Source organism: Phyllobates terribilis, unplaced genomic scaffold (genome assembly GCF_046119375.1).
Source record: "Phyllobates terribilis strain yellow unplaced genomic scaffold, ASM4611937v1 Scaffold_52__1_contigs__length_9100884, whole genome shotgun sequence".
Classification (NCBI taxonomy): domain Eukaryota; kingdom Metazoa; phylum Chordata; class Amphibia; order Anura; family Dendrobatidae; genus Phyllobates; species Phyllobates terribilis.
Genome location: NW_027362812.1, coordinates 3,531,512 through 3,603,600, shown reverse-complemented (window position 1 = coordinate 3,603,600; position 72,089 = coordinate 3,531,512). Strand labels below are relative to the sequence as shown.

General features: G+C 49.6%; 1 long non-coding RNA gene across 1 annotated transcript; it reads left to right on the top strand.

Annotated features, from left to right (window-relative positions):
- Positions 1 to 19,911: 19,911 nt before the first annotated feature.
- Positions 19,912 to 57,864, top strand: LOC141191749 (uncharacterized). Its single transcript, XR_012265455.1, has 3 exons — positions 19,912 to 19,983; positions 23,184 to 23,252; positions 57,751 to 57,864. It is a non-coding gene; the product is annotated as an uncharacterized lncRNA (long non-coding RNA).
- Positions 57,865 to 72,089: the final 14,225 nt, after the last annotated feature.

The following is a 72,089-nucleotide window of genomic DNA, read 5'->3' as shown; positions in this document are numbered from 1 at the left end:
AGGAGGTTCCGCCACAATCATGTAATCTGGTTTCACGGGTGAACTGATAAAAAAAAGGAAGGAAGCAGTATATTGCAAGGGTACACCATCAATTTATGATCTGTTGGGGTCGATCTCTAATATAATAAAGGGGCACTGATGCTGGTAATGAGGAACAGCCCCTTTCACAGTCATTCCCTGCACATTGGCATCATGGCCTCCACTGTGCAGCGGAACGACAGCATAGATCCAGCAAAGTGAATGGGATTAGCTGCAGTTCTCCTGCACAGTGAATATCGGAGTAGCTGCCCCACACCAGCATATTCTTTAAAAAGGGCAGCGGTGTTACTTCCAGGCTGCAGCCCCCTTATTCTTGGAGTCCAAGAAGTTGGATATCCTATATCTTTTGTAAGATGGGATTCTAAAAAAAGTAAATGCATGCATTAAACCTCAAAGTAACCCAAACCTTTCAACTTCTGAGATGAGGGACTTGCTTGGAGTTAGCTGGGAGGGTCTGTAGGAAAAAAATAAAGAACATAAAGGCATAATAGTTAAAACAAAAAAACAAAACAATGTCCACATTGTTCTTGCACCATAACAAGCCATTCTGCAACTTCCCCCATCTGTTGGGTATAACCCATCACCACGAGGAGTGGTGCTCCCCCATCTGTTGGGTATAACCCATCACCACGAGGAGTGGCGCTCCCCCATCTGTTGGGTATAACCCATCACCATGAGGAGTGGCGCTCCCCCATCTGTTGGGTATAACCTATCACCTCAAGGAGTGGCGCTCCCCCATATGTTGGGTATAACCCATCACCATGAGTAGTGGCACTCCCCCATCTGTTGGGTGTAACCCATCACCACGAGGAGTGGAGCTCCCCTATCTGTTGGGTGTAACCCATCACCACGAGGAGTGGCACTGCCCCATCTGTTGGGTATAACCTATCACCAGGAGGAGTGGCGCTCCCCCATCTGTTGGGTGTAACCCATCACCACGAGGAGTGGCGCTGCCCCATCTGTTGGGTATAACCTATCACCAGGAGGAGTGGCGCTCTTCATACTTTGTGTACCTAGAGGAAATGTGGTATTATAAGACATCCAATCAATTGAATGGCGGACCATGTACTGCATGGATGAGCGAGGAACATCAGAGAAGAAGCCGCCGATGCTCAACAGCAGCCTACTCTGTCGTCTTTTACAGACTGTATGCCATAGACTTGTACCTTAGAGTTGGGACTTACCCCATTATGTCCATTTCCTGAATCATCGGTTTTGATTTGGTTCTGATATTCTGTTCAAAAATGGATCCCAGGAACTTCCGATTTTTCAGCATTTTCCACTCTGAAGGGAAACCATAGATGATTAACAGGGTCGGACTGGAACTGAAACTCAGGCCTGGCATGTGAGAGCACGCAGGCCCGCCCGACGCGCGTTGAATGTGAAATATTTTCGAGAATGATTTGGGTATATGTCACAATAAAAATTGCAGCAAACTGCACTTTATCATCGATAGACAAAAACTGACATAATGTAAAATATAAACTTCCCTCCAGGAAAATGTTAATTTCTTTCAACTGGAGGGATGGACATATTTGTAATATAGAGCTCCAAGTTCCCAAAAATGCTATGTTTGATAGTACCAGGAAAAGCAGGAAAAGTGAATCCTTGAAGATTTGAAGCAGTTTCATGTCTATTCTTTCAGTATTTTTGCAGCGTTTCTAAAGAACGGGAAAAAAAATCTCAAAAAACGCAATTTCAAGGGGATTTTCCTGCCGAGCGACAGGTTTTTTGTGCAGAAATGTTCTTCCCTTTCTTTTTTGTTTATATTTTGTGTTATACACTAGTGGCCAAAATTGAGGCAACACCTTCAGTTTTTCACCATCACCAATATTTAATGGAAGTTTTCACTGACCTACTTACTTGTACACACGCCCTCTTCTGCGATATGTATTCTATGTTGGTTTATAGTGACCTGGGTGTGATTTAAGACAGATATTGTGCGATTAAAATGCGGTTTTTATATTTTAATGCCAGTTTGTCATCAGAAGGTAAGCAATTACATGTTTTCGTTCTCAAAGTGTGTAAGCGGTTTCAAGAGACTGGTTCGATAAAGAATAAACCAGGTAGAGAAAGGAAGAAGGCTACAACTCCTCAGACTGATAGAAGAATTGTTAGAATCGCCCTAAATAACAGGAAATAAACGGCTGTTAACATCAACAAGGAGCTTGTCAACACCGGAGTGACAGTGTCTGATCGGACGGTTCGACGACGATTGGTAAACGCGGGGTTAAGAGCCAGAATACCAGGTAAAAAGCCATTTCTGAATGCCTCACAGCGTCAGAAACGTCTACAGGGGCCAAAGAACATTGTAAATGGACCATTGAACAATGGAGAAATGTTATATGGAGCGATGAGACACGCATATCCATCTTTGGCAGCGACGGTGTCCGCTACGTTCGACGACGACCTGGAGAGGACTGGTTGCCAGAGGGTACAGTACCCACCATGAAGCCTCCTCTGAGTGTTATGGTAGGGGGCTGCGTGTCCAGAGATGCAGGTGGTCGGCTGCAGGTAATTGAAGAAACAGTTAATGCTGAAAAGTACATCAAGGAAGTCCTTCAGCCTAAACTCATTCCTTCGGCACATGATGTATTTGGTGAAGGGACACCGTTTATTTTAAGATGGAGCCCCATGCCATACAGCTAAAAAATGGCTCTCTTGGTTCAAGGACAAAAATGTCCAGCTATTGAATTGGCCAGGAAACAGCCCAGATCTCAATCCTATTGAGAATCTCTGGGCTCGGCTCAAAAGAGCGGTGTCAAAACAGCGGGCTTCACACAAGCAGGAACTCATTGCAGCCATCATCAAATCATGGCTTCATATCATCACACCATCTGATTTACACAAACTGGTAGATAGCATGCCAAGTAGATGCCAGGCAGTCATCAAGGCCGAGGGCTGTCCAACTGAGTATTAACATTTAGTGTTAGATATGAAAATAGGACAAATCAATGGCTTTTCTCCCACAGTCATCTGAGTGACAATAGTCTCCAATTTGTTGACAAATGAACAAATTTCCTGCTAATATTTGGTTTCTATATGAGATTTTATTTCTACTTAAAAACTTTACTGTGAAATCAAAAACATTCATGAAATTTGTATTTGTATTGGCAAAATGCTAAAAATTCATAAATCTTGGGGGTGTTGCCTCAATTTTGGCCACTAGTGTATAGAGTTCCTCAGTATATTTATATGTTGTCCCCCATCACCTTTTTCATCTCTCCTTACAAGTATGCCTTGTATCTTAATTAAAACATGGTAGTAAGTAGCATATTAAACCCTTTTATAATGGATAGTGTAGAATCGCTGCATATTTCAGGGTTATGCGCTCCTGAGGACTCATTAGTGCTGCCCTCCTCAGGCGAAACCTGGTTGTGATATAATATGGGGCTAGCCGGTCTCACCTACCAGTTTGGGTCACAAACCCTTTTTCGTTTGCTTTGATGTTTTACTCATTGTTTATTACGTTTACACCCCAAATCTCTCCTAATCCTGGAGATCAAACCTATGAAAGCAATTTATGAATGATCGTAACACCTCTATGAAGGGTAATTATCATCTCCTTCATAAATATACATTTATATGTATAAATACATATGTGGTCAATGCATAGTACTGGCACATGACTTATCACTTTCCAGGACCTTACAAAGCACCAGGAACATTTATAACAAGCGGAGGTGAAGTGATTCTGGCAACTTAATAGGAAAGGATTCTTTACAGTTAGAGCAGTCAGACTGTGGAATGCCAACCACAAGATATAGTAATGGCAGATAGCATAACAGCATTTATAGAAGGGCTGGATACTTTTTTAACAAAACATGACATTGTGGGTTATAAATAATCTAGTAATAGAAAATGTATAACTTTGGAGATAGACCAAGGACATTAAAGTTCAAACTTTTTCAACCTATGTAACTATGCAAGTATGCAGAATGCACATTAGGAAAATGCTTGAAATGCAATTCCCTATAATATTATTTTACAAGTAATTTCCTCTTAATTTTCTGCTTTGTAAAGTGCTAGTTATAAGCCCAATCTATGGATCTAAAAAGTGCAAAACACTCCTGAAACACTTGTACGTATGTTCTATAATCTTTATTTCTTATGGTGCCTAAGGGAAGCCGTAATGATAAGACTCCTGCTTGGTAACAAGTGCAGTTATTTGCCTCCATAATGAAAGTGAATTACCAATGATGAAAGGGTTAATACTTGGACCCTGCATCAGTAATAGCCCTTGTAGTAACCATGACAACTATTGTGAGGGCATAAACAAGTGTCATAAAGAAGATTCCATAAAAGAATGCCGCGCTGCCATGATCAGCGCCATTACTGATGATGCGCCTGAGGACCTTGAGCTTGACCACCCCACGTAATGTGCCAATGTTGGTGTAATTTGGAGGTTCTAGCAGGGAAAGGGGTTGTCTTCTTAGACACCCCGGGGGGAAGGGAAGGTAACAGAGGGGGGGTCCCCAAAACAGGATCCCCTTCTGTTACTATGTACAAAGAGCTGCTCTTCTTTGGGAGTTCATGGATGGATCCTTGACTTTAATGGGTGATAAATTGGGAGGGGGAGGGGATACTCATCCTATTAGGGGTTATCCATAATGAGCAACCCCTGTAACGAAGTACCCAACATCTTGAGAGACGGAGCTGGATCTGTAAGGGAGAAGTGGTAGATCCACCTGGGAAATCAGATCAACTAAATTCGTTCCAGCAATAAATGTGGTGACAGATATCGCAGCCAGATCTCTCCCACATCCAGTTTATCACATTAATAGTCTATATTTGTTATGTCGTTCTCTGTAAATATGTAGAAATTCTAAAACTCCGTCATATATCGGCACTAACTCTCTAAGCCCAAGGGAAGGGCAGCCCTCCAGCCATGGTTCCCTAGAGGTTTCCTCCACAGGGGGTTTTCCTCTCCTGAGCGCTGGAGGGTGACTCTTCGTGAGTCGAGGGTTGTGCCATTTTCGGTGTCATGTAAATTTAAATAAAGTTGAGAACGTTTGACACCTAATTGCAATGATTTGTGTATTTATTTTGTATGTGTCTGATTCATTTTGTTTGGGAGTCGGGGTCCATCACACATCACTGAGTCATACGTCTGGACATCTGCCGCCAGAAGTTTTGCTCCAGGGGTTGCCCCTGCTCTGGGGAGTTTGATGGAGCAGAGAAGACAAGAATTACAGAACTCATCCTCAGAATAAGGACTTCTATTACAGTACTACAAGCAGCTTCCTCGCCTCATTCACACAGTGAGTATTTTGGGCACTAATTTACATCAGTATTTGTAAGCTGAAAACCAGAGGGGAACAAACACAGTGAAAAATAGTAACTGAAACACTTTCACCTTTTCTGTTTTGGATCCACTCCTGGCGTCTGCAAACAAATACTGATGCAAAATATCGCCATGGAAGTTCCCTAAATTCTTACTGACTGATTTGACTGTTTGAGTAGCAGTCAAGCAACAGAGGTTGCAAGCGTTAAAGGAGTTTTCTGGTATCAAAAACCCCTGTCCCCCTTGCCATTTTTCTCTATCCTGAACCTGTGCTTCCTGCCCTGATCTCAGACTGTCTGACCTAGTCCTTGTCTTCGCTCTCCTGAGTCTGGTACCCTGGTACCTCCGGAATGCTGCTGCAGTCCCGGGAACTGCACTGAAGTGGTACCTGGTGTCTACCGGCGGCCCAGTCTATCCTCACCACCAGAGGTTCTAGTGGAGACCCAGTAGACACCTAGTCACAACCCTCCCGTGGGGCAGTGGGTCCATATCCACCAGGGTTACACCCACATAGCAAATGTGGTACCAATATTCAAGAAGGGGATAACATCTGAGCCTGGAATTTATAGGTCGGTAAGTTTAACTTGTACTGTGGGCAACAACTTTGAGGGTTTTCTAAGAGATACTAACCTGGAGCACCTCAATAAGAATAACCTAAACATGATTATGAGGGATCTGTCCTGCAAACTAATCTGAAAAGATTCTATGGGGAGGTAAGTTCAGGTTGGACCAGGGAAACTTAGTGGATGTTGTCTATCTGGACTTTTCAAAGGCATTTGATACGGTGCCATACAACAGGTTGGTACATAAAAATGTTCAATATATTATATGGTAAACTTGCTCCACGAAAGAACAAGTCCTTGTGTGGTCGATGGAAAAATCAAGGAAAAGATCAGTGATGCGGTCGTTACCTCTTGACAGCTCCATTTCGTACTTGTTCTCTAGTCCCTCCATGGCCACGGTGATAAAAAATTCCCTGAAAAGCTCATTATTCTAATAAAAAAAATACAAAGTAAGGAGCTGACACAAAGGAGAGCAGACAGCTCGTATGTCGGAATAAGCAATTGCAGTTACCGTAATTTTCTCAAAGAAGGTGCCATTAATCACTATGTCGTACGCCGAGCAGCCGCCTCTACCTGTAGGACAAAGTGCACCAGGACTTAGATCCTTTGCGGTGCCGACTCAATCCATTGACCTTAGTAGGGCTGCTATGAATAAGTGGTATAAGTTCTTAAAGGGGAATCCAAGTAGTGGACAATCCCTCTAAGTCCCAAATCTAAACCAAAAAAGTTCAAAAGTCAACAACAAGATGTCAAACTATATTCCGCAGACTGGAAGTGGACCTACCAGAACCTGTGGAGATGGCACCTTTGACCATTGAGGATTAGTAAGTTGTAATACTTGCTATTTTAACCCCTTTAAGGATATCTCTGGACTATCCCTTTAAAAAGAGAAGCGCTGTATTAAAAAAAAACGTACTATTATCAACTTCAACGTGGAGCTCTCCAAGGCTCATGGGGACTCGATAGCCGGAGGGATCATCAGATTCCAGGATGCTGACTAACTCCTGCTCCGTCAGGTCCAGGGCCGCTGGGATCTGGTTCGACTTGCAGATGTTAATAAAGATTTTGGTATTTTTGGATGTGCGAGTTTTAATGCAGAAACCTAACACAGAAATAAAAACAAAAAGTGAACAAAAACACAATAAAATCGGCAAAAGCCAAGCAGCATTTACATGTAATCAACTGCATAAGAAATTATGTGACCCCCCACGTTGGTTGCATCATGTGACCGTTGCAGTCAATAAGACCCCACTGCCCCACTGTGGTATCTGTCACATAATATGCACAAAGTAATCTGGATAATAATCAGAGGACGCCCATCTCACCCGGCTGGGGTCTGATCTGTCTGCTTTCTGGTAAGTTCGGTATTCTGCTCTGCATCTCCTGTTTGGCCTGAAATGAGGCAACAAGTGAGAATCAGTGAGTAACATGAACAGGATGGTTCTGCAAACTGATTTTTCCTGCACCAAAATAGTACAACTGTGAGGGGTCTAAAGCCAACAATACACATTAGGTAAATGTTGGAGACTGCCGCGCCCCCGGCGGCTGACGGAGGAGACATTCACCCGGTGATTGCTGGCCTCTCCAATTCATCTTTCGTACCTTCATCAGCATCTGTTCATACAGCGCTTCCTCCATGTTTGTGTTCATTTCTGCAGACAGCAGCGACTTGTCAGACGCCATTTTTTCGGTCAAAGACAGAAGCTCATGAATCTTGTTTTATAAGAGAAAACCTGAAAAATGAAAATATGTATTAATTTTCTCCACAGACGACAAGGGGAGAGTGCGGGAGCCAGACAGCCCACGGCACGAGGGGGTGCGGGAGCCCGGCAGCCCACGACAAGAGGGGGTGCGGGAGCCTGGCAGCCCACGACAAGAGGGGGTGCGGGAGCCTGGCAGCCCACGACAAGAGGGGGTGCGGGAGCCTGGCAGCCCACGACAAGAGGGGGTGCGGGAGCCTGACAGCCCACGACACGAGGGGGTGCGGGAGCCTGACAGCCCACGACACGAGGGGGTGCGGGAGCCTGACAGCCCACGACACGAGGAGGTGCGGGAGCCTGACAGCCCACGACAAGACGGGGGGCGGGAGCCTGACAGCCCTCGACGCGAGGGGGTGCGGGAGCCTGGCAGCCCACGACACGAGGGGGTGCGGGAGCATGGCAGCCCACGACACGAGGGGGTGCGGGAGCCTGACAGCCCACGACACGAGGGGGTGCGGGAGCCCGATAGCCCACGGCACGAGGGGGTGCGGGAGCCTGACAGCCGACGACATGAGGGGGTGCGGGAGCCCGACAGCCCACGACACGAGGGGGTGCGGGAGCCTGGCAGCCCACGACAAGACGGGGGGCGGGAGCCTGACAGCCCTCGACGCGAGGGGGAGCGGGAGCCTGGCAGCCCACGACACGAGGGGGTGCAGGAGCATGGCAGCCCACGACACGAGGGGGTGCGGGAGCCTGGCAGCCCACGACACGAGGGGGTGCGGGAGCCTGGCAGCCCACGACACGAGGGGGTGCGGGAGCCTGACGGCCCTCGACACGAGGGGGTGCGGGAGCCTGACAGCCCACGACACGAGGGGGTGCGGGAGCCTGGCAGCCCACGACACGAGGGGGTGCGGGAGCCTGACAGCCCACGACACGAGGGGATGCGGGAGCCTGGCAGCCCACGACACGAGGGGGTGTGGGAGCCTGGCAGCCCACGACACGAGGGGGTGCGGGAGCCCGATAGCCCACGGCACGAGGGGGTGCGGGAGCCTGACAGCCGACGACATGAGGGGGTGCGGGAGCCCGACAGCCCACGACACGAGGGGGTGCGGGAGCCTGGCAGCCCACGATACGAGGGGGTGCGGGAGCCTGACAGCCCACGACAAGACGGGGGGCGGGAGCCTGACAGCCCTCGACGCGAGGGGGTGCGGGAGCCTGGCAGCCCACGACACGAGGGGGTGCGGGAGCATGGCAGCCCACGACACGAGGGGGTGTGGGAGCCTGACAGCCCACGACACGAGGGGGTGCGGGAGCCCGATAGCCCACGGCACGAGGGGGTGCGGGAGCCTGACAGCCGACGACATGAGGGGGTGCGGGAGCCCGACAGCCCACGACACGAGGGGGTGCGGGAGCCTGGCAGCCCACGACACGAGGGGGTGCGGGAGCCTGACAGCCCACGACAAGACGGGGGCGGGAGCCTGACAGCCCTCGACGCGAGGGGGTGCGGGAGCCTGGCAGCCCACGACACGAGGGGGTGCGGGAGCATGGCAGCCCACGACACGAGGGGGTGCGGGAGCCTGACAGCCCACGACACGAGGGGGTGCGGGAGCCCGATAGCCCACGGCACGAGGGGGTGCGGGAGCCTGACAGCCGACGACATGAGGGGGTGCGGGAGCCCGACAGCCCACGACACGAGGGGGTGCGGGAGCCTGGCAGCCCACGACAAGACGGGGGGCGGGAGCCTGACAGCCCTCGACGCGAGGGGGTGCGGGAGCCTGGCAGCCCACGACACGAGGGGGTGCGGGAGCCTGGCAGCCCACGACAAGACGGGGGGCGGGAGCCTGACAGCCCTCGACGCGAGGGGGTGCGGGAGCCTGGCAGCCCACGACACGAGGGGGTGCAGGAGCATGGCAGCCCACGACACGAGGAGATGCGGGAGCCTGGCAGCCTACGACACGAGGGGGTGTGGGAGCCTGGCAGCCCACGACACGAGGGGATGCGGGAGCCTGACAGCCCACGACATGAAGGGGTGCGGGAGCCTGACAGCCCACGACACGAGGGGGTGCGAGACCCTGACAATATTGGGAGTGGGATTCTGCACACCTACAGCTAGCTACTTATTGTCCTGTATGTAGTAATCACCTTGGCACATTCCCATCTTCTTACCTGTAGTACAGACGCCAAACACCACTACTCTGCCTGCAATCACCCAGCTACAGCGTCACCACGCCTCAGCAACAGCGGAGCGTCTAGATTGGAGTTGATTTCTTGAGGGGGAGGAGTGATTTCATGGAATCATGATGTCACCAGAAGGGGCGGGGCCTTCTCAGTCCAGTGGACACTATTCCACCTGCAGCTGCAGCAGTGCGCACATTGTGCCGGGACAGGAGGATGGTGATGAGGAGCTCGTGTTCTGCGTTGTGCTGTGAGGACTGAGGCGGGGAGAACACAATATTAATTATAATAATTTTTTTTAGGCTGTGTGCCCACTATGCGTTTTTTAAGCGTTTCCGCGGTGGCAATTCCGCTGCAGAAACGCTTAAAAACGCTTGGTAGAAGGTCTGCCATGTTCCCCAATGATAATCCGCATGTGCTGTGCACATGCTGTGTAAATTTCCGCTGCGGATTATCATTGCGGAAAAATCTGCTGCACTACCAATTATTTTGCGGAAGCACGGCGCTTTCGCCGCCATTGACTTGCATTAGAACACATGGAATCCGCATCACTGCATCTGTACATGCAGAATCCATGCGCTTCAATGTGCGGATGGTACCCGGGTTTGGAGAAGAGGAGACTGTCCTCCGGACCCGGGTACCATAGAACCTGTAAAAAAAGAATAAAATAAAAAATAAATATTATATTTACCTTCTGATGGCCCCCGGTGTCTTTATCCGATGCGTCCTGGCTTGCCAGCAGCTCGCGATGGTCTGAAAAGGACCTGCCGTGACGTCATTTAGTCATGTGACGGGTCACGCGACCGCTGACGTCGGCAGGCCATCAGAATGTAATTATATATTTATTTTTTATCATTCTTTTATGGTCACACTATATAAATCCATGCCGGTTGCATGTATTTATATAGTGTGACCAAGTTGTCAAGCACTTTCCAAGTGATGCTAAAATCGCTTGGAAAGCGCTTGTCAACCCGCATGCGGAAATGCAAGTGAAGAACGCTTCACGTCAGCAAGTCCCAGGCAGGAAAAAAGCATGTACAATCCGCATGCGTTTTTTCTGCCAGGTAGATGCGGAAACGGTCAAAAAAAATCCGGAGCATTTCTGCATCGTGGGCACATAGCCTTACATTAATTGTATGACTCAATATTGAGCACACGTAACCATCTATACACAGCAGGAGGCTGCACGTAGCCATCTATACACAGCAGGAGGCCGCACGTAGCCATCTATACACAGCAGGAGGCCGCACGTAGCCATCTATACACAGCAGGAGGCCGCACGTAGCCATCTATACACAGCGGGAGGCCGCACGTAGCCATCTATACACAGCGGGAGGCCGCACGTAGCCATCTATACACAGCTGGAGGCCGCACGTAGCCATCTATACACAGCAGGAGGCCGCACGTAGCCATCTATACACAGCGGGAGGCCGCACGTAGCCATCTATACACAGCGGGAGGCCGCACGTAGCCATCTATACACAGCGGGAGGCCGCACGTAGCCATCTATACACAGCGGGAGGCCGCACGTAGCCATCTATACACAGCGGGAGGCCGCACGGCGCCATCTATACACAGCGGGAGGCTGCACGGCGCCATCTATACACAGCGGGAGGCCACACGGCGCCACCTAAACACAGTGGGAGGCCCACAGCGCTACCCCCAGAGAGAGCAGGAGGCCGCACGGCGCAATCTATACACAGCGGGAGGCCGCACAGCGCCCTTCCCACAGAGACAGCAGGAGGCCGCACGGCGCCATCTATACTCAGCAGGAGGCCGCACGGCGCCCCCGACCCCAAAGACAGCAGGAGGCCGCACGGCGCCATCTATACTCAGCAGGAGGCCGTACGGCGTCACCTATACACAGCGGGAGGCCGCACGGCGCCACCTATACACAGCGGGAGGCAGCACGGCGCCACCTATACACAGCGGGAGGCCGCACGGCGCCACCTATACACAGCGGGAGGCAGCACGGCGCAACTTATACACAGCGGGAGGCCGCACGGCGCCACCTATACACAGCGGGAGGCGCCACCTATACACAGCGGGAGGCCGCACGGCGCCACCTATGCACAGCGGGCGGTGCCACCTATACACAGCGGGAGGCCCCACGGCGCCACCTATAAACAGCGGAAGGCCGCACGATGCCATCTATACACAGGGGGCCGCACAATGCCATCTATACACAGCGGGAGGCCGCACGGCGCCATCTATACACAGCGGGAGGCTGGACGGCGCCATATATACACAGCGGGAGGCTGCACGGCGCGCCCCCCCCCAGAGACAGCAGTAGGCCGCACGGCGCGATCTATACACAGCGGGAGGCCGCACGGTGCCCCCCCCCGAGACAGCAGGAGGCCGCACGGCGCCATCTATACACAGCGGGAGGCCGCACGGCGCCCCCCCAGAGACAGCAGGAGGCCGCACGGCGCCATATATACTCAGCAGGAAGCCGCACGCAGTCACGCATACACAAACATATACAGACATATACATACACGCATAAACACATTTGAAGCACAAAAATACATATAAACAGACATCACACAATGACATCTGCTTGCACACACACACACATACATACACACACACACACTCACCATCCCCCGACTCGGCTCCAGGTCTTTTCCGGTGCAGCACTGCAGGCCGGGTGCACACTGCGTGACGTCACAGCTAGGAGACACGGCCGCGCACAGGGCCGTGTCTCCTAGCAGAGACGCGGCCGGGCCAGCACAGGGAAGTTAACTGCTGCAGTGCTGGCCCGGCCGAAGAAGCAGCGGCTGTGTGCCGCTGCTGGGGGAGCGATCCTGCCCCCCCCCCCCCCACTGCCTGCCGGTATGTGCCGTGGCGCCGCACATATAATGAGGACAATCTGACCATAGACACCCCGGAGCCCCGGGCCCCCTGGAGGTTCGGGGCCCCGGGCGGTAGCCCAGATCGTCCTCATTATAATCCGCCTATGCTCACTACCCCCTACTCACTACCCCCTATTCCTGTGTATTGCTGTAATATATAACCTATACTCGTTATCCATCATTATAAATTAAGAAGATTTTCCACTTTATCCGATATATCCACACTCAATCAGTAGATTAGATGTCTGCTGAAGAGGCAATACACATGAACGTCTCCACATCATCCTCCCCGACTGTATCTATATGTGCCCCGTGACCCCCGATCAAGTGTCTCCATCACGTGCTCGCAGCATCACAGGTCACATAGTTTCCTCGTAGCGTTGGTGCGCGTTGTGTATCGCGCCGCGCCTCCTCAGCACCCATTGGTTGGTGGAGACATACCTCCATCCTGATTGGCTATAGTTGGCCGTTTAACTTTTAGCTCTTTCCGAATGATGCCACCCCCTGACGAAGACAAGAAGCCGAAACATACATCGGGTGGACGCCAATCAGGAGTGGGATCTGCATCTGCTATAGCGTGAGTACAATGCACATGTGGTCACCTTTTTTAAAAACGCTTAAAGTGGATACAAATATATATCTGTCAACAGCACATATGCCCAAGTCCAGGGCCGGCTCCAGGTTTTTCTGGGCCCCGGGCGAAAGAGTCTCAGTGGGCCCCTTTAACACATACCACGATTCATGATGCAGAGATACGGCGGAGAAATATATATATATAGTACAATGCAAAGATTTCACTTCATGAGTGATATCTATTGTAAATTCCACAATAGCTCAGAAACCGGTGAATCGCTCCACACAGAATAGTGGCCACCATATAAGGCTCCATACGGAATACTGGTCCCCATATAACGCTTCATACGGAATACTGGCCCCCATATAAGGCCCCATACGGAATACTTGCCCCCATATAAGGCCCCATACGGAATACTGGCCCCCATATAAGGCCCCATACGGAATACTGGCCCCCATATAAGGCCCCATACGGAATACTGGCCCCCATATAAGACCCCATACGGAATACTGGCCCCCATATAAGGCCCCATACGGAATACTGGCCCCCATATAAGACCCCATACGGAATACTGGCCCCCATATAAGACCCCATACGGAATACTGGCCCCCATATAAGACCCCATACGGAATACTGGCCCCCATATAAGACCCCATACGGAATACTGGCCCCCATATAAGGCCCCATACGGAATACTGGCCCCCATATAAGGCCCCATACGGAATACTGACCCCCATATAAGGCTCCATGCGGAATACTGACCCCCATATAAGGCTCCATGCGGAATACTGACCCCCATATAAGGCTCCATGCGGAATACTGACCCCCATATAAGGCTCCATGCGGAATACTGACCCCCATATAAGGCTCCATGCAGAATACTGGCCCCCATATAAGGCTCCATACGGAATACTGGCCCCCATATAAGGCTCCATACGGAATACTGGCCCCCATATAAGGCCCCATATGGAATACTGGCCCCTATATAAGGCTCCATATGGAATACTGGCCCCCATATAAGGCTCCATAAGGAATACTGGCCCCCATATAAGGCTCCATACGGAATACTGGCCCCCATATAAGGCTCCATACGGAATACTGGCCCCCATATAAGGCTCCATACGGAATACTGGCTTCCATATAAGGCTCCATACGGAATACTGGCCCCCATATAAGGCTCCATACAGAATACTGGCCCCCATATAACGCTCCATACAGGATAGTGGCCCCCATATAACGCTCCATACAGGATACCGGTCCCCATATAATGCTGCATGCAGGCTGTTACCCCCCACATAATGCCCCATACAGGCTGTCCCCCCCTTATAATGCTCCATGCAGGCTGTTACCCCCCACATAATGCCCCATACAGGCTGTCCCCCCCTTATAATGCTCCATGCAGGCTGTTACCCCCCACATAATGCCCCATACAGGCCCCTCCCTTTTAATGCTCCATGCAGGCTGTTACCCCCCACATAATGCCCCATACAGGCTGCCCCCCCCTTATAATGCTCCATGCAGGCTGTCCCCCCCCACATAATGCCCCATACAGGCCCCCCCTTTTAATGCTCCATGCAGGCTGTTACCCCCCACATAATGCCCCATACAGGCTGCCCCCCCCCTTATAATGCTCCATGCAGGCTGTCCCCCCCCACATAATGCCCCATACAGGCCCCCCCCTTTTACTGCTCCATGCAGGCTGTTACCCCCCACATAATGCCCCATACAGGCTGCCCCCCCTCTTTATAAAGCCCCATGCAGGCTGTCACCCCTCCTCTTTATAATGCTCCATGCAGGCTGTCACCCCTCCTCTTTATACTGCCCCATGCAGGCTGTCACCCCTCCTCTTTATAATGCCCCATGCAGGATGTCCCCCCCTCTCTTTATAATGCCCCGTGCAGGCTGTTCCCCACCTTATAATGCCCCATGCAGGCTGGTCCCCACCTTATAATGCCCCATGCAGGCTGTCACCCCTCCTCATTATAATGCCCCAAGCAGGAATCCCCCCCTCTTTATAATGCCCCATGCAGGCTGTTCCCCACCTTATAATGCCCCATGCAGGCTGTCACCCCTCCTCTTTATACTGCCCCATGCAGGCTGTCACCCCTCCTCTTTATAATGCCCCATGCAGGCTGTCACCCCTCCTCTTTATACTGCCCCATGCAGGCTGTCACCCCTCCTCTTTATAATGCCCCATGCAGGATGTCACCCCTCCTCTTTATAATGCTCCATGGAGGATGCCCCCCCTCCCCTCTTTATAATGCTCCATGCAGGCTGTTCCCCCCCACATAATGCCCCATACAGGCCCCCCCCTTTTAATGCTCCATGCAGGCTGTTACCCCCCACATAATGCCCCATACAGGCTGCCCCCCCTCTTTATAATGCCCCATGCAGGCTGTCACCCCTCCTCTTTATAATGCTCCATGCAGGCTGTCACCCCTCCTCTTTATACTGCCCCATGCAGGCTGTCACCCCTCCTCTTTATAATGCCCCATGCAGGATGTCCCCCCCTCTCTTTATAATGCCCCGTGCAGGCTGTTCCCCACCTTATAATGTCCCATGCAGGCTGGTCCCCACCTTATAATGCCCCATGCAGGCTGTCACCCCTCCTCATTATAATGCCCCAAGCAGGAATCCCCCCCTCTTTATAATGCCCCATGCAGGCTGTTCCCCGCCTTATAATGCCCCATGCAGGCTGTCACCCCTCCTCTTTATAATGCTCCATGCAGGATGCCCCCCCTCCCCTCTTTATAATGCCCCATGCCTCCATACATTAAAAAAAAAAAAAAAAAAATCAAATACTCACCTCCTTTCTCCTCACCTGCTACCTGCTGCCCGCTGCCTGCTGCCCGCCGCTCGGCTCCGAACTCCAGCGTTGTCGGCGTCTTCCCGCTCAGCGCTCCCTGTGACGGCTCAGGGGAGGGCGCGGTGTAAAGACGTCACCGCGCCCTCTGACCTGAGACGTCACAGGGAGCGCAGAGCAGGAAGACAGCTGATCTGCGGAGGCACGGGGAGAGGTAAGTATCGGGCTGCCGGGGCCCTGAGCAAGCGGCGGAGAAGGGCGGGCGCTGACACCGCTCTCCTCCGCCCATAGCCCAGCGGGGTGCGCGACCGCCAGTGGGCCCCTCTGCCTGCTCAGGGCCCCGGCATTTGCCCGGGTGCGCTGGGTGCTGACGCCGGCCCTGCCCAAGTCAGTGCACTACTCTCTACAGGATTCACACCGACATCCAAATAATAAGGGACCAGCCCTTGTATATATACATACACAGGTGCATCTCACTAAATTAGAATATCATCAAAAAGTTAATTTATTTCAGTTCTTCAATACAAAAAAGTGAAACTCGTATAGCCATAATCATCAGCATTAACAGAAATAAACAATAACTGTTTGATTATATTCTAATTTAGTGAGAAACACCTGTATTTGTTCACATATGAGATATATAATTTATGTAGATTTATTCTTTGGAGGCACTTGCACTTTATGTAAAGTTTATGATAATTAAACAATCATATGTACAGATATATCTAACTAATGATATGTATATATATTTTTATATACTGGATTAATTTGTGGCTTGATTCTCTGTATTATCCCTTTGCTGTTCTAATCATGATCCATTCCCACTGGTGTTAATTGTAATTCCTGTCTCGACGTCCCCTTTGCGTATAGTTAATTCCCCCCTTTTTCTGCATTTCCTCCTCTTCCACCTGGTTATCAATATAATAATTATGTGCATCACCCACATGCCTGGACTCTTCTGGTCGCTGTCTCCTTTCTGCTATACACTAGAGTGGTATACTATGTGCACAGATACATGGAGTGCCATATACTTCTCAGGAGGTGCGCAGCGTCCACCTCCTCACCGCACAGGCCCACAAGCTCCTCTCCGGCAGGAAGAAGATGCATTCAGGCGGCTCCTACCACTGCAGCAGACGGCAGTGCACAAGTATACAGGGAGCAGTGTGGATGTGTCTGCACCACTGGGATGTGGCCGACCTGCATATATACATATGCCCCTCTGCAGGGGGGACTGGCCCACCGGAGGATCGGGAAAACCCCCGGGTCCCGATGGCCACTCCACAAGCCCCGCCCCTCTACACCTCCTGGGCCCTGTACAGAGAACAGAGGCCCCCCCCCGGTTCGCAGCACTGCCGATATGATTAGTGATGGGCCCTCTGCCTCCTCTGCGCAGCGCGACACTGCCGGCGCGTGCGCAGGAGGTCAGTCTCAGGGTGATGACGTCATCGCCCTGGGACTGCTTCCTGTGCGCGCTGTGGAGTACGGACCCTGCGTCGCTCCAGGCAGCGGCTGCAGCTCATCTCCACGCGTGAGTATGAAACGGGGAGGGGAGGGAGGAAGGGATAGGGGGGAGGGGGGACTGGGAGGACCCCTGGCCGAGGCTGGCAGTAAATACTACTGGGCAATGGGCATGATTATCATCATGCCCATTGCCCAGCATGTCCTGCTGCCAGCCTCTGGTTACTGGTACTATGCCCAGCAGCATGTACTATCACCAGGGGCTGGCAGGACATAGTGGGTGGGCCTGATAGTACCAAGGAGGCTGGCAGGACATACTAGGCATGAATCATGCCCAGCATGTCCTGCCAGCCACTGTTGGTACCATCATGCATGCCCATTACCCAGCCACTGGTGGTGTGGTACTATCATGCTAGTACTAACACCAGTGGCTGGCTGGCAGGACATGCCATGTGAGCTTGAATGCTAATACCACAGAGGCTGGCAGTACATACTGGGCAATGGGCATGATAGTACCACCAGTAGACTGACTAGGCGGTCTCCAGGGCTCCGTCTCCCCTTCTCGCTGCTGTTAGGCTGGGTTAACATTGCGTTTATGCTGTGCGTTACAACGCATCCGTTGTAAATCAGCGCAGACGCAATGTACCGTAGACTTGCATAGCAAAAATAGGCATGTGTTTGAAAGTATGCATTATTTGCAACGCACAGGAAAACATGGTCGGCGGCTGGAGGCCAGCTGAGCACTTCTCTGACAACTGTGCTCTAGTGTTATTCTGTGCCTGCTCATCTCTGTCAGCAGGCATATTTGTCTGATGGCAAAGATGTAGCAGAGCTGGAGACAGAAGATCCGTGGATTACGTCAGAGCAAGGGTTTTGTTTTTAATTAAAGATGGAGTCCCTACATGTGTTTTGTGTTTTATTTTTATTAAAAAAAAAATTCTGTGTTGTGTTTTTTTCTGTTTACTAGAGATTCATTGTGGCCATGTCTAGTTTGGCGTGACTCCATGAATTTCAGGCTTAGTGCCAGCTGATAATACAAAGCTGGTATTAACTGCATTATTACCCAGCGTGCCACCCCCCACCAGGGCCGTTGGAAGAGCCGGATAAAGTGCCTGGAAATGGCGCTACGATGAATGCGCCAATTCCAGGGGTGGCTGCAGGCTGCCATTTTCAGCGTGGGGGGCCCAGAATGCTTGGGCCTTACCATGCTGAGAATCCCAGCCCCCAGCCCCCCCGATCAAAATATGGCGGGAGCCCACGCATTTTTTTTTTTAAATTATTTTTTTAAATAATTTAAAAAAAACATTGGGCTTTCCTGACTTTTGATCGCCAGTCAAGGTAAAACCAGGCAGATAAAGCAGACAGCTACGGGCTGCCACCTCTATCTGCGCTGAGAATCAAAATTTCTGCAGAGTGCTATGTCATTTTTGTTTTATTATTTATTTATTTTCACACTTCTATATGTGTGACAGTCCCAACAGCCAATCACAGAGGCTGACACAGAGAATGGGCGTCTGTGACTGGCTGCTTGAGTAACCTGAAAGCAGCCCATACATAGTACCATACTAGAATGTATGGGCTGATTGTACATTACTCAAACAGCCAATCACAGACGCCCATCCTCTTTGACCGCATCTGCGATTGACTGTTGGGTCTGTCACATATAAAAGTGTGAAAAGAAAATTTTAAAAATGAATTTTTGATTCTCACCGCAGATAAAGCAGACAGCTACGTACTGCCACCCCCAGCTGCCTGGCTTTACCTTGGCTGGCGATCAAAAGACAGAGAAGCCGAATATTTGTTTTAAACTTAACTTTTTTTTTTCCCGCCATATGTTAATCGCTAGCCAGATAAAACCAGGCAGCTGGGGGCTGGGATTCGCAGCATGGTAAGGCCCAAGCGTTCTTGGCCCTCCACGCTGAAAATCGCAGCCCACAGCCACCCCTGAAAATGGCGCATTCATCATGGCACCATTTCCAAGTGCTTTACCCGGCTCTTCCAGCGGCCCTGGTGGTGAGTGGCACCCTGGGTAATAATAGGGTTAGTACCAGGCCATCTTTGCCTTATCAGCTGGTACTAAGCCCGAAATTCATGGTTTCACGCCAAATTAGACATAGCCACCATCAATTTCTAGTAAACAGAAAAAAAAAAGACAGAATTTTTTTTTTTTATTATTATTAAAAATAAAACACATTTAGGGACTCCATCTTTAATAAAGAAAAATCCTCACTCCCAACGGAATCCATAGGTCTTCTGTCTTCATCTCTCTTAGATCTTTGCCATCAGACAAATATGTCTGCTGACAGATGAGCAGGCACAGAATGACACTGGAGCACTGTTACTGTGTAGTGCAGTGCTATGTTTCTTTTTTTTGTCTTTTCATGCAGTGTAGAAATCTTGGGAAAAGTGTGGATTGTGCTCTGGAAGTGATCAGTTATAGCTAACTATGTTATTTTCTGCAGAGATAAGTCCTGTATAGAAGATGTGATATATCGGTCTGCAGTTAAAGAACTTCACCTAGAGACATCACTGGTGAGTATGTGTATTACCTATACACACACACACTGACACTATATACAGAGCTCCTGTGCATAATGTCACTGGTGATCACTGTATTACCTGTACACTGACACTATATACAGAGCTCCTGTGTATAATGTCACTGGTGATCACTGTATTACCTGTACACTGACACTATATACAGAGCTCCTGTGTATAATGTCACTGGTGATCCCTGTATTTCCTATACACACACACACTGACACTATATACAAAGCTGTGCATAATGTCACTGGTGATCCCTGTATTACCTGTACACTGACACCATACACAGAGCTCCTGTGTATAATGTCACTGGTGATCACTATATTACCTGTACACTGACACTATATACAGAGCTCCTGTGTATAATGTCACTGGTGATCACTATATTACCTGTACACTCACACTATATACAGAGCTCCTGTGCATAATGTCACTGGTGATCACTATATTACCTGTACACTGACACTATATACAGAGCTCCTATGCATAATGTCACTGGTGATCACTATATTACCTGTACACTGACACTATATACAGAGCTCCTATGCATAATGTCACTGGTGATCCCTGTATTTCCTGTACACTGACACTATATACAGAGCTCCTATGTGTAATGTCACTGGTGATCACTGTATTACCTGTACACTGACACTATATACAGAGCTCCTGTGTATAATGTCACTGATGATCACTGTATTACCTCTACACTGACACTATACACAGAGCTCCTGTGTATAATGTCACTGATAATCTCTACATTATCTGTACGCTGACTCTATATACAGAGCTTTTTTACATTTTCATTATCAGTCACTATCTGGTGCCATTATGAGCCATGGTCATGGCGTGGCGGTATTTGTCCCTTGTATGTGGTATTATTCAGACAGTCACTATGTTGTGGTAATATGTGGTCTTCTCATGGTGTGGCAGTATATATACCTTGTACTTGGTAGTATTTGATCACTATGTGGTGGTATGTGTTCTGGTCATGGTGTGGCGGTATTTCTCTCTTCTATATGGTATTATTAGTCTAGGTATAGTGGATGGTTGTCAGTCATTTGTTTTTCGGATATTAAGAATGGGAACATTCTTTATTTGCAATACATATTAAATACTTGGATGTTTAACCTCTCCCTGTGTTGTGACTACTACACAGCAGCAGAGATTTATTGGTTAATAAAGTTGATTCATTTTGAAAGAGTTTGTGGACTTATGTTATTCCTATATACGGTAACTGCATGGTGCTGGTGGGCCCCAAGATTGATTTTTTCCTGGTGGGCCCCAGGTACTCCAGTCCGGCGCTGGTGCCAGACAGTTACCTCCTCATCTGTCCTGCTGCCGGCTGGGAGTCCTGTACAGTGCAGCATGTAGTGTGATGTGAATGCCACACTATGGAGATGCTGCTCCTACTACTGCCAAGTGAGGATCTCACCTCGCCAGTATGGTGCCCTCAGGAGCTCCCACAGGGCATCACAGGCCTTAGTATGAAGCAATTCCACAAGTCTTCTAGTATTGCTTCGTACTAAGGCCTGTGATGTCCTGTGAGACCTCCCTGAGGTCACCATACTGGGGAGGTGTGAGCCTCACCTCATGGGGCCCCATGATCTCTATGTACGATCCCTGACTGGGCCCCATGATCTCTATGTACGCCGCTGACTGGGCCCCATGATCTCTATGTACGCCGCTGACTGGGCCCCATGATCTCTATGTACACCTCTGACGGGGCCTCATGATCTCTATGTACGCCGATGACTGGGCCCCATGATCTCTATGTACACCTCTGACTGGGCCCCATGATCTCTATGTACGCCGCTGACTGGGCCCCATGATCTCTATGTACACCTCTGACTGGGCCCCATGATCTCTATGTACGCCGCTGACTGGGCCCCATGATCTTTATGTACGCCGCTGACTGGGCCCCATGATCTCTAGGTACACCGCTGACGGGGCCTCATGATCTCTAGGTACACCGCTGACGGGGCCTCATGTTCTCTATGTACGCCGCTGACTGGGCCCCATGATCTTTATGTACTCCGCTGACTGGGCCCCATGATCTCTATGTACGCCGCTGAGGAGGCCCCATGTTCTCTATGTACACCCCTAACCTGATTGGCCCCATGATCTCTATGTACGCCGCTGACTGGGCCCCATGATCTCTATGTACGACTTTGACTGGGCCCCATGATCTCTATGTACGCCGCTGACTCGGCCCCATGATCTCTATGTACGCCGCTGACTGGGCCCCATGATCTCTATGTACGATCCCTGACTGGGCCCCATGATCTCTATGTACGCCGCTGACTGGGCCCCATGATCTCTATGTACGCCGCTGACTGGGCCCCATGATCTCTTTGTACGCCGCTGACTGGGCCCCATGATCTCTATGTACACCGCTGACTGGGCCCCATGATCTCTATGTATGCCGCTGACTGGGCTCCATGATCTCTATGTACTCCGCTGACTGGGCCCCATGATCTCTATGTACGCCGCTGAGGGGGCCCCATGATCTCTATGTACACCCCTAACCTGATTGGCCCCATGATCTCTATGTACGCCGCTGACTGGGCCCCATGATCTCTATGTACGCCGCTGACTGGGCCCCATGATCTCTATGTACACCCCTAACCTGATTGGCCCCATGATCTCTATGTACGATCCCTGACTGGGCCCCATGATCTCTATGTACGCCGCTGACTGGGCCCCATGATCTCTATGTACGCCGCTGACTGGGCCCCATGATCTCTTTGTACGCCGCTGACTGGGCCCCATGATCTCTATGTACACCGCTGACTGGGCCCCATGATCTCTATGTATGCCGCTGACTGGGCTCCATGATCTCTATGTACTCCGCTAACTGGGCCCCATGATCTCTATGTACGCCGCTGAGGGGGCCCCATGATCTCTATGTACACCCCTAACCTGATTGGCCCCATGATCTCTATGTACGCCGCTGACTGAGCCACATGATTTCTATGTACGATCCCTGACTGGGCCCCATAATCTCTGATCTCTCATGATGTTTTTTTTTTATTAAAGATGGAGTCCCTAAATGTATTTTGTGTTTTATTTTTACTGTGTAGTGCGGCACTATGTTGCATTTTGTCATTTCATGCAGTGTAGAAATCTTGGGAAAAGTGTGGCTTGTGCTCTGGAAGTGATCAGTTATAGCTAACTGTTATTTTCTGCAGAGATAAGTCCGCATAGAAGATGTGATATATCGGTCTGCAGATAAAGAATTTCACCTAGAGACATCACTGGTGAGTATGTGTATTACCTATACACACACACTGACACTATATACAGAGCTCCTGTGCATAATGTCACTGGTGATCACTGTATTACCTGTACACTGACACTATATACAGAGCTCCTGTGTATAATATCAATGGTGATCATTGCATTACCTGTACACTGACACTATATACAGAGCTTCTGTGTATAATGTCACTGGTGATGACTGTATAACCTGTACACTATATACAGAGCTCCTGTGCATAATGTCACTGGTGATCACTGTATAACCTGTACACTGACCCAATATACTGAGCTTTTTTACATTTTTATTATTTTAGCATTATTTGTCACTATGTGGTGGCATTATGTGCTTTGGTCATGACATGACGATATTTGTCCCTTCTATGTGGTATTATTCAGTCACTATGTGGTGGTAATATGTGGTCTCATGGTGTGTCAGTATTTATACCTTGTATCTGGTAGCATTTGATCACTATGTGGTGATATTATGTGCTTTGGTCATGGTGTGGCGGTATTTGTGCCTTGTATGTGGCATTATTTGGGCACTATGTGGTGGTAATATGTGATCTGGTCACGGTGTGGTGGTATTTCTGCCTTCTATCTGGTAATATTGGTCTTGGTAGAGTGGATTGTGGTTGGTCATTTGTTTTATCTGATATCAATAAGGGGAAACCTCTTTATTTCCAATAGATATTAAATACTTGGATGTTTAACCCCTCCCTGTCCTGTGACTATTACACAGCAGCAGAGATGCAGTTACAGAGGTTCACCAGAGAAAGCAAGTTGGCATTTGGTGAGATTTTCACCTCTGTATTTATAAGACAAAACCAGGAGTGGGTGAGAAATGCATAAAACATGACCTCGGATTGCTCCACTCCTGGTTTTGTCTTATAAATACTGAGGTAAAAATCTCACCAAATACTCAAAGTGCCACAATCTTCTGACAGTGCGGATTCCACCAATAAATAAGTGATCCCCTTCCCAACCTGTGCATCGCTGATAACTTGTTTTCACCAATAAAAACCCTTTAATGCAAACTACAGTAATTGTACATCGCAGTTCTGGTGAGCGCACAGTGATGGGCAGGAGCCCTGGAGTCAATGTCCCTGGTGGGCCCCAGACACCCCAGTCCGGCTCTGCCCCCGCCCCAGCCCGCCCCTGATTTGTCACGCACGGACCTGAAGCGACTGTGCCCTGCGATACACACATCCTGTTGAAATTTCTGCTGCCGTTTACAAGCCCCAACCCCCCCTGGGCCCGGTCGCAGTGACTGCCACTGCGACCGCGGACATTACGCCCCTGGCTACGTGAATCATATGTCCCATTTTGGTGCTCCTCACCATTTGCATGGCACAGTCATGCATGCTTCTCTATCACCATAGCATGCTGCAAACAATCAGGATGGCTTCTGCTACATCTCTATATAAAAAGATAGTACATCTGTATTTCTATGATACGTAGAGTGGATGGAAATCATACATCTTGCTAATATTTATTATATTACATTCATCTGATGCTCTGTAGTAACAATGTAAATTAAATTGGCGACTTAGTGCAGTTCTATTACTATTAGTAAATGTGGCACCTTGTGTTCCACAGAATATCTGAATATTACCTGAATATTTAATCTCAGCTAATGTTCATTTATCTCTTAAATATCATTGGTCAGATGCTGATCACATGACCAGTGGTGGTGCATGCATGATGATTCCATATGAAATGCACTGAGTGACAGTTGGAAGTGACAGTTGGAATTGACCAACAACAGTGGAGGAGATGTCGGCTAACTCTAAGCAAAGCAATAATATGGATATAAAAGAGGAGGAGATTGTGGTGAGCAGAGAAAGAGTGAAGACACGAAGACCTTCCCATGACACATCTGATGATGAGAAGAAGTCTTCAGTCAACAGGACAAAACCACCAGTCCAGAAGAAAGAAGAAGTAGAGGAGAACGTGGTGAGGAGAGAAGGAGCGAAGAGACTAAGACCTTCCCATGACACATCTGATGATGAGAGGAAGTCTTCAGTCAACAGGACAAAACCACCAGTCCAGAAGAAAGAAGAAGTGGAAGAAAAGGAGAAGGTAGAAAGTCAGAAGATGGGAGCCAAGAAGAGAGGAGCCATCTTCATCTCATCAGGGGACAAAAAGGAGAAGAAAAGAAGAAGGATTACATTAGGACAGAAACCCATGGATCTAAAGCAGAAGGCTGAAGAAGCTGAAGGAAGCAGCGGTGTTCGGCCAACCGGCTCCAAAAGCACAGTCTCTGATACCATCAAGAGGAGATTATTATTCCATCAAGTGCTTGGCCGGGGATGCTATGGAACGGTCCTGCTGGCGGAAGATTCATCTACCCGCAAACATTTTGCTGTTAAGATCATCTGCAAAAGAGCCCTGCTTGCTGACGGTGATGAGCGTGTGATGGTGGAGCGACGGGTTTTACAGCTGGCATCTGGGAGCCCCTTCCTTGTCCACGCAGACTTTGCATTCCAGACCAAGGTACAGTATTGATTGCTCGATATTAGGAAATGTCACACGTACCACACACTGCTCTGCCTCATGGACCTCACTGATATCATCTTACATTTCAATATAGCATGTCCCAAGGTAACCGCTGACAATAAGATGAATGTGATGACTATACACATGGGATATTGTGGCCCCTACTGTAATCAATAACATTTATGGCGGGGCTTGGTACATTGGGAATCATTTATTAAAACAGCCTTTTTACTTATCCCAGCCAATCACAGAACAGCTTTTACTTTTCCAGGTCAGTTAAAACAACCTTAGCTGAGCTCTAATTGGTTAGTATGGGCTACTAGTTTTCTAGTGAGCAGATTTATTAATGAGGCCCAATGTACCCCGCTGTATAAATGATTGAAAATATTAGATGTCATCATAGAGGTCAATGAACTGTAGAAAATCACTTGCCCGGTCCTCATGTTTCTAATTGGGTGACTGGTAATATTTGTATCATTTGCAGCATTAGCTGGGCATTATCTTGTTTGTAGGCATCATCACCATGTAGTAGTCTCTAGCTCATTTCTTTCACACTGTAGAATTTTACATATTATTATCTTGTATAGACATGGGATTTCAGAATAGATTAAATGTATTTGTTATTCTTTGTTATTTCCTGGATGACATTGTATTTTGTGTATACCATGTGGGGGGACGGGACCCTGTGTACACTATATGTCAGGGCTATTGACTTTTGTGCACTTTATATACAATTTGAGAATGTGTTAATATTTTTGTATACAAGTATTATCTGTATCTTAAAGGTTTTTTTAATTAATGTTGGGACATTTTTATGCACGTGCATCTACTTGTTTTTCATTGCCATGTTTTCTATGTATAAATATACTGGAATAAAGTACAAAATCCACTGTCTTGGAGTGAAATTTCTTCTAACCTCACCAGCTAATGAAAAAGATGGTATCATATTGACCAGGGGCGAGGTGGGCCAGAGGGGCACATGCCCTCCAAGCCGGTCGCCAAGCAGCTGCTTCTTTACAGACTGCAGGGCGGCCCTGTATCTTTCATTGTGTACATGTGCCAGCTGGGCATCTGCAGCCCAGAACAGCAGGCACAGGCCACGTTCTTATGCCTGCCGGAGAGAAGCTTCAGCCGCTGAGCAGTACGAGAGGGCAGACATCTTTGATTCTTGTAAGGCCACGACCACACTATCAGTATTTGGTCAGTATTCGGTCAGTATTTTATCACAGGAGTGGGAGACAAAACCAGGAGTTGGTGATAAATGCAGAATTGGTGACTTGTTTCTATTATACCTTTTCTCTGATTGTTACTGACCTGGTTTTGGCTCCCACTCCTGAGAAAATATACTGACCAAATACTGATAGTGGGGCCGTGGCCTTAGCCTGAGCTCCGGATAGTGGTCAGGACAGGAGATTTATACTTTTTGTAGAGTGTGGAAGTGGCAGGATGCTGCTCACCTCCTGACAAGTCCAGGGCCAGATCCTGAATGTTATCTATGGTCGCTCTGCTGAGGATCAGAAAGATTTATTGTAGCAGATGGACCCTTCAAGCAGGTTGGGGTCGTGCTGTCAGTGTGAGATCATCGGCTCTCGATCTGTATGAATGTTCAAATCACATCGGACCTGAGATAGAGACACTTCAGACCTTACTATACAGACCCCTGCCCCAGACTGATCCTGCACCAGCTACAGGGCCAGAGCCGGCATATCCACCCATTGCACCAGGGCAAGTGCCAGGGCCCCGGGCAAGAGGGGGGCCCCACTCACAGTTGGGGACACTGGAACGCTATTGGGCCTGTGAGTTGGGGGGGCCCGGTGTAACCCCCCCCCCCCCCCGTGCTTTACGGTGTTTGAAATACTCACCTCTCGTCATACCCTGCTGGCCGCAGGAAAAATCCGCATCATGGGCACAGTACATGCGGATTTCAATTGGGGAACATTGCTTCCCTTCTACCATGCGTTTTTCATGCTTTTCCGCGGCGTTTACGCAACTGCAAAAACGCCGCGGAAACGCACGAAAAACGCATCGTGTGAACTCAGCCTAATAGTTTGAATTATTTTTGTCCAGAAGGGCTTAATCAATGTACAGTTCCACCACATGTGGAGCATAGTGCCCACATCAGAAGAGCATCTCCAGCAGTTAGGATCAAGTCCTTTGTAACATTTCTGAAGTTTTGATGGAGTCATATACCACCTGGAGAGAACTTTATAGCCATTCTCTTGTACTCTAACACATCTAGAGGAGACTTTAGGTGCTAGTAGTCATCTTTTAATTTCAGATGGGGTGAAAGGCCTATTCAGATCCTGTTCCCACTTCATTACATATGGCAGTTTCTTAGGGGTTCTGGCTAGGCATAATTGTTTTTGTAGAGCTGATAACGTTCTTTTTTAGGGGTTTTTTGCAGCTATAAGTTTTTCAAAATCAGTCATTTCCCTAATATAATTTGGAGTTTTAAAGACTAGTTTTAAGTTAGACATAAATTTCTGGTACATAAAGGGGTGAAAAGAGATAGTATCTAGCATTTGATTGAGTTCTGCCAAGCAGGGCATGACCCCATTATCTGTAATTTTTTGGAGTGGTGTTATCAAGTTGCGAATTGAGTTGTGTATTGTGGCATTATGGGCTGGAGAAAGGAGAGAACTAGGTCTGTAACTTGTAGGAGAGGGGAGGGAAACGGGGAGCATATTTGTCTTATATGGGGATTGGACCAGATTTTAAAAGTAGTGGCGGTGAAAGGGTTTTTAATTGATGTATACCTAGTACTACTTGAGGGCGTGAGGATGAGCTGTCTAAGGGGGAATTTAAGGATTGTTTCTTCTACTTTAATCCATTGCTTCTGTGGTGGGAGCCTGATCCATCCACGACTCTTTGGAGATGAGTGGCTTGTTGAAGTATCTTTAGATCTGGCAGATCTATACCTCCTTCAGAGTGTGGGAGGGATAATATTTGTAAGGGAAGTCTGGGTTTTTGGTTGTGCCACAGAAAACGGCTGAGGAGTTTTCGTATGTCAATGAAAAAAGAATTAGGTAGGTGGATTGGAAGGGCTTGCACTAGATAAGTTATTTTTGGCCATATCATACATTTAAGGAGATTTTTCCTACCCAACCAGGAGATGTATGAGATATTCCAGTTGGGGGTAAGTTTCTGGATTTTCTGCAATAGCGGTGGGAAGTTTAACTTATAAAGTTCTTGTAGGTTTGGAGAAATCTCAACTCCCAAGAAACGTATTGATGGGGGGGACCAGGTAAAGGGGGACCCGATTGCCATTTGTGTTTTTTGTGGTTCTGGGATATTTATATTTAAGACTTGAGATTTGCTAAGATTCACCTTAAAATTTGATAGTGCACCGTATTCCTTGAGTAATGTCAGGATAACTGGGACAGATATTCTCGGGTTAGAGGTCATGATCAGTAGATCGTCTGCGTATGCTGCGATTTTATGTTCAGTACCAGCTGATTTGATGCCAACGATCCTCCCCTCCTCTCTGAGCTTTTGTAGTAAAGGTTCTAGTGTAAGAATAAAAAGGAGAGGGGAAAGCGGGCATCCCTGCCTGGTGCCGTTAGAAATATTAAAAGATGAAGACATAACATGAGAGAGGATTAGATACACTGCTCAGCAGACAGTATCACACCGGATAGGATTAGATACACAGCTCAGCAGACAGTATCACACAGGAGAGGATTAGATACACTGCTCAGCAGACAGTATCACACAGGATAGGATTAGATACACAGCTCAGCAGACAGTATCACACCGGATAGGATTAGATACACAGCTCAGCAGACAGTATCACACAGGAGAAGATTAGATACACAGCTCAACAGACAGTATCACACCGGATAGGATTAGATACACAGCTCAGCAGACAGTATCACACCGGATAGGATTAGATACACAGCTCAGCAGAGAGTATCACACCGGATAGGATTAGATACACGGCTCAGCAGACAGCATCACACCGGATAGGATTAGATACACAGCTCAGCAGACAGTATCACACCGGATAGGATTAGATACACAGCTCAGCAGACAGTATCACACCGGATAGGATTAGATACACAGCTCAGCAGACAGTATCACACAGGAGAAGATTAGATACACGGCTCAGCAGACAGTATCACACAGGAGTGGATTAGATACACTGCTCAGCAGACAGTATCACACAGGAGAGGATTAGATACACAGCTCAGCAGACAGTATCACACAGGAGAGGATTAGATACACAGCTCAGCAGACAGTATCACACCGGATAGGATTAGATACACAGCTCAGCAGACAGTATCACACCGGATAGGATTAGATACACAGCTCAGCAGACAGTATCACACCGGATAGGATTAGATACACAGTTCAGCAGACAGTATCACACCGGATAGGATTAGATACACAGCTCAGCTGACAGTATCACACAGGAGAAGATTAGATACACGGCTCAGCAGACAGTATCACACAGGAGTGGATTAGATACACAGCTCAGCAGACAGTATCACACAGGAGAGGATTAGATACACAGCTCAGCAGACAGTATCACACAGGAGAAGATTAGATACACAGCTCAGCAGACAGTATCACACAGGAGAAGATTAGGTACACTGCTCAGCAGACAGTATCACACCGGATAGGATTAGATACACAGCTCAGCAGACAGTATCACACAGGAGAAGATTAGATACACAGCTCAGCAGACAGTATCACACAGGCGAAGATTAGATACACAGCTCAGCAGACAGTATCACACAGGAGAGGATTAGATGCACAGCTCAGCAGACAGTATCACACAGGAGTGGAATAGATACAAGGCTCAGCAGACAGTATCGCACATGGCGGTATTAGATACATGGCTCAACAGACAGTATCACACAGGAGAGGATTAGATACACAGCTCAGCAGACAGTATCACACAGGAGAAGATTAGATACACTGCTCAGCAGACAGTATCACACCGGATAGGATTAGATACACAGCTCAGCAGACAGTATCACACAGGAGAAGATTAGATACACAGCTCAGCAGACAGTATCACACAGGAGAAGATTAGATACACAGCTCAGCAGACAGTATCACACAGGAGAAGATTAGATACACAGCTCAGCTGACAGTATCACACAGGAGAGGATTAGATACACAGCTCAGCAGACAGCATCACACAGGAGAGGATTAGATACACAGCTCAGCAGACAGTATCACACAGGAGAAGATTAGATACACTGCTCAGCAGACAGTATCACACAGGAGAAGATTAGATACACAGCTCAGCTGACAGTATCACACAGGAGAGGATTAGATACACAGCTCAGCAGACAGTATCACACAGGAGAAGATTAGATACACTGCTCAGCAGACAGTATCACACCGGATAGGATTAGATACACAGCTCAGCAGACAGTATCACACAGGAGAAGATTAGATACACAGCTCAGCAGACAGTATCACACAGGAGAGGACTAGATACACGGCTCAGCAGACGGTATCACACAGGAGAGGATTAGATACACGGCTCAGCAGACAGTATCACACAGGAGAGGATTAGATACACGGCTCAGCAGACAGTATCACACAGGAGAGGATTAGACACACGGCTCAGCAGACAGTATCATACAGGAGAGGATTAGATACACAGCTCAGCAGACAGTATGACACAGGAGAGGATTAGATACACGGCTCAGCCGACAGTATCACACCGGATAGGATTAGATACAAAGCTCAGCAGACAGTATCACACAGGAGAGGATTAGATACACGGCTCAGCAGATAGTATCACTCAAGATAGGATTAGATGCACGGCTCAGCAGACAGTATCACACATGACAGGATTAGATACATAGCTCAGCAGACAATATCACACAGGGTAGGATTAGATACACAGCTCAGCAGACGGTATCACACAGGAGAGGATTAGATACACAGCTCAGCAGACATTATCACACAGGAGAGGATTAAATACACAGCTCAGCAGACATTATCACACAGGAGGGGATTAGATACATACACAGCTCAGCAAACAGTATCACACAGGACAGGATTAGATACATAGCTCAGCAGACGGTATCACACAGGAGAGGATTAGATACACGGCTCAGCAGACAGTATCACACAGGAGGGGATGAGATACACAGCTCAGCAGACAGTACCACACAGTATAAGATTAGATACACTGCTCAGCAGACAGTATCACACAGGAGAGGATTAGATACACAGCTCAGCAGACAGTATCACACAGTATAAGATTAGATACACTGCTCAGCAGATTATCACAGCATAGGATTAGATACACGGCTCAGCAGACAGTATCACACCGGATAGGATTAGATACACAGCTCAGCAGACAGTATCACACAGGAGAAGATTAGATACACGGCTCAGCAGACAGTATCACACAGGAGTGGATTAGATACACTGCTCAGCAGACAGTATCACACAGGAGAGGATTAGATACACAGCTCAGCAGACAGTATCACACAGGAGAGGATTAGATACACAGCTCAGCAGACAGTATCACACCGGATAGGATTAGATACACAGCTCAGCAGACAGTATCACACCGGATAGGATTAGATACACAGCTCAGCAGACAGTATCACACCGGATAGGATTAGATACACAGCTCAGCAGACAGTATCACACCGGATAGGATTAGATACACAGCTCAGCTGACAGTATCACACAGGAGAAGATTAGATACACGGCTCAGCAGACAGTATCACACAGTGGATTAGATACACAGCTCAGCAGACAGTATCACACAGGAGAGGATTAGATACACAGCTCAGCAGACAGTATCACACAGGAGAAGATTAGATACACAGCTCAGCAGACAGTATCACACAGGAGAAGATTAGATACACTGCTCAGCAGACATTATCACACCGGATAGGATTAGATACACAGCTCAGCAGACAGTATCACACAGGAGAAGATTAGATACACAGCTCAGCAGACAGTATCACACAGGAGAATATTAGATACACAGCTCAGCAGACAGTATCACACAGGAGAGGATTAGATGCACAGCTCAGCAGACAGTATCACACAGGAGTGGAATAGATACAAGGCTCAGCAGACAGTATCGCACATGGCGGTATTAGATACATGGCTCAACAGACAGTATCACACAGGAGAGGATTAGATACACAGCTCAGCAGACAGTATCACACAGGAGAAGATTAGATACACTGCTCAGCAGACAGTATCACACCGGATAGGATTAGATACACAGCTCAGCAGACAGTATCACACAGGAGAAGATTAGATACACAGCTCAGCAGACAGTATCACACAGGAGAAGATTAGATACACAGCTCAGCAGACAGTATCACACAGGAGAAGATTAGATACACAGCTCAGCTGACAGTATCACACAGGAGAGGATTAGATACACAGCTCAGCAGACAGTATCACACAGGAGAGGATTAGATACACAGCTCAGCAGACAGTATCACACAGGAGAAGATTAGATACACTGCTCAGCAGACAGTATCACACAGGAGAAGATTAGATACACAGCTCAGCTGACAGTATCACACAGGAGAGGATTAGATACACAGCTCAGCAGACAGTATCACACAGGAGAAGATTAGATACACTGCTCAGCAGACAGTATCACACCGGATAGGATTAGATACACAGCTCAGCAGACAGTATCACACAGGAGAAGATTAGATACACAGCTCAGCAGACAGTATCACACAGGAGAGGATTAGATACACGGCTCAGCAGACGGTATCACACAGGAGAGGATTAGATACATGGCTCAGCAGACAGTATCACACAGGAGAGGATTAGATACACGGCTCAGCAGACAGTATCACACAGGAGAGGATTAGACACACGGCTCAGCAGACAGTATCATACAGGAGAGGATTAGATACACAGCTCAGCAGACAGTATGACACAGGAGAGGATTAGATACACGGCTCAGCCGACAGTATCACACCGGATAGGATTAGATACAAAGCTCAGCAGACAGTATCACACAGGAGAGGATTAGATACACGGCTCAGCAGATAGTATCACTCAAGATAGGATTAGATGCACGGCTCAGCAGACAGTATCACACATGACAGGATTAGATACATAGCTCAGCAGACAATATCACACAGGGTAGGATTAGATACACAGCTCAGCAGACGGTATCACACAGGAGAGGATTAGATACACAGCTCAGCAGACATTATCACACAGGAGAGGATTAGATACACAGCTCAGCAGACATTATCACACAGGAGGGGATTAGATACATACACAGCTCAGCAAACAGTATCACACAGGACAGGATTAGATACATAGCTCAGCAGACGGTATCACACAGGAGAGGATTAGATACACGGCTCAGCAGACAGTATCACACAGGAGGGGATGAGATACACAGCTCAGCAGACAGTACCACACAGTATAAGATTAGATACACTGCTCAGCAGACAGTATCACATAGGAGAGGATTAGATACACAGCTCAGCAGACAGTATCACACAGTATAAGATTAGATACACTGCTCAGCAGATTATCACAGCATAGGATTAGATACACGGCTCAGCAGACAGTATCACACAGGAGAGGATTAGATACACAGCTCAGCAGACAGTATCACACAGGAGAGGATTAGATACACAGCTCAGCAGACAGTATCACACAGGAGAGGATTAGATACACAGCTCAGCAGACAGTATCACACAGTATAAGATTAGATACACTGCTCAGCAGACAGTATCACACAGGAGAGGATTAGATACACAGCTCAGCAGACAGTATCGCACAGGAGAGGATTAGATACACAGCTCAGCAGACGGTATCGCACAGGAGAGGATTAGATACACAGCTCAGCAGACAGTATCACACAGGAAAGGATTAGATACATAGCTCAGCAGACGGTATCACACAGGACAGGATTAGATGCACAGCTCAGCAGACAGTATCACACAGCAGAGGATTAGATACACAGCTCAGCTGACAGTATCACATAGGACAGGATTAGATACACAGTTCATCAGACAGTATCACACAGGAGTGGATTAGATACACGGCTCAGCAGACAGTATCACGAAAGATAGGATTAGATACACAGTTCATCAGACAGTATCACACAGGAGACGATTAGATACACAGCTCAGCAGACAGTATCACACATTACATGATTAGATACACAGCTCAGCAGACAGTATCACACAGGATGGGATTAGATACACGGCTCAGCAGACAGTATCTCACAGGAGAGGATTAGATACACGGCTCAGCAGACAGTATCACACAGGAGAGGATTAGATACACAGCTCAGCAGACAGTATCACACAGGAGAGGATTAGATACACAGCTCAGCAGACAGTATCACACAGGAGAGGATTAGATACACAGCTCAGCACACAGTATCACACAGGAGAGGATTAGATACACGGCTCAGCAGACCGTATCACACAGGAGAGGATTAGATACACAGCTCAGCAGACAGTATCACACAGGATAGGATTAGATACACTGCTCAGCAGATGGTATTACACAGTATAGGATTAGATACACAGCTCAGCAGACAGTATCACACAGGATAGGATTAGATACACGGCTCAGCAGACATTATCACACAGGAGATGATTAGATACACAGCATAGGATTAGATACACAGCTCAGCAGACAGTATCACACAGGACAGGATTAGATACACAGCTCACCAGACAGTATCACACAGCATAGGATTAGATACACAGGTCAGCAAACAGTATCACACAGGATAGGATTAGATACACGGCTCAGCAGACAGTATCACACAGGAGAGGATTAGATACACGGCTCAGTAGACAGTATCACACAGGAGAGGATTAGATACACAGCATAGGATAAGATACACATCTCAGCAGACAGTATCACACAGCATAGGATTAGGTACACGGCGCAGCAGACAGTATCACACAGGAGAGGATTAGATACACAGCTCAGCACACAGTATCACACAGGAGAGGATTAGAGACACAGCTCATCTGACAGTATCACACAGGAGGGGATTAGATACACAGCTCAGCAGACAGTATCACACAGGAGAGTATTAGATACACAGCTCAGCAGACAGTATCACACAGGAGAGGATTAGATACACGGCTCAACACACAGTATTACACAGAGGATTAGATACACGGCTCAGCAGACAGTATCACACAGGAGAGGATTAGATACATGGCTCAGAAGACAACATCACACAGTAGAGGATTAGATACACTGCTCTGCAGATAGTATCACACAGGAGAGGATTAGATACATGGCTCAGCAGACAGTATCACACAGGAGAGGATTAGAAACACAGCTCAGCAGACAGTATCACACAGGAGAGGATTAGATACACAGCTCAGCAGACAGTATCACACAGGAGAGGATTAGATACACAGCTCAGCAGACAGTATCACACAGGAGGGGATTAGATACACAGCTCAGCAGACAGTATCACACAGTATAAGATTAGATACACTGCTCAGCAGACTATCACACAGCATAGGATTAGATACACGGCTCAGCAGACAGTATCACACAGGAGATGATTAGATACACAGCTCAGCAGACAGTGTCACACAGGAGGGGATTAGATACACAGCTCAGGAGACAGTATCACAGAGTATAAGATTAGATACACTGCTCAGCAGACAGTATCACACAGGAGAGGATTAGATACACAGCTCAGCAGACAGTATCGCACAGGAAAGGATTAGACACACTGCTCAGCAGACAGTATCACACAGGAGAGGATTAGAGATACAGCTCAGCAGACAGTATCACACAGGAAAGGATTAGATACATAGTTCAGCCGACGGTATCACACAGGACAGTATTAGATGCACAGCTCAGCAGACAGTATCACACAGGAGAGGATTAGATACACAGCTCAGCTGACAGTATCACATAGGACAGGATTAGATACACAGTTCATCAGACAGTATCACACAGGAGAGGATTAGATACACAGCTCAGTAGACAGTATCATACAGGGTAGGATTAGATACACAGCTCAGCAGACAGTATCACACAGGAGAGGATTAGATACACAGCTCAGCAGACGGTATCACACAGGAGAGTATTAGATACACTGCTCAGCAGACAGTATCACATAGGATAGGATTAGATACACAGCTCAGCACACAGTATCACACAGGAGAGGATTAGATACACAGCTCAGCAGTCAGTATCACACAAGATAGGATTAGATACACTGCTCAGCAGATGGTATTACACAGGATAGGATTAGATACACAGCTCAGCAGACAGTATCACACAGGATAGGATTAGATACACGGCTCAGCAGACATTATCACACAGGAGATGATTAGATACACAGCATAGGATTAGATACACAGCTCAGCAGACAGTATCACACAGCATAGGATTAGATACACGGCTCAGCAGACAGAATCACACAGGAGGGGATTAGATACACAGCTCAGCAGACAGTATCACAGGATAAGATTAGATACACTGCTCAGCAGACAGTATCACAAAAGAGAGGATTAGATAAACAGCTCAGCAGACAGCATCACACAGGAGAGGATTAGATACACAGTTCATCAGACAGTATCACACAGGAGTGGATTAGATACACGGCTCAGCAGACAGTATCGCACAGGGCGGGATTAGATACACGACTCAGCAGACGGTATCACACAAGATAGGATTAGATACACAGTTCATCAGACAGTATCACACAGGAGAGGATTAGATACACAGCTCAGCAGAGTGTATCACATGGGTGGATTAGATACACGGCTCAGCAGACAGTATCGCACAGGGCGGGATTAGATACACGGCTCAGCAGACAGTATCACACAGGATAGGATTAGATACACAGTTCATCAGACAGTATCACACAGGAGATAATTAGATACACAGCTCAGCAGACAGTATCACACAGGAGAGGATTAGATACATAGCTCAGTAGACAGTGTCACACAGGAGAGGATAAGATACACAGCTCAGCACACAGTATCACACAGGATAGAATTAGATACACAGCTCAGTAGACAGTATCACACAGGACAGGATTAGATACACATCTCAGCACACAGTATCACACAGGAGAGGATTAGATACACGGCTCAGCACACAGTATCACACAGGAGAGGATTAGATACACTGCTCAGCAGACGGTATCACACAGCATAGGATTAGATACACGGCTCAGCAGACAGAGTCACACAGGAGAGGATTAGATACACAGCTCATCAGACAGTATCACACAGGAGAGGATTAGATACACAGCTCAGCTGACAGTATCACACATGAGAGGATTAGATACACAGCTCAGCTGACAGTATCACACAGGAGAGGATTAGATACACAGCTCAGCAGACAGTATCACACAGGAGAGGATTAGATACACAGCTCAGCTGACAGTATCACACAGGACAGGATTAGATACTCAGCTCATCAGACAGTATCACACAGAGGATTACATACACAGCTCAGCACACAGTATCACACAGGAAAGGATTAGATACACAGCTCAGCAGACAGTATCACACAGGAGAGGATTAGATACACTGCTCAGCAGACGGTATCACACAGGAGAGGATTAGATACACTGCTCAGCAGACGGTATCACACAGGAGAGGATTAGATACACGGTTGAGCAGACAGTATCACACAGGGTAGGATTAGAGATACAGCTCAGCAGACATTATCACACAGCATAGGATTAGATACACAGCTCAGCAGACAGTATCACACAGCATAGGATTAGATACACGGCTCAGCAGACAGTATCACACAGGATAGGCTTAGATACACAGCTCAGCAGGCAGTATCACACAGGAGAGGATTAGATACATAGCTCAGCAGACAGTATCACACAGGAGAGGATTAGATACACAGCTCAGCAGATGGTATCACACAGGATAGGATTAGATACACAACTCAGCTGACAGTATCACACAGCACAGGATTAGATACAAAGCTCAGCAGATAGTATCACACAGGAGTGGATTAGATACACGGCTCAGCAGACAGTATCGCACAGGGCGGGATTAGATACACGGCTCAGCAGACAGTATCACACAGGAGAGGATTAGATACACGGCTCAGCAGACAGTATCACACAGGAGAGGATTAGATACACGGCTCAGCAGACAGTATCGCACAGGGCGGGATTAGATACACAGCTCAGCAGACAGTATCACACAGGAGTGGATTAGATACACGGCTCAGCAGACAGTATCACACAGGAGAGGATTAGATACACGGCTCAGCAGACAGTATCACACAGCACAGGATTAGATACAAAGCTCAGCAGATAGTATCACACAGGAGTGGATTAGATACACGGCTCAGCAGACATTATCGCACAGGGCGGGATTAGATACACAGCTCAGCAGACAGTATCACACAGGAGGGGATTAGATACACAGCTCAGCAGACAGTATCACACAGGAGAGGATTAGATACACGGCTCAGCAGACAGTATCGCACAGGGCGGGATTAGATACACGGCTCAGCAGACAGTATCACACAGGATAGGATTAGATACACTGCTCAGCAGATAGTATCACACAGGATAGGATTAGATGCACAGCTCAGCAGACAGTATCACACAGGAGAGGATTAGATACACAGCTCAGCAGACAGTATCACACAGGACAGGATTAGATACACAGCTCAGCAGACAGTATCACACAGGACAGGATTAGATACACAGCTCAGCAGATAGTATCACACAGTAGAGGATTAGATACACAGCTCAGCAGACAGTATCACACAGGAGAGGATTAGATACACTGCTCAGCAGATAGTATCACACAGGAGAGGATTAGATACACAGCTCAGCAGACAGTATCACAAAGGATAGGATTAGATACACAGCTCAGCAGCTGGTATCACACAGGATAGGTTTAGATACACGGCTCAGCAGATGGTATCACACAGGATATGATTAGATACAGGGCTCAGCAGACAGTATCACACAGGAGAGGATTAGTTACACGGCTCAGCAGATGGTATCACACAGGATAGGATTAGATACACATCTCAGTAGACAGTTTAGCACAGCATAGAATTAGATACAAAGCTCAGCAGACAGTATCACACAGGAGAGGATTAGATACACATCTCAGCAGATGGTATCACACAGGATAGGATTAGATACACGGCTCAGCAAACAGTATCACACAGGATAGGATTAGATACACGGCTCAGCAGACAGTATCACACAGGGCAGGATTAGATACACGGTTCAGCAGACAGTATCGCACAGGGTAGGATTAGATACACGGCTCAGCAGACAGTATCACACAGGAGAGGATTAGATACACAGCTCAGCAGACAGTATCACACAGGAGAGGATTAGATACACGGCTCAGCAGACAGTATCACACAGGAGAGGATTAGATACACTGCTCAGCAGATAGTATAACACAGGATAGGATTAGATGCACAGCTCAGCAGATAGTATCACACAGGATAGGATTAGATACATGGCTCAGCAGACAGTATCACACAGGAGAGGATTAGATACACAGCTCAGCAGACAGTATCACACAGGAGAGGATTAGATACACGGCTCAGCAGACAGTATCACACAGGAGAGGATTGGATACACAGCTCAGCAGATAGTATCACACAGGATAGGATTAGATACACAGCTCAGCAGATAGTATCACACAGGATAGGATTAGATACACAGCTCAGCAGACAGTATCACACAGGAGAGGATTAGATACACGGCTCATCAGACAGTATCGCACAGGAGAGGATTAGATACACAGCTCATCAGACAGTATCACACAGGACAGGATTAGATACACAGCTCAGTAGACAGTATCACACAGCATAGGATTAGATACACGGCTCAGCAGACAGTATATAGACAAGTCCCCCACACACAGCATACGGTATATAGACAAGTCCCCCACACAGCATACAGTATATAGACAAGTCCCCCACACACAGCATACAGTAGAATCATAGAATCATAGAATGGTAGAGTTGGAAGGGACCTCCTGGGTCATCTGGTCCAACCCCCTGCTCAAAGCAGGATCATCTCAGACAGATGTCTGTCCAGCCTCTGTTTGAAGACGTCCATTGAAGGGGAACTCACCACCTCTCGTGGCAGCCTGTTCCACTCATTAATCACCCTAACTGTCAAAAAGTTTTTTCTAATATCTAATCTGTGTCTCCTCCCATTTAGTTTCATCCCATTGCTTCTAGTCTTTCCTTGTGCAAATGAGAATAAAGATGATCCTTCTACAATGTGACAGCCCTTGACATATTTGTAGACAGCTATTAAGTCTCCTCTCAGTCTTCTTTTTTGCAAGCTAAACATTCCCAAATCCTGCAACCGTTCCTCATAGGACATAGTTTGCAGACCAGTCACCATTCTGGTCGCTCTTCTCTGAACTTGCTCCAGTTTGTCTATGTCTTTTTTAAAATGTGGTGCCCAAAACTGTACACAGTATTCCAGATGAGGTCTGACCAAAGAGGAGTAAAGACCGATAATGACTTCACGTGATCTAGACTGTATGCTTCTGTTAATACATCCCAGAATTGTATTTGCCTTTTTTGCTGCTGCATCACACTGTTGACTCATGTTCAGTCTATGATCTATTAGTATACCTAAGTCTTTTTCACATGTACTGTTGCTTAGCTCTATTCCTCCCATTCTGTATATGCTTTTTTCATTTTTATTGCCCAGATGTAGTACTTTGCATTTTTCCCTGTTAAAAACCATTCTGTTGGTTGCTGCCCAATGCTCCAGTTTATTTAGGTCTTTTTGAATCCTCTCTCTCTCTTCTCTAGTATTAGCTATCCCTCCTAGCTTTGTGTCATCAGCAAATTTAATCAGCTTACCCTCAATTCCTTCATCTAAATCATTGATAAAGATGTTGAACAATACAGGTCCCAGGACGGAGCCCTGTGGTACCCCACTTGAGACATTCATCCAGCTGGATGTGAAGCCATTTACAACCACCCTTTGAGTCCGATCACTAAGCCAGTTATGAATCCACCTAACAGTTGCCTGGTCCATTGCATACTTGGTCATTTTTTCAATAAGGATGGTGTGAGATACTTTGTCAAATGCTTTGCTGAAGTCAAGATATACTATATCTACAGCATTTCCCTGATCCACCCAGTCAGTGATTCTGTCATAGAAGGAAATTAAGTTAGTCTGACATGACTTGTTAGTTACAAACCCATGCTGACTCTGGTTAATCACTTCATTCTTATCCATGTACTTACATACATGTTGTTTAATAATTTGTTCAAAGATCTTTCCTGGTATAGAAGTCAGACTCACCGGCCTATAGTTCCCTGGGTCCACCTTCTTCCCCTTTTTGAAGATAGGAACAACATTTGCTCTTCTCCAGTCTTCTGGGACTTCTCCTGTTCTCCAAGAATTTTCAAAGATTATGGAGAGTGGTTCTAAAATTTCTTCTACGATCTCCTTCAGTACTCTGGGGTGTAATTCATCTGGACCTGGAGACTTGAACTCATTTATGTTAGCTAAATATTCCCTCACAATCTTTCGGTTTACAGATAACTTGGATTCCTCTATTCCTTTAAAAGGACAGTGAAGATCAGTTGATGTTACATTTTCTTTCTGAGAGAAAACAGATGCAAAATAGGAATTAAAAAGTTCGGCCTTCTCAACATCCTCTCTTACCATTTCTCCATTTTCATCCTGTAAAAATCCTATAGCATCTTTGACTTTTCTTTTACTTTTGACATACCCCCAAAATCCTTTTTTATTGCTTTTGACATCTCTTGCAAGCCTTAATTCATTGTCAGCTTTAGCTAACCTGATACGTGCCCTACAGGATCTGCAGACTGCATTATAATCTTCTTTAGATATGCCTCCCTCTTTCCATTTAATAAACATTTCTTTCTTTCTTTTTAGCATGTGTTTAAGTTCTGTGTTCATCCATCCTGGTTTCCTTAAATGCTTCCCATTCTTCCTACTTTTCGGGATTGTTAACGATTGTGCTTTGAGAATCTCATTTTTAAAAATTTCCCATCCTTCCTGGACATTTTTGTCCTTAAGGACATCCAGCCATTGGATCCCTCCTATTCTCTTTCTGAGTCTCTTAAAATCTGCCTTTCTAAAATCTAACCTTGAAGTTTGAGTCTTCACATGTCTTCCTCCTCTAGTTATCCAAAATTCTATAATAGCATGATCGCTGCCTCCTAGGGTCCCAGCCACCTTTACCTCCTCAACCATTTCCTCCCTGTTTATAAGGATTAGATCCAAAGTAGCAGATCCCCTTGTTTTCTCCCCTACCTTTTGGAAGATAAAGTTGTCAGCAAGAGAGGATAAGAATTTGCTTGACCTGTTAGTTTTACTTGAGAGAGATTCCCAACAAATGTCTGGATAGTTGAAATCTCCCATGACCACTACGTCATATTTTTTGGAGAACTTGGTCATTTGATACATAAAGAGTTCATCCATATCTTCAGCTTGCCCAGGTGGCCTGTAGTAAATGCCTACAATGGTGTCCTTTCCGTTGTTCTCTCCTTGTATTCTTACCCAAACAGTTTCCACAGAACTCCCAGTCTCTGAAGCTTCAATCTCTGTGCAGATATACGCTTTTCTAACATACAATGCAACACCTCCTCCTCGTTTATCAAGTCTGTTTCTTGCAAATAAGTTGTATCCTTTTAGCCTTTTAGTCCAATCATGTGTATCGTCCCACCAAGTTTCAGTGATTCCAATGACATCATATTCCTTTTCCTTCATTAGTAGTTCCAATTCTCCTTGTTTGTTGCCCATGCTTTGTGCATTTGTATAAAAACATTTTAGTTTGTGATTGGTTTCTCTTCCTCCCATATTTTTATTATTTAAATTGTTTTGTCTTTGTTCTTCTTTTCCACTTCCAGTAGCAGAGATCTCAATAGTATTTGTCAGCTGTATGGCTTTTTCAGGCCTTTTGCTTCCCTTCCCACATTGTTCTAGTTTAAAGCTCTTCTGATGAGTGTAGCAAGGCGACTTCCAAATACATGTTTTCCAGTCTTCGTAAGGTGCACCCCATCTCTAGCAAGTAGTCCATCGTATAGGTAATTCATTCCGTGATCCAGAAATCCAAATCCTTGTTGACGGCACCATCGACGTAGCCAGTTGTTCACCTGTAGAATCTTATTCCACCTCATTGTTCCATGGCCATCCACTGGGAGGATGGATGAGAAGACCACCTGCGCTCCCAATTCTTTCACTTTCTTGCCTAAGTCTTCAAAGTCACTGCAGATGGTTTCCAGGTCCTTTCCTGCGGTGTCATTTGTCCCCACATGTATTAGCAGGAATAGGTAGTGATCTGTAGGTCTGAAGAGTCTTGATATCCTGTCAGACACATCTTTAATTTTTGCTCCTGGAAGACAGCACATTTCTCTTGAGGTTATGTCTGGTCTGCAGATAGTGGCCTCTGTTCCTCTTAACAGGGAATCCCCCATAACCACCACTCTCCGTTTTTTCTTCACAACATTCTTCTTTCTCCATCCAGGAGGATTCTGAGGGCTTACAAGGTTATTCATTGCTGGCAAAGTCTTATTTTGCTGTATTTCTTCATGGTTCTCCTGCGTGAGAGCCTGGTAATGGTTCCTGAGCAGTATGGGTGCTGACTGCCTCTCGATCCTCCTGCTTCTGTGGGTCACATGCTTCCATTTCTCTGTTTCGTCAGGTGCAGTTCGAATTTCTTCTCTTTCTGAATCATGAAGAGATAATTCTGCTCTGTCTAAGAACTCTTCACCTTCCTTAATGATTTTCAAGGTAGTTAACCTCTCTTCTAGATTTCGCAACTTTTCCTCCAACAAGGACACAAGCTTGCATTTCTGGCATGTGAAGTTTGGCTTTTCCACTGGCAAGTCTGTGAACATGTAGCAGGATATGCAGCTCACCAAATGGCTCCTGGACTCTTCCATGTTCTTACTGTTAATGTTCTGAAAACAGTGAAAAAAGCTTAAAAAAAAGCTTCAAAATGCGCGCGCCTACCGGCACGCGGTTTACCGATGTCCTCTTTTCAGCTCCAACAGCCAAAATCCAGTGTTCTTTGAGCTCGCGGAGACTCTTCACTTACCCCAAAATGCAGTGGGAATATGCAAATTATCTCCTCAGGACTCCTCCCCTGGTTTACCGATGTCCTCTTTTCAGCTCCAACAGCCAAAATCCAGTGTTCTTTGAGCTCGCGGAGACTCTTCACTTACCCCAAAATGCAGTGGGAATATGCAAATTATCTCCTCAGGACTCCTCCCCTGGTTTACCGATGTCCTCTTTTCAGCTCCAACAGCCAAAATCCAGTGTTCTTTGAGCTCGCGGAGACTCTTCACTTACCCCAAAATGCAGTGGGAATATGCAAATTATCTCCTCAGGACTCCTCCCCTGGTTTACCGATGTCCTCTTTTCAGCTCCAACAGCCAAAATCCAGTGTTCTTTGAGCTCGCGGAGACTCTTCACTTACCCCAAAATGCAGTGGGAATATGCAAATTATCTCCTCAGGACTCCTCCCCTGGTTTACCGATGTCCTCTTTTCAGCTCCAACAGCCAAAATCCAGTGTTCTTTGAGCTCGCGGAGACTCTTCACTTACCCCAAAATGCAGTGGGAATATGCAAATTATCTCCTCAGGACTCCTCCCCTGGTTTACCGATGTCCTCTTTTCAGCTCCAACAGCCAAAATCCAGTGTTCTTTGAGCTCGCGGAGACTCTTCACTTACCCCAAAATGCAGTGGGAATATGCAAATTATCTCCTCAGGACTCCTCCCCTGGTTTACCGATGTCCTCTTTTCAGCTCCAACAGCCAAAATCCAGTGTTCTTTGAGCTCGCGGAGACTCTTCACTTACCCCAAAATGCAGTGGGAATATGCAAATTATCTCCTCAGGACTCCTCCCCTGGTTTACCAATGTCCTCTTTTCAGCTCCAACAGCCAAAATCCAGTGTTCTTTGAGCTCGCGGAGACTCTTCACTTATATACACAAGTCCCCCCCACACAGCATACAGTATATAGACAAGTCCCCACACACAGCATACGGTATATAGACAAGTCCCCCACACACAGCATACGGTATATAGACAAGTCCCCCACACACAGCATACAGTATATAGACTAGTCCCCCACACACATAGCATACAGTATATACACAAGTCCCCCCCACACAGCATACGGTATATAGACAAGTCCCCCACACACAGCATACAGTATATAGACAAGTCCCCCATACACAGCTTACGGTATATAGACAAGTCCCCCCCATACGGTATATAGACAAGTCCCCCCCACACAGCATACGGTATATAGACAAGTCCCCCCACACAGCATACAGTATATAGACAAGTCCTCCTCACACAGCATACGGTATATAGACAAGTCCCCCCCACACAGCATACAGTATATAGACAAGTCCCCCTCACACAGCATACGGTATATAGACAAGTCCCCCACATACAGTATATAGACAAGTCCCCCACACACAGCATACGGTATATAGACAAGTCCCCCCCACACAGCATACGGTATATAGACAAGTCCCCCCCACACAGCATACGGTATATAGACAAGTCCCCCCCACACAGCATACGGTATATAGACAAGTCCCCCCCACACAGCATACGGTATATAGACAAGTCCCCCCCACATAGCATACAGTATATAGACAAGTCCCCCTCACACAGCATACAGTATATAGACAAGTCCCCCACACACAGCATACGGTATATAGACAAGTCCCCCACACACAGCATACGGTATATAGACAAGTCCCCCACACACAGCATACGGTATATAGACAAGTCCCCCCCACACAGCATACAGTATATAGACAAGTCCCCCCCACACAGCATACGGTATATAGACAAGTCCCCCCCACACAGCATACGGTATATAGACAAGTCCCCCCCACACAGCATACGGTATATAGGCAAGTCCCCCCCACACAGCATACGGTATATAGACAAGTCCCCCACATAGCATACGGTATATAGACAAGTCCCCCACACAGCATACAGTATATAGACAAGTCCCCCATACACAGCATACAGTATATAGACAAGTCCCCCACACACAGCATACGGTATATAGACAAGTCCCCCCCACACAGCATACGGTATATAGACAAGTCCCCCACACACAGCATACGGTATATAGACAAGTCCTCCACACACAGCATACGGTATATAGACAAGTCCCCCACATAGCATACGGTATATAGACAAGTCCCCCACACACAGCATACGGTATATAGACAAGTCCCCCACATAGCATACGGTATATAGACAAGTCCCCCACACAGCATACAGTATATAGACAAGTCCCCCATACACAGCATACAGTATATAGACAAGTCCCCCACACACAGCATACGGTATATAGACAAGTCCCCCACACACAGCATACGGTATATAGACAAGTCCCCCACACACAGCATACGGTATATAGACAAGTCCCCCACACACAGCATACGGTATATAGACAAGTCCCCCACACACAGCATACGGTATATAGACAAGTCCCCCACACACAGCATACGGTATATAGACAAGTCCCCCATACACAGCATACAGTATATAGACAAGTCCCCCACACAGCATACGGTATATAGACAAGTCCCCCCTACACAGCATACAGTATATAGACAAGTCCCCCACACACAGCATACGGTATATAGACAAGTCCCCCACACACAGCATACGGTATATAGACAAGTCCCCCGTACACAGCATACAGTATATAGACAAGTCCCCCCCACACAGCATACGGTACATAGACAAATCCCCCACACACAGCATACAGTATATAGACAAGTCCCCCACACACAGCATACGGTATATAGACAAGCCCCCCCCCACACACACAGCATACGGTATATAGACAAGTCCCCCCCCACACACACAGCATACAGTATATAGACAAGTCCCCCCCACACACAGCATACGGTATATAGACAAGTCAAACCACACCCCCCCACACACACAGCATACGATGTATAGACAAGTGCATAGCTGTGCTAGGGTAGGAGTGGGAGGAGCCTTCCTTCTCTTGTCAGTGCTGGCCCTGCAGTGGAGCCCAACGGGGAATTCCCCAGCAGGCCAGTCCGAGCCTGGTCACATGCTGACTAGAGTCTCAGACACCTCTCTGAGTAGCCCACTGATAGAAGTGGATGAGAATCTAGTCGGCATTTGACCTCAACTATTACATCATAACACCGGCTTTATCTTTTTAAAGCTTTGTAACCTTTACTCACTTTATGAATCAGCCATAGATAAAACTCAATAAGGATGGGTTGCTACTGTGTGCAATTTGCCAGCCAGCCCAGAACAGCGGTGACCTGAGCCGACAGCAGCGACTTGAGTAGACTGTGGCCACCTGAGCCAACAGCGGCATTTACATTGCGCTATCGCCAGGAAATGGATGACAATGGCAGTCAGGGGAATGGTGAAGGCCTGCATGGCTGCCATCTTGGTACTCCTGTGAAGTTCATCCACAGTCTGGACTTAATCTTATAAACTGTATACTGCATTACTAGAGGATTACTGTATATAGAATAAGCAGTCAAGAGATGGCAGGTTCAAGTGCCCTAAGGGGACATAAAAAAAGAAAGTAAAAATGGAAAAAAAAGAAAAAAGTTTTATAAAAGAAAAAAAATAAACAAAAATGTTAAATCACCCCTATTTTCCGAGGTAAAAAAAAAGAAATTAAAAAAGAAACATTTTATATTGTCGTGTCTGTAAAAGTCCGACCTATCAAAGCCCAAATTATTTAAACCGCACGTTAAATAGCGGAAAAATAAATTAAGAAGCCAGAATTGCCGTATTATGGTGTCACCAAACAGTAATAAATAACCCGGTATTGTGTCACCATTTTGAGACCCGGCATTTGTTCCATGTTTCTGCTGATGAATCTGGGCGAGGTTCGCTTTCTGCTCGCCGACCTGCGGGGGTTATTGATGCCATTCTCTGCCGTCTACAAACTTTTCATCTCTTTTTGATGCATTTTTTGGGAGGTAAAATTACCCAAAAAGAAAAAAAAATTGGGTGTTTAGATTATCTTTGCTGTTGGGCATTTGCTGTAGGGGTTAATATATTTATGATTTGATAGATGGACTTTTTGTCAGTGTGTCAATACTAAATAAATAAATATATATATATAATCGTTTAGTCTTGCTTTGTATTGACAAATGGAGGGAGGAAATTTAAAAGGATTTTTTTTATATATATAAATTTTAATTTTAATCCTTTTCTATCACATTATTTTTTGGTCCCGTTGGGCAACTTGAACCAAAAATCCACAACTCATTGGAATTGCGACACTTAAATTCTGCGGATGTCGGGAAGGGGATAAAGAGAATAAAGTAACTTTGCAGAATGCTTCCGTTTTGTGTACACAGCTCCTGTGCTGACTTAGTGTTCTCTTTGGTTACACCACACACCCATTCTGTGTCCGGCCCCCACAGATCGCCATCTCCATATATATATGGGGGGATTTCCTCATGTGACGACCCCTCTGCCGATGTATACAGATCACATGTGGCTTCACCTTCAGCTTTGATCTCCGCAGTCTTCAGTTCCGGATCCTCCAGGATGAGGGATAAATCTTTCTTGCTCTTCATTCCCCTCCGTGGCTGATACAGCAGCTCCACCGCGCCGACGTTCCCCTCATAGGGAGGAATCGCTCCGCAAAGACTGTTCTCAGCCACAGGACGATCCGCCGGATACAGGAGGAAAGTTCTCCTCTCTGCAATGAAGGATTATTCAACTTTTCTGCCATTTGTAAGATCTCTGCTTGTTGTCTGAGAATAAAATCATTCTTGTTAATATCCAGAACCTGAAAAAAATCTAATCCTGACAGCAGCGGAGCATTTATTACAATGGTATTCAGTGTAGACAATCCCCCTCCTGTCCTGACCGTTTGCTACAATGTATCAGTGCAGGGAAAATCTATCAGTTCGGACTTGGTTTCCCTTACAGAGGATTGTCCAGGCCAGACACCATTGTACCCAGTGGCGTCCCGCCAATGGCGGCAGGCCACGCGACTGCTATGGGGTCCGTGAGCTGGGGGGGCCCCATAGCAGTCGCCTGCACTGTGTACCCCCGCATCGGGTCCCCCTCCTGCACCCAGGCAAGAGGCGGGGCCCTGAGCAGGCGGGGGGCTTACTCGCCGTCGGGCATCCCGGCGCGCCATGGGCCCCCCCTCCTGCTCAGGGCCCCGGCCGGCACAATACTTACCTCTTCCCGTGCCCTAGACGCTAGAATGTATGGGATCCTTCCAGGTATGATGTCATTTCCGGGGGCGTGTTCTAGTTCAGCACCAGACGCCAGAGTCTCATGCAGAGACAGAGCTGCCGGTGAAGCTGCAGGAGGAGGTCAGTATCCTAAGCTGAGAAACAGGAGATTGTTCTATTAATTGCAGGTCTGATGTCTTTTCTTCTTGTTGTTTTTGGGGTGAGGGGGCTTGATACTTGCGAGTGAGGGATTTGGGGGGGTTAATGCTGGAGGGCAGTCTGGTGGGGTTAATTAATGCTTGTGGAGATCTTAGGGGCTCTGGGGAATAATGCAGGGATAATGTGTGCTTGTGGGGGCCCTAAGGGGATGCTGTGGGCTTGTGAGGGATCTGGGGGGGATGCTGCGGGCTTGTGGGGGCCCTAAGGGGGATTTTGCAGTCTTGCGGGGGCTCTGGGGGGGATGCTGCGAGCTTGTGTGGCCCTGGGGGAGATGCTGCGGGCTTGTGGGGCCCTGGAGGGGATGCTGTGGGCTTGTGGGTGCTCTGGGGGGGATTCTGCGGGCTTGTGGGGCCCTGGGGGGGATGCTGTGGGCTTGTGGGGGCCCTGGGGGGGATGCTGTGGGCTTCTGGGGCCCTGGGGGGGATGCTGTGGGTTTGTGGGGGCCCTTGGGGGGATACTGTGGGCTTGTGGGTGCCCTGGGTGGGATGCTGCGGGCTTGTGGGGCCCTGGGAGGGATGCTGTGGGCTTGTGGGTGCTCTGGGGGGGGGTGCTGCAGGCTTGTGGGTGCTCTGGGGGGGATGCTGTGGGCTTGTGGGTGCTCTGGGGGGGGATCCTGCGGGCTTGTGGGTGCTCCGGGGGGATGCTGCGGGCTTGTGGGGGCTCTGGGGGGGATGCTGCAGGCTTCTGGGTCCTCTGGGGGGGGGGTGCTGCAGGCTTGTGGGGGCCCCTGGGGGATGCAGCCGGCTTGTGGGCGCCCCGGGGAGGATGCAGCGGGCTTGTGGGGCCTCTGTATGGGGTCCAGTCTGCATATGGCATTACATGGGGACCAGGCAGTATTCTCTATGGTGAATTATATGGGATCCAGTATTTTGTATGGAGCATTATATGGGGCTCATAATACTGTATGGAGGACTATGTGGTACCCATAATATTGTATGGAGGACTATGTGGTGCAATTACACTGTATGGAGGACTATACTGTCCGGACTGCACTGTGCGCTGTGAGGATTCACCGGTTTCTGAGCTATTGTAGAATTTACAGAAGATATCACTCATGAAATGTAAGAAGTCAGTGAAATGTTTGGCATTGTACTATATCTATATCTATAATTTCTCTGCTGTATCTGTGCATCATGAATGGTTGGATGTGTTAAAGGGGCCACTGAGACTCTTTCGCCCGGGGCCCACGAAAACCTGGAGGAGGAAGCATCATGTGACACTCCCTCTCCCATCATTCCTCCTCTGCGTCTGACGCAGCGGCATGATGACGCGCCACGCTGTGTCAGACAGTGGAGCTGGCAGCTGCTGAGGTGATCAGCTGCAGAGACTGAAGCAGCGGGGAACGAGGAGCGGTAAGTATGTATTTATTTTTTAAATCATTGTGTACTGATAATACTGGAGGACTGGGGCTGCATTTTACCCTACGGGTGGGGGGGGCTGCATTTTACCCTATGGGGGGCTGCATTATACTGCGTACAGGACCATAGGGGAATGCATTATACTGTGTGGAGAACCATGGCGAGTGTCTTATACTGTGTGGAGGACCATGGGGGAGTGCATTATACTGTGTGGAGGACCATGGGGGAGTGCATTGTACTGTGTGGAGGACCATGGGGGAGTGCATTGTACTGTGTGGAGGACCATGGGGGAGTGCATTATACTGTGTGGAGGACCACGGGGAGTGCATTGTACTGTGTGGAGGACCACGTGGGAGTGCATTATACTGCATGGAGGACCACGAGGGAGTGCATTATACAGCGTGGAGGACCACGAGAGAGTGCATTATACTGCGTGGAGGACCATGGGGACTGTATTATACTGCGTGGAGGACCATGGCGAGTGCCTTATACTGTGTGGAGGACCATGGCGAGTGCCTTATACTGTGTGGAGGACCATGGCAAGAGTCTTATACTGTGTGGAGGACCATGGGGGAATGCATTGTACTGTGTGGAGGACCATGGGGGAGTGCATTGTACTGTGTGGAGGACCATGGGGGAGTGCATTGTACTGTGTGGAGGGCCATGGGGGAGTGCATTGTACTGTGTGGAGGACCATGGGGGAGTGCATTGTACTGTGTGGAGGACCATGGGGGAGTGCATTGTACTGTGTGGAGGACCACGTGGGAGTGCATTATACTGCGTGGAGGACCACGAAGGAATGCATTATACTGTGTGGAGGACCACGAGGGAGTGCATTATACTGCGTGGAGGACCATGGGGACTGTATTATACTGCGTGGAGGACCATGGCGAGTGCCTTATACTGTGTGGAGGACCATGGCGAGTGCCTTATACTGTGTGGAGGACCATGGCGAGTGCATTGTACTCTATGGAGTATGTAGAGGTGTGGGGCGGTTGGGGGATCATACTGTGTTGGTGTCATCATACTTTACCCTGGGAGTTGAGGTGGGGTACAGTAGGGTCATTATACTGTGCATATGGAGGAATTCACCATGGGGGTATCATACCGTGTTTGGGGGGCACTTTTGTTGGCACCACACTTTATGGGCAATGAAAAAGGGATCTAGGACTTCAGCAGGAGGAAAATTACTATGTAAAGGCTGGAAGGTTGTGAGATCTGCTCTTCTGTGACTCCGACAATTATTTACATTTTTAAATTTTTTTTTGGGGGGGGGCCCAATTAGAACTTCTGCTATGGGGCCCCATGATTCCTATGTACGCCCCTAATTATACCAAATCCTCAGCTGTGCTGGTACTAAGGATATGGACACTCAGACATTTTGGGCTAAATATATACATACAAATATTTTTTCAATAACGTTTCATAAACAATTTGGCTTTTTTATTTCCTTTGCATTGCTAGTTGCAGAATGAGCTCACTGAGAATTTATCAGTGAGCTCATTCTGACCTTCTCTGTGCTGATTATGTTCACAGACCAGCATGAAAGTTGGGCTGATCTCTGATGCAGTCATAAATCATCGCAGAAATAAAAGAGCTGGAAACTCCACATCATAAGGAGCTCACTGACTGAATCTCAAGTTAACTCATTCTGCAGCCATCAATGTGCTGCTGGGAAACAAAAAGCTGGTAAAGGCCGAACAGAGCAAATATTACATGAAGAGAAATAGTAAAAAGTATTTTTAGACCAATATACATGTATTTAAAGGGATTGTCCGGTGTGAAGCTGAAGGCTGCAGTCATCTGTGTGACTCTCTGTGACTGCAGACTTGTAATCCTCACATCATGTAGACTGCGCGCTGCCAGCATTATTCTCAGCCCAGAGATGGCAGAAGCCCCTGTATCATGTGTACAGGAATTGTGCCCCCTCTCCCCGAGGAGCAGCAGTGCCTCGTCCTCCAGATACATGAGGGTCCCATCGGGGAGATCCGCATGTACCGGCCATGATGTCATCTCCATGGATACGGCATCAATGTGCAGAGCAGAAGACCCCTGTAAGGGAGAGCTCAGACGTGGGGGGATTGATGTGGATGTGAGGAGCAGATCCCCCCATATTCACAGATTATCGCACAATACATGTGGCCTTGCACAGGAAAAACTGTGAGGAAAGAAGAAATCAGATTTCTTACAATATAGAATAATGTCCTCCTGCCCTCGCTCATGTCCAGTATTATTCATCCCCTGACCTTTTGGGTGGGGAACCCCTCCTGAGCCCCCTCCATTATATAGGAGCCATATATCTGCTCCATTACTGGCAGAAGGTAAGGAGCCAATCACACTGCACGGCTTCTACTTCCTGCTCTAAGCCCCGCCCACCTGCCTTCCCTTGAGATCTCCATGACAACCCTTGTGTGACTACAGTGACAGGCCACGCCCCCGAGGATTCTGATCAGTGCGGATGTCTCCATATTGCTGAGGACTGTGAGCGGCTGATGGGCGGAGCCAGCAGCGATGTGAGGGGCGGAGCCAGCAGCGATATGAAGGGCGGAGCCAGCAGCGACATGAGGGGCGGAGCCAGCAGCGATATGAGGGGCGGAGCCAGCAGCGATATGAGGGGCGGAGCCAGCAGCGACATGAGGGGCGGAGCCAGCAGTGATATGAGATGCGGAGCCAGCAGCGATGTGAGGGGCGGAGCCAGCAGCGATATGAGGGGCGGAGCCAGCAGCGATGTGAGGGGCGGAGCCAGCAGCGATATGAGGAACGGAGCCAGCAGCGATATGAGGAGCGCTCACAGCACTGACAGGAGCAGGTGTGTGTGCAGCCAGTTCCTCTGCTGTGGGTGTTGTGTTGTGTGAGCTTCGCCGTGTATATATTATACACATATATATATATATATATATATATATATATATATATATATATATATATACAGAGTTGAAATCAGAAGTTTCCATACACTGTATAAATAGACACATCTGCATGTTTTTCTCAATATCTGACATGAAATCAGAATAAACCTTTCCCATTTTAGGTCAATTAGGATTACCATCATTTTTAATATTTGCCAAATGCCAGAATAATGAGCGTCTCTTGTAAGGGGCATTAAAACCGTCTTGTTATACCACTCTGACCTCCACGTGTCTTGTAAGGGGCATTAAAACCGTCTTGTTATACCACTCTGACCTCCACGTGTCTTGTAAGGGGCATTAAAACCGTCTTGTTATACCACTCTGACCTCCACGTGTCTTGTAAGGGGCATTAAAACCGTCTTGTTATACCACTCTGACCCCCACGTCTCTTCAGAGGGGCATTAAAACCGTCTTGTTATACCACTCTGACCTCCACGTCTCTTCTGAGGGGCATTAAAACCATCTTGTTATACCACTCTGACCTCCACGTCTCTTGTAAGGGGCATTAAAACCGTCTTGTTATACCACTCTGACCTCCACGTCTCTTCTGAGGGGCATTAAAAGCGTCTTGTTATACCACTCTGACCTCCACGTGTCTTGTAAGGGGCATTAAAACCGTCTTGTTATGCCACTCTGACCTCCACGTCTCTTCTGAGGGGCATTAAAAGCGTCTTGTTAAGCTACTGGGACCTCCACGACTCTTCGAACGGGCATTGCATTTCCTCATAATTTTTGGAAGCTTTTGCTTGGAAGGCATAAGCAAATACTATGGGAGACCCACTCCCCAATAATGGGAATAATGTTTTTAAGATGCTGTACTGTATGGCTCTTGTAAGGGGCATTAAAACCGTCTTGTTAAGCTACTGTGACCTCCACGTCTCTTCAAAGGGGCATTAAAAGCGTCTTCTTAAGCCACTCTGAACTCCACAGCTCTTCCAAGGGGCATTGAAATGTTGTTTTTAATTACCTTACCTCTAATCTCCATGACTCTTCCAACGGGCATTGCATTTCCTCCTAATTTTAGTCAGCTTTTGCTTTTCAATGCAAAGGTGAAAACTAAGGGAGACACACTCCCCATTAATGGGTAGAAGGTTTTTAGTACGCTGTAATCCACATCTGTTTCCAGGGGCATTGCAGTTCCTTATAATTTTTGGAAAGCCTTCCATTCACTGCTTAGGCCAACAGTGCACAGGAGACCCAGTTGCCATAAATGGAAAAAAAGGTTTAGTTAAGGCCCTCTGACCTCCATGTCATTTCCAAGGGGCATTGGAGTGCCTCAAAAGTTTTGGTAGGCATTGCACTCACTGTATGCCCTATAACTGTGTAGCCAAACCGCTCCTTTTGTTACAGAAACATATCCTACAAGACATATGTGGTTGACTGGCCTGATATTGATGTGAATGGTCCCTGTTCCTCCTGCTCTTTCTCCTTTGCCACTACCTCATCCATCATTTATCACTTGAAGCTTTGTTTTAACGAGAGTCATAGAACTTGGATAGTAGCAGGAAAACATCCAGCAATCCTCGGAGGAGGTAGGATATGCGCCAAAACGCTGACCACCTCAGGCCTAGCCGCTACTACATACATGCGCTTGCATTCCTTGAAAACAAAGCAGATGCTAACTTCTATCATCCTCATCATGCTCCTCACCTTGGCACTCTCAATTCCCCTGATAAAGAAGCCAGGGCCCACCGGAGAAGTCGGGTTCTTTGGTGGGCTCGTCCAATGCTGCCCTAAAGCAGGTCAGTCTAAGAAAAGTGTGTGGGGATGTTCCGCGGAGAAATCGGGGCGGCTTGGAACCGTTTATGGACACCTGGCCGCGGGGCGGCTGGGGACCGAGTGTGGACACCCGGCCGCCGGGCGGCTGGGGACTGAGTATCGATACCTCGCTGCCGAAGCACCCATGAGGTAGTAGCCAGCTCTGGCCTCCACATGCCTAAAAGGCCCAATTTCAAGTGCACGCATGCTAGCAGTATGGTATTGCAGCCTCAGGGTGGGTTGGTGGCAGGTTGCACACTTATGCTTGCATTCCAGCAAAACAAAGCAAATGCTAACTTCTGTCATCATCATGCTCCTCACCTTGGCATTCTCACCTCCCCTGATGGAGTCGGTTTCTCTAGTGGGCTTGTCCAATGCTGCCCTAAAGCAGGCCAGTCTAAGAAAAGTGTGTCGGGATGTTCCGCGGAGAAATCGGGGTGGCTGGGGACCGTCTATGGACACCCCGCCGCCCCCAGGCGGCTAGGGACCAGGTGTGGACACCCGGCCGCCGGGCGGCTGGGGACTGAGTATGGATACCTCGCTGCCGAAGCAGCCATGAGGTAGTGGCCAGCTTCGGCCTCCTCAAAACTAAAAGGCCCAATTTCAAGTGCAAGCTAGCAGTATGGTATTGCAGCCTGGGGGTGGGTGGGTGGTTGGCTGCATATTTGCGCTTGCATTGCAAGGAATGGGGGAGGTATAATTGAACACTGCCCTGGGACAAGGACTTGCACGGGGATAGTTGCAAGTCTGCATCTTCTGATGCGGCAAGGATCACTTCTGATGGGCACACTTTTAGGCAGTGACCTGGGAGTCAGAGATCCTTCCAGGGGTCTTCCCCATGCTGTTCCCATGTCTTTTCAGCACTATATGCATGTGTCACACAGCACATGGCCAGATAAGGTTGTAAAATGTTAAAATGACATTTCCCAGTGAATGCATTTGTCACAGTTGAAAGCAATACAAAAGTGCAAAAACGCATAAAAAATGCTACTTGTGAACATAGCCCAAGGTGTGGAGGAGTATTTTTGTTTTTGGTTATTTATTTTACCTTATACACAAGTCATTACCCTGGAAAAGAAATTCCTTAACATATTTCACAGGAAAAAAGTTTCACTTTCGTTTTTGAACATTTTCTTATGAGCCTGTAAAAGTGGCTTAATACCTCTGACCACGTTGTTGACAACAGTGACCTGGGGGTCAGAAATGCTTCCTGGGGCGATCCCCATGCTGTCCCCATGTCATCTGAGCACTGTCACTATCATTTTGGGCACTTTTTAGGCTTTCTACAGACTGCCGGGGGTGCCTCCGCAAAAATGCTCGGGTCTCCCATAGACTAACATGGGCTCGTTGCTCAGGTCGAGCACCCGAGTATCACGGCGAGCTTGGGCCGAGCTTCGAGCACCCGAGCATTTTAGTGCTCGCTCAACACTATTTATAACGGGGGCACAAGCTAGTGACTGATTTATATTCTCAGTGGAGCAGACTTCATTGCGGTGAATGATATACTCATGGGCACAGTGTGGCACATATTTGCATTTGGTGGCACAGTGGGCGGCATTATTTATTTAAGTCGCTTATATTTGTAACATTTTTGTTTTTCAGGAGTGCGGTGATCTGCTGAAAAGTGCGGAGCAGCCGAAACCTGGACAGCAAACTGCAAAGACGAATCATGGCGGGAAGTCGTCACGAAAGACTGGACTAGGTAAAGAAGAGAAGAAAGAGAGCGACTGCAGTGTATAAACTGGAGGGTTAGGTGGAGCCCATTATATTATAATAAATCTATGTGGGACCCATTATATTATAATAAATCTATGTGGGGTCCATAATATTAAAAGGACGGATATGTGGGGCCCATTATATAATAATAAAATCTATGTGGGGTCCATAATATTATAATAAATCTATGTGGGGTCCATAATATTATAATAAATCTATGTGGGGTCCATAATATTATAATAAATCTATGTGGGGTCCATAATATTAAAGGGACGGATATGTGGGGCCCATTATATTATAATAAATCTATGTGGGGCCCATTATATAATAATAAATCTATGTGGGGCCCATTATATTATAATAAATCTATGTGGGGCCCATTATATTATAATAAATCTATGTGGGGCCCATTATATTATAATAAATCTATGTGGGGTCCATAATATTATAATAAATCTATGTGGGGCCCATTATATTATAATAAATCTATGTGGGGCCCATAATATTAAAGGGACGGATATGTGGGGCCCATTATATTATAATAAATCTATGTGGGGCCCATTATATTATAATAAATCTATGTGGGGTCCATAATATTATAATAAATCTATGTGGGGTCCATAATATTATAATAAATCTATGTGGGGTCCATAATATTAAAGGGACGGATATGTGGGGCCCATTATATTATAATAAATCTATGTGGTGCCCATTATATTAAAGGGAAAGCTATGTGGGGCCAATTATATTAAAGGGAAAGCTATGTGGGGCCAATTATATTAAGGGGAAAGCTATGTGGGGCCTTTTATATTAAAGGGAAAGCTATGTGGGGCCCATTATATTAAAGAGAAAGCTATGTGGGGCCCATTATATTAAAGAGAAAGCTATGTGGGGCCCATTATATTAAAGAGAAAGCTATGTGGGGCCCATTATATTAAAGAGAAAGCTATGTGGGGCCCATTATATTAAAGAGAAAGCTATGTGGGGCCCATTATATTAAAGAGAAAGCTATGTGGGGCCCATTATATTAAAGAGAAAGCTATGTGGGGCCAATTATATTAAAGGGAAAGCTATGTGGGGCCCATTATGTTAAAGAGAAAGCTATGTGGGGCCCATTATATTAAAGAGAAAGCTATGTGGGGCCCATTATATTAAAGAGAAAGCTGTGTGGGGCCCATTATATTAAAGAGAAAGCTATATGGGGCCCATTATATTAAAGAGAAAGCTATATGGGGCCCATTATATTAAAGAGAAAGCTATGTGGGGCCCATTATATTAAAGAGAAAGCTATGTGGGGCCCATTATATTAAAGAGAAAGCTATGTGGGGCCCATTATATTAAAGAGAAAGCTATGTGGGGCCCATTATATTAAAGAGAAAGCTATGTGCGGCCCATTATATTAAAGAGAAAGCTATGTGGGGCCCATTATATTAAAGAGAAAGCTATGTGGGGCCCATTATATTAAAGAAAAAGTTATGTGGGACCCATTATATTAAAGGGAAAGCTATGTGGGGCCCATTATATTAAAGGGAAAGCTATGTGGGGCCCATTATATTAAAGGGAAAGCTATGTGCGGCCCATTATATTAAAGAGAAAGCTATGTGGGGCCCATTTTATTAAAGAGAAAGCTATGTGGGGCCCATTATATTAAAGAGAAAGCTATGTGGGGCCCATTATATTAAAGGGAAAGCTATGTGGGGCCCATTATATAATAATAAAATCAATGTGGTGCACATTATATTAAAGGGAAAGCTATGTGGGGCCCATTATATTAAAGAGAAAGCTATGTGGGGCCCATTATATTAAAGGGAAAGCTATGTGGGGCCCATTATATTAAAGGGAAAGCTATGTGGGGCCCGTTATCTTAAAGGGACATCTACGTATATGATAAATTCTATATGGGGCCCATGATATTTAATGGAAGGCTATGTGAGGCCCATTATATTAAATAGAGGACTATGTGGGGACCAATACATTAAAAAGAAAGCTATATTGGGGCCCACTATGTTATCTGGAAGGTTTTGTGGGGCCCTCTGTATTAAATTGAGGGCTATGTGAGGCCTATTAAATTAAATGGAAAGCGTTGCGGGGCCCATAATATTATATGGAGGGCTATGTGAGGCACATTTATCAAATAAAGGGCTATGTAGCGCCAATTATATTAAATGGAAGCCTGTGTTTTGTCCATTATATTAAATAGAGATGTATCTTGGCTCCATTATAATAAATGGAAGGCAATGTGGGGACCATTATATTAAATGGAGGGTTATGTGGGGCCCATTATATTAAATGGAAGCCTATATGGAGCCCAGTAAATTAAATGTAAAGCTATGTGGGGCCCAATATTTTAAATGGAAGGTTAAGTGGGGCCAATTGTATTAAATAGAGGGCTATGTGGTGCCCAATATAAAACATGGAAGGCTTTTTGGTGCCCATTATATTAAATAGAGGGATATTTTGGCCCCATTTTATTAAATGGAAGGCTATGTCAGGTCCAATATATTAAATGGAGTCCAGTGCGGCCTATTATATTAAATTGACGGTTATGTGGGGTTCAATAAATTAAATGAAAAGCTATGTGGAGCCCAATAAATTAAATTATAGTACATGGAAGGCAATGTGCGGCTCATTATACTATATAGAGGGCTATGTGGGGGCCATTATACTTTATAGAATTCTATGTGGGGGTCCATTATACTTTTGCCAATGGCAAATTGTGTGTTCCGGTGGCACTCCAAAGGTAAAGGGTGTGCTCCGGTGGCACTCCAACGTCATAGGGTGTGCTCTGGTGGCACACCAATGGCAAAAAGGCCAAAGAGTAGACTCTGGTGGCAGACTGAGCAGCCCTAGAGTGCGCCCCAGTGATAAGCAATAAGGCCAAAGAATGTACCCTGGTGGTAGGCTAAAAAGCCCTAGAGTGCGCCCCAGTGGTAAGCAATAAGGCCAAAAAGTGCACCCCGGTGGCAGGCTAAAAAAGCCTAAAATGAGTGCCCCGGTGGTAAGCAAAATGGTCAGAGTGTACCCCGGTCGCAGTTAAAAAGCCCAAGTTGGGTGCCCCGGTGGTAAGCTAAAAGGCCAAAGAGTGCACCCCGGTGGAAGCTAAAAAGCCCAAGATGGGTGCCCCGGTGGTAAGCAAAAAAGGTCACATATTGGGCCCCTCTGGTAGGCCTACGGGAAATAGAGTTCTCCGATGGCACACCAACGGTAAAGGGTGTGCCCGATGGTACTCCAATGGTAAAGGGTGTGCTTCAGTGGCATGCCAGTGGCAAAAAGTGTACTCCGGTGGCATGCTAATGGTGAAAGGTGTGCTCTTTTGGCACCCCAACTGTAAAGAGTGTGTTCCAGTGGCACCCCAGCAGCCAATGGTGTACTTCGGTGGCAGACCATCGGGAAATGGTGTGATATGTAAGGCTCATCATAACAAAAGGGAGGGCTATGTGGGACCCATTATTTTATATGGAAAGCAAGGTGGGGCCCATTATATTAATTAGGGGCTTATGTGGGGCTCTTTATATTAAATAAAAACATATGTGGGCCCCATTAAATAAAATGGAAGGCTATGTGGACCCCATTAAATTAAATGGAAGGCTATGTGGACCCCATTAAATTAAATGGAAGGCTATGTGGGGCCCATTATATTAAATGGAAGCCTATATGGGGCCCAATAAATTAAATGAAAAGCTACAGTATGTACAGCAATAATAAAAATGGTAATAATACAGGGTGGGCTATTTATATGGATACACCTAAATTAAATTGAATGGTTGGTGATGTCAACTTCCTGTTTATGGCACATTAGTATATGGGAGGGGGAAACTTTTCCAGATGGGTGGTGACTATGGCGGCCATTTTGAAGTCGGCCATTTTAGATCTAACTTTATTTTTTTCAATGGGAAGAGGGTGATGTGACACATCAAACTCATTGAGAATTTCATAAGAAAATACAATGGTGTGCTTGGTTTTAACATAACTTTATTCTTTCATGAATTTTTTACAAGTTTATGACCACTTATAAAATGTGTTTAAAGTGCTGCCCATTGTGTTGGATTGTCAATGCAACCCTCTTCTCCCACTCTTGACACACTGATAGCAACACCGCAGAAGAAATGCTAGCACAGGCTTTCAGTATCCGTTGTTTCAGATGCTGAAAGGTTATATGGTGCCTATTAAAATAAATGGAAGACTATGCAGGACCTCTTGTAATAACTAGAAGGCAATTTGTGGCCCATTATATTAAACTAGATGGTGGCCCGATTCTAACTCATCGGGTATTCTAGAATATGTATGCGGCCGGCCGCGACCAATCAGCGAACCGTGTTAGTGAGGACCGGAGAGCATGTTTAAATTTGGCGCCAAAACCGGTGATTGGTCACGGCTGGCGGCCGCGACCAATCAGCGAATCGTATTAGTGAGAACCGGGGAGCGGGTACTTCCACTGTGAGCAGCCGGGAGATGACCGGCTGCTCGCAGCAGAAGTATCCCAACCAGCGGTGCCGCTCCCCGGTCCTCCCTTCACACTTGCCGTCGGGAGATCAGCGGCCCTAGCCGCTGATCTAGCGAAGGTAGCCGCATGAAGGTCAGCGGCGCCGCAGGTCGGGGTACTTCTGCTGCGAGCAGCCGGGAGATGACCGGCTGCATCGCCACTGACCTCTGTGCAGAGCGGTGTTTAAATTTGGAGCCAATATCGCTGATTGGTCGTGGCCGCCGAATCGTATTAGTGAGGACAGGGGAGCGGCGCTGCCTGTGCGGGTACTTCCACTGCGAGCAGCCGGGAAATGACCGGCTGCTCGCAGCAGAAGTATCCCGACCGGTGGCGCCGCTCCCCGGTCCTCCCTTCACACTTTCCGTCGGAAGATCAGCGGCCCTAACCGCTGATCTCCCGACGGTAGCCGCATGGAGGTCAGCGGCGCCGCTGGTCGGGGTACTTCTGCTGCTAGCGCCGGTCATCTCCCGGCTACATCGCCGCTGACCTCCGTGCGGTAGATGAGCTGCTAATGGCCGCCATCTTTTTCTGAAATCCCACGTAGCTGATTGACCACGGTCGGACCAATCAGCGACGCAGGACTTCCTGGACAGAAGGACAGACAGACATGATAAGACGATTATATATATTAAATGTAAGGTTATGTAGGGCCCAATATATTCAATGAAAAACTATATGGACCCATTATATAAAAGAAAAAGCTAAGTGTGGCCCATTTTATTAAATGGATGATGGCGTGCTCCCTTGGCAAGCCAGCGGGAAAGTGGGGTGCTTCCGGTGGCAAGCCAGCGGGACAGTGGCGTGCTCCGGTGGCAAGCCAGCGGGAAAGTGGCGTGCTCCGGTGGCAAGCCAGCGGGAAAGTGGCGTGCTCCGGTGGCAAGCCAACGGGAAAGTGGCGTGCTCCGGTGGCAAGCCAACGGAAAAGTGACGTGCTCCGGTGGCAAGCCAACGGGAAAGTGGCGTGCTCCGGTGGCAAGCCAACGGAAAAGTGGCGTGCTCCGGTGGCAAGCCAACGAGAAAGTGGCGTGCTCCGGTGGCAAGCCAACGAGAAAGTGGCGTGCTCCGGTGGCAAGCCAACGAGAAAGTGGCGTGCTCCGGTGGCAAGCCAACGGGAAAGTGGCGTGCTCCGGTGGCAAGCCAACGGGAAAGTGGCGTGCTCCGGTGGCAAGCCAACGGGAAAGTGGCGTGCTCCGGTGGCAAGCCAACGGGAAAGTGGCGTGCTCCGGTGGCAAGCCAACGGGACTGTGGCGTGCTCCGGTGGCAAGCCAACGGGAAAGTGGCGTGCTCCGGTGGCAAGCCAACGGGAAAGTGGCGTGCTCCGGTGGCAAGCCAACGGGAAAGTGGCGTGCTCCGGTGGCAAGCCAACGGGAAAGTGGCGTGCTCCGGTGGCAAGCCAACGGGAAAGTGGCGTGCTCCGGTGGCAAGCCAACGGGAAAGTGGCGTGCTCCGGTGGCAAGCCAACGGGAAAGTGGCGTGCTCCGGTGGCAAGCCAGCGGGAAAGTGGCGTGCTCCGGTGGCAAGCCAACGGGAAAGTGGCGTGCTCCTGTGGCAAGCCAACGGGAAAGTGGCGTGCTCCGGTGGCAAGCCAACGGGAAAGTGGCGTGCTCCGGTGGCAAGCCAACGGGACTGTGGCGTGCTCCGGTGGCAAGCCAACGGGAAAGTGGCGTGCTCCGGTGGCAAGCCAACGGGAAAGTGGCGTGCTCCGTTGCCAAGCCAACGGTAAAGTGGCGTGCTTCGGTGGCAAGCCAACGGGAAAATGGCGTGCTCCGGTGGCAAGCCAACGGGAAAGTGGCGTGCTCCGGTGGCAAGCCAACGGGAAAGTGGCGTGCTCCGGTGGCAAGCCAACGGGAAAGTGGCGTGCTCCGGTGGCAAGCCAACGGGAAAGTGGCGTGCTCCGGTGGCAAGCCAACGGGAAAGTGGCGTGCTCCGGTGGCAAGCCAACGGGACTGTGGCGTGCTCCGGTGGCAAGCCAACGGGAAAGTGGCGTGCTCCGGTGGCAAGCCAACGGGAAAGTGGCGTGCTCCGGTGGCAAGCCAACGGGACAGTGGCGTGCTCCGGTGGCAAGCCAACGGGACAGTGGCGTGCTCCGGTGGCAAGCCAACGGGACAGTGGCGTGCTCCGGTGGCAAGCCAACGGGACAGTGGCGTGCTCCGGTGGCAAGCCAACGGGACAGTGGCGTGCTCCGGTGGCAAGCCAACGGGACAGTGGCGTGCTCCGGTGGCAAGCCAACGGGACAGTGGCGTGCTCCGGTGGCAAGCCAACGGGAAAGTGGCGTGCTCCGGTGGCAAGCCAACGGGAAAGTGGCGTGCTCCGGTGGCAAGCCAACGGGAAAGTGGCGTGTTCCGGTGGCAAGCCAACGGGAAAGTGGCGTGCTCCGGTGGCAAGCCAACGGGACTGTGGCGTGCTCCGGTGGCAAGCCAACGGGACTGTGGCGTGCTCCGGTGGCAAGCCAACGGGAAAGTGGCGTGCTCCGGTGGCAAGCCAACGGGAAAGTGGCATGCTCCGGTGGCAAGCCAACGGGACTGTGGCTTGCTCCGGTGGCAAGCCAACGGGAATGTGGCGTGCTCCGGTGGCAAGCCAACGGGACTGTGGCGTGCTCCGGTGGCAAGCCAACGGGAAAGTGGCGTGCTCCGGTGGCAAGCCAACGGGAAAGTGGCGTGCTCCGGTGGCAAGCTAACGGGAAAGTGGCGTGCTCCGGTGGCAAGCCAACGGGAAAGTGGCGTGCTCCGGTGGCAAGCCAACGGGAAAGTGGCGTGCTCCGGTGGCAAGCCAACGGGAAAGTGGCGTGCTCCGGTGGCAAGCCAACGGGAAAGTGGCGTGCTCCGGTGGCAAGCCAACGGGACTGTGGCGTGCTCCGGTGGCAAGCCAACGGGACTGTGGCGTGCTCCGGTGGCAAGCCAACGGGACTGTGGCGTGCTACGGTGGCAAGCCAACGGGACAGTGGCGTGCTCCGGTGGCAAGCCAACGGGAAAGTGGCGTGCTCCGGTGGCAAGCCAACGGGAAAGTGGCGTGCTCCGGTGGCAAGCCAACGGGAAAGTGGCGTGCTCCGGTGGCAAGCCAACGGGAAAGTGGCGTGCTCCGGTGGCAAGCCAACGGGAAAGTGGCGTGCTCCGGTGGGAAGCCAACGGTTAAGTGGCGTGCTCCGGTGGCAAGCCAACGGGAAAGTGGCGTGCTCCGGTGGCAAGCCAACGGAAAAGTGGCGTGCTCCGGTGGCAAGCCAACGGGAAAGTGGCGTGCTCCGGTGGCAAGCCAACGAGAAAGTGGCGTGCTCCGGTGGCAAGCCAACGGGAAAGTGGCGTGCTCCGGTGGCAAGCCAACGGGAAAGTGGCGTGCTCCGGTGGCAAGCCAACGTGAAAGTGGCGTGCTCCGGTGGCAAGCCAACGTGAAAGTGGCGTGCTCCGGTGGCAAGCCAACGGGAGAGTGGCGTGCTCCGGTGGCAAGCCAACGGGAGAGTGGCGTGCTCCGTTGGCAAGCCAACGGGAAAGTGGCGTGCTCCGGTGGCAAGCCAACGGGAAAGTGGCGTGCTCCGGTGGCAAGCCAACTGGAAAGTGGCGTGCTTCGGTGGCAAGCCAACGGGAAAGTGGCGTGCTCCGGTGGCAAGCCAACGGGAAAGTGGCGTGCTCCGGTGGCAAGCCAACGGGACTGTGGCGTGCTCCGGTGGCAAGCCAACGGGAAAGTGGCGTGCTCCGGTGGCAAGCCAACGGGAAAGTGGCGTGCTCCGGTGGCAAGCCAACGGGAAAGTGGCGTGCTCCGGTGGCAAGCCAACGGGAAAGTGGCGTGTTCCGGTGGCAAGCCAACGGGAAAGTGGCGTGCTCCGGTGGCAAGCCAACGGGACTGTGGCGTGCTCCGGTGGCAAGCCAACGGGACTGTGGCGTGCTCCGGTGGCAAGCCAACGGGAAAGTGGCGTGCTCCGGTGGCAAGCCAACGGGAAAGTGGCGTGCTCCGGTGGCAAGCCAACGGGACTGTGGCTTGCTCCGGTGGCAAGCCAACGGGAATGTGGCGTGCTCCGGTGGCAAGCCAACGGGACTGTGGCGTGCTCCGGTGGCAAGCCAACGGGAAAGTGGCGTGCTCCGGTGGCAAGCCAACGGGAAAGTGGCGTGCTCCGGTGGCAAGCTAACGGGAAAGTGGCGTGCTCCGGTGGCAAGCCAACGGGAAAGTGGCGTGCTCCGGTGGCAAGCCAACGGGAAAGTGGCGTGCTCCGGTGGCAAGCCAACGGGAAAGTGGCGTGCTCCGGTGGCAAGCCAACGGGAAAGTGGCGTGCTCCGGTGGCAAGCCAACGGGACTGTGGCGTGCTCCGGTGGCAAGCCAACGGGACTGTGGCGTGCTCCGGTGGCAAGCCAACGGGACTGTGGCGTGCTACGGTGGCAAGCCAACGGGACAGTGGCGTGCTCCGGTGGCAAGCCAACGGGAAAGTGGCGTGCTCCGGTGGCAAGCCAACGGGAAAGTGGCGTGCTCCGGTGGCAAGCCAACGGGAAAGTGGCGTGCTCCGGTGGCAAGCCAACGGGAAAGTGGCGTGCTCCGGTGGCAAGCCAACGGGAAAGTGGCGTGCTCCGGTGGGAAGCCAACGGTTAAGTGGCGTGCTCCGGTGGCAAGCCAACGGGAAAGTGGCGTGCTCCGGTGGCAAGCCAACGGAAAAGTGGCGTGCTCCGGTGGCAAGCCAACGGGAAAGTGGCGTGCTCCGGTGGCAAGCCAACGAGAAAGTGGCGTGCTCCGGTGGCAAGCCAACGGGAAAGTGGCGTGCTCCGGTGGCAAGCCAACGGGAAAGTGGCGTGCTCCGGTGGCAAGCCAACGTGAAAGTGGCGTGCTCCGGTGGCAAGCCAACGTGAAAGTGGCGTGCTCCGGTGGCAAGCCAACGGGAGAGTGGCGTGCTCCGGTGGCAAGCCAACGGGAGAGTGGCGTGCTCCGTTGGCAAGCCAACGGGAAAGTGGCGTGCTCCGGTGGCAAGCCAACGGGAAAGTGGCGTGCTCCGGTGGCAAGCCAACTGGAAAGTGGCGTGCTTCGGTGGCAAGCCAACGGGAAAGTGGCGTGCTCCGGTGGCAAGCCAACGGGAAAGTGGCGTGCTCCGGTGGCAAGCCAACGGGACTGTGGCGTGCTCCGGTGGCAAGCCAACGGGAAAGTGGCGTGCTCCGGTGGCAAGCCAACGGGAAAGTGGCGTGCTCCGGTGGCAAGACAACGGGAAAGTGGCGTGCTCCGGTGGCAAGCCAACGTGAAAGTGGCGTGCTCCGGTGGCAAGCCAACGTGAAAGTGGCGTGCTCCGGTGGCAAGCCAACGGGAGAGTGGCGTGCTCCGGTGGCAAGCCAACGGGAAAGTGGCGTGCTCCGGTGGCAAGCCAACGGGAAAGTGGCGTGCTCCGGTGGCAAGCCAACGGGAAAGTGGCGTGCTTCGGTGGCAAGCCAACGGGAAAGTGGCGTGCTCCGGTGGCAAGCCAACGGGAAAGTGGCGTGCTCCGGTGGCAAGCCAACGGGAAAGTGGCGTGCTCCGGTGGCAAGCCAACGGGACTGTGGCGTGCTCCGGTGGCAAGCCAACGGGAAAGTGGCGTGCTCCGGTGGCAAGCCAACGGGAAAGTGGCGTGCTCCGGTGGCAAGACAACGGGAAAGTGGCGTGCTCCGGTGGCAAGCCAACGTGAAAGTGGCGTGCTCCGGTGGCAAGCCAACGTGAAAGTGGCGTGCTCCGGTGGCAAGCCAACGGGAGAGTGGCGTGCTCCGGTGGCAAGCCAACGGGAAAGTGGCGTGCTCCGGTGGCAAGCCAACGGGAAAGTGGCGTGCTCCGGTGGCAAGCCAACGGGAAAGTGGCGTGCTTCGGTGGCAAGCCAACGGGAAAGTGGCGTGCTCCGGTGGCAAGCCAACGGGAAAGTGGCGTGCTCCGGTGGCAAGCCAACGGGAAAGTGGCGTGCTCCGGTGGCAAGCCAACGGGAAAGTGGCGTGCTCCGGTGGCAAGCCAACGGGACTGTGGCGTGCTCCGGTGGCAAGCCAACGGGACTGTGGCGTGCTTCGGTGGCAAGCCAGCGGGAAAGTGGCGTGCTCCGGTGGCAAGCCAACGGGAAAGTGGCGTGCTCCGGTGGCAAGCCAACGGGAAAGTGGCGTGCTCCGGTGGCAAGCCAACGGGACTGTGGCGTGCTCCGGTGGCAAGCCAACGGGACTGTGGCGTGCTTCGGTGGCAAGCCAGCGGGAAAGTGGCGTGCTCCGGTGGCAAGCCAACGGTAAAAGGTGTGCTCCGGTGGCATGCTAATGGTAAAGGTGTGCTCCAGTGGCATTCTAACGGTAAAGGTGTTCTGCGGTCACATGCTAATGGTAAAGGCGTGCTCCGGTGGCAAGCCAACGGGAAAGTGGCGTGCTCCGGTGGCAAGCCAACGGGAAAGTGGCGTGCTCCGGTGGCAAGCCAACGGGAAAGTGGCGTGCTCCGGTGGCAAGCCAACGGGAAAGTGGCGTGCTCCGGTGGCAAGCCAGCGGGAAAGTGGCGTGCTCCGGTGGCAAGCCAACGGGAAAGTGGCGTGCTCCGGTGGCAAGCCAACGGAAAAGTGACGTGCTCCGGTGGCAAGCCAACGGGAAAGTGGCGTGCTCCGGTGGCAAGCCAACGGAAAAGTGGCGTGCTCCGGTGGCAAGCCAACGAGAAAGTGGCGTGCTCCGGTGGCAAGCCAACGAGAAAGTGGCGTGCTCCGGTGGCAAGCCAACGAGAAAGTGGCGTGCTCCGGTGGCAAGCCAACGGGAAAGTGGCGTGCTCCGGTGGCAAGCCAACGGGAAAGTGGCGTGCTCCGGTGGCAAGCCAACGGGAAAGTGGCGTGCTCCGGTGGCAAGCCAACGGGAAAGTGGCGTGCTCCGGTGGCAAGCCAACGGGACTGTGGCGTGCTCCGGTGGCAAGCCAACGGGAAAGTGGCGTGCTCCGGTGGCAAGCCAACGGGAAAGTGGCGTGCTCCGGTGGCAAGCCAACGGGAAAGTGGCGTGCTCCGGTGGCAAGCCAACGGGAAAGTGGCGTGCTCCGGTGGCAAGCCAACGGGAAAGTGGCGTGCTCCGGTGGCAAGCCAACGGGAAAGTGGCGTGCTCCGGTGGCAAGCCAACGGGAAAGTGGCGTGCTCCGGTGGCAAGCCAGCGGGAAAGTGGCGTGCTCCGGTGGCAAGCCAACGGGAAAGTGGCGTGCTCCTGTGGCAAGCCAACGGGAAAGTGGCGTGCTCCGGTGGCAAGCCAACGGGAAAGTGGCGTGCTCCGGTGGCAAGCCAACGGGACTGTGGCGTGCTCCGGTGGCAAGCCAACGGGAAAGTGGCGTGCTCCGGTGGCAAGCCAACGGGAAAGTGGCGTGCTCCGTTGCCAAGCCAACGGTAAAGTGGCGTGCTTCGGTGGCAAGCCAACGGGAAAATGGCGTGCTCCGGTGGCAAGCCAACGGGAAAGTGGCGTGCTCCGGTGGCAAGCCAACGGGAAAGTGGCGTGCTCCGGTGGCAAGCCAACGGGAAAGTGGCGTGCTCCGGTGGCAAGCCAACGGGAAAGTGGCGTGATCCGGTGGCAAGCCAACGGGAAAGTGGCGTGCTCCGGTGGCAAGCCAACGGGACTGTGGCGTGCTCCGGTGGCAAGCCAACGGGAAAGTGGCGTGCTCCGGTGGCAAGCCAACGGGAAAGTGGCGTGCTCCGGTGGCAAGCCAACGGGACAGTGGCGTGCTCCGGTGGCAAGCCAACGGGACAGTGGCGTGCTCCGGTGGCAAGCCAACGGGACAGTGGCGTGCTCCGGTGGCAAGCCAACGGGACAGTGGCGTGCTCCGGTGGCAAGCCAACGGGACAGTGGCGTGCTCCGGTGGCAAGCCAACGGGACAGTGGCGTGCTCCGGTGGCAAGCCAACGGGACAGTGGCGTGCTCCGGTGGCAAGCCAACGGGAAAGTGGCGTGCTCCGGTGGCAAGCCAACGGGAAAGTGGCGTGCTCCGGTGGCAAGCCAACGGGAAAGTGGCGTGTTCCGGTGGCAAGCCAACGGGAAAGTGGCGTGCTCCGGTGGCAAGCCAACGGGACTGTGGCGTGCTCCGGTGGCAAGCCAACGGGACTGTGGCGTGCTCCGGTGGCAAGCCAACGGGAAAGTGGCGTGCTCCGGTGGCAAGCCAACGGGAAAGTGGCGCGCTCCGGTGGCAAGCCAACGGGACTGTGGCTTGCTCCGGTGGCAAGCCAACGGGAATGTGGCGTGCTCCGGTGGCAAGCCAACGGGACTGTGGCGTGCTCCGGTGGCAAGCCAACGGGAAAGTGGCGTGCTCCGGTGGCAAGCCAACGGGAAAGTGGCGTGCTCCGGTGGCAAGCTAACGGGAAAGTGGCGTGCTCCGGTGGCAAGCCAACGGGAAAGTGGCGTGCTCCGGTGGCAAGCCAACGGGAAAGTGGCGTGCTCCGGTGGCAAGCCAACGGGAAAGTGGCGTGCTCCGGTGGCAAGCCAACGGGAAAGTGGCGTGCTCCGGTGGCAAGCCAACGGGACTGTGGCGTGCTCCGGTGGCAAGCCAACGGGACTGTGGCGTGCTCCGGTGGCAAGCCAACGGGACTGTGGCGTGCTACGGTGGCAAGCCAACGGGACAGTGGCGTGCTCCGGTGGCAAGCCAACGGGAAAGTGGCGTGCTCCGGTGGCAAGCCAACGGGAAAGTGGCGTGCTCCGGTGGCAAGCCAACGGGAAAGTGGCGTGCTCCGGTGGCAAGCCAACGGGAAAGTGGCGTGCTCCGGTGGCAAGCCAACGGGAAAGTGGCGTGCTCCGGTGGGAAGCCAACGGTTAAGTGGCGTGCTCCGGTGGCAAGCCAACGGGAAAGTGGCGTGCTCCGGTGGCAAGCCAACGGAAAAGTGGCGTGCTCCGGTGGCAAGCCAACGGGAAAGTGGCGTGCTCCGGTGGCAAGCCAACGAGAAAGTGGCGTGCTCCGGTGGCAAGCCAACGGGAAAGTGGCGTGCTCCGGTGGCAAGCCAACGGGAAAGTGGCGTGCTCCGGTGGCAAGCCAACGTGAAAGTGGCGTGCTCCGGTGGCAAGCCAACGTGAAAGTGGCGTGCTCCGGTGGCAAGCCAACGGGAGAGTGGCGTGCTCCGGTGGCAAGCCAACGGGAGAGTGGCGTGCTCCGTTGGCAAGCCAACGGGAAAGTGGCGTGCTCCGGTGGCAAGCCAACGGGAAAGTGGCGTGCTCCGGTGGCAAGCCAACTGGAAAGTGGCGTGCTTCGGTGGCAAGCCAACGGGAAAGTGGCGTGCTCCGGTGGCAAGCCAACGGGAAAGTGGCGTGCTCCGGTGGCAAGCCAACGGGACTGTGGCGTGCTCCGGTGGCAAGCCAACGGGAAAGTGGCGTGCTCCGGTGGCAAGCCAACGGGAAAGTGGCGTGCTCCGGTGGCAAGACAACGGGAAAGTGGCGTGCTCCGGTGGCAAGCCAACGTGAAAGTGGCGTGCTCCGGTGGCAAGCCAACGTGAAAGTGGCGTGCTCCGGTGGCAAGCCAACGGGAGAGTGGCGTGCTCCGGTGGCAAGCCAACGGGAAAGTGGCGTGCTCCGGTGGCAAGCCAACGGGAAAGTGGCGTGCTCCGGTGGCAAGCCAACGGGAAAGTGGCGTGCTTCGGTGGCAAGCCAACGGGAAAGTGGCGTGCTCCGGTGGCAAGCCAACGGGAAAGTGGCGTGCTCCGGTGGCAAGCCAACGGGAAAGTGGCGTGCTCCGGTGGCAAGCCAACGGGACTGTGGCGTGCTCCGGTGGCAAGCCAACGGGAAAGTGGCGTGCTCCGGTGGCAAGCCAACGGGAAAGTGGCGTGCTCCGGTGGCAAGACAA